Source organism: Dryas octopetala, chromosome 4, assembly GCF_963921425.1.
Source record: "Dryas octopetala chromosome 4, drDryOcto1.1, whole genome shotgun sequence".
In the NCBI taxonomy this organism is placed as follows: Eukaryota; Viridiplantae; Streptophyta; class Magnoliopsida; order Rosales; family Rosaceae; genus Dryas; species Dryas octopetala.
This window is the reverse complement of record NC_141369.1, coordinates 21,822,132-21,890,390: the sequence shown is the minus strand read 5'-3', so window position 1 is coordinate 21,890,390 and position 68,259 is coordinate 21,822,132. Positions and strand designations below refer to the sequence as shown.

Genomic DNA, 68,259 nt, shown 5'->3' with positions numbered 1-68,259 from the left:
CTATACCGAGGAAGCAGAAGCCCTTTCTGCCCTTTTGAAAGAAGAAGCCCTTTTAAAAGAAGCTATTCTGGAACAGATGGAACGTTTTCTACTTCAGGAACAAGTCTAAAGAAAGTGATTACTTTGAATTTGAATATGCATCAATCTTAATTTAATTATAATCTTTCTATAAATCTTTACAGTTTTGAATATTATAGAATCTTTAATATTATTATTTTAAATATCTTTATAATATACTTTATATTATTTATATTATGACTTTATATAACTTTATATATATTATTATGACTTTATATATATTATAGTTTATAATATAATTTATTATTATTTTTAAATTTTAAAATAATAATTTTAAAATAAAAATGGAATTTTTATTTTTTTATATTAAATTTATTAAATAACTTATAAATTTATAATATCTTTATATAAACTAAAATCTTTAGAATTTATTCTTTAGAATTTATAATATATATTAATTTATTTAATATATATAAATATATAATATGTAATAAGTCAAATTAGTCAATTTATAGGAACTTAATGTAAAAGTACTGGTTTGTAACCCTGACATTTGTTGTGAATAAGAAATACTTTTTACAAGAATCTCATTTCCAAATGTAGAAAACATCATAAACTTAGATTAAAATGCACAAGAAATATTTTTGTGAGAAGTGCAACATATAGAACATTAGAACATTCATGAGGAATAATCTTCCTTATTTAAAAGCCTAGGCAGCCAGTAACAACATGATCACAAAACTGAACCTCATAGTGAGACTGATCTGGATACGGCCTTTGTAGTTAAGTGACGAAGCTGCAGATGGTTCTTCCAATGTTGAACCAGTTCGAGAAAGGGAAGTAGGAGCTTCGGTTGAAGGGATGACAGAAGGGTTTGATGCAGGACTAAATGGCAATTCAGAAGACAAAGGAGGAGACACTTTGGGAGAAGATTGTGGTGATTGTGCAGGTGAGGCAGCACTAGGAGTTTCTGGAGCCAGAGAGGGAACCAAAGAAGAAGGTGGTGAAGTTGAAGGAGATTCTTGTGGAGCAAGGTTTCCAGGAGAAGCTGTAGGCGGGGCAGAAGTAGTTGCAAGAGTAGTGTCTACTTCAACCTTCATTCCTTGGCTGCAATGTCCACTTGTTCTACAGATGAAGTACCTCTTTCCTGGAGAAGAGAGAGGGATTGTAGTGCTGCCACCAGTGTAAGCCTGAATTGAGTTACTTGCTTGGCAAGAATCATAGTCTGCCTTTGAGACTTCAAGCACATCATGGTTTGGTGAGTACTGGAAAACTGCATGCACACAACCTCAAGTCAGAATTAGTACAGTTTCTATAATTTCTTTGAATTTAATAGAGTAATTAAAAAGTGTCCATATATAAGATATTTCTATACACTATAATCTTTGTGTGTGCAAATAACTTACTGAGATTGTCTCCAACTAAGAATGTCTGGGATGATGCCCACATTTGCAGGTTGGTAGACGAATCCCACCCACCATTTGGACCTCCAACCATGTAATTTGCAGCAATGCCCAATTGAATGAGCATTGTCACAGTAACCAAGCTCATTAATGTTCTTGGAACTGCCATGTTTTGCTTAATAATTAGTCACAGAAATAGAGCTAGAAGAATAAAATGAGAATGCACAAAGTCAACCACTTAGATATAGAGATTGAATGAAAGCCTTATATATATATAGAGAGGTTGAAGGACTAGGGAGAAGAGACATGTCAGAGAGATGATAATATTAGTTTATGGTTTAGTTGTTGTTTGAGTTGGGTTAAGTATCATGAAGATAAGGCAATGACAGGTTGCTTGAGTTGGGCTATTCTTCTTCTTTTAATTGCTGCCATAACTATAATATTTTTCTTGATGTAGATCACCTATTTTTGTTGTGGATTAGGGAGAGAGACATTTCAGATTCTGATTAGTTTCATGTTCACTCACTTTGTTGTGTGGATAATTTCAGATCATGACATGAGGAAACTTCCTTTTTTTTTTTTTTTTTTTGAAACATGATTATTTTTTCTAATTTTGCAATTATCTATGCAATGGCATTTTGTATAAGTCCTTGAATTTTAGGCATAGTATAGAATATAGATGCACAAATACACATGTACTATGTGCACACGAAAAACAAGAGATGGAGCGAAACCGATACAATGGAGTGGTTTATGGCATCCACATGAAGGGAGAGGATGAGTTCATCTTCATGTTTAGTAGGTGAATACACCTAATCTAATAATCCAACCCACGATCTCAGTTCTCAAGGAATATATATATAGATATATATTTTAAAAAAGAAATGTTGTGGAGCTGTTATGAAAGTGCAGGCACGACCAAGACTCCATGCCTGCGGCTGTTAAATTTTGGGTTTTGATCGATGGGTTGTAATTATTGTGTGAGGGTCAGATTTGGGTCTCCTTGTATATATGAGTGTGCTGGATCATGGATGCAACCTTTCATCCGATTATGAGGCCCATGTTTTTGTTTTGGTACGCAGGAGGGCCAAAGGCCCAAAAAAGAGGCCCATGTTTTTTCGTTAAAAGGAGTAAAGTATGGCAATGGTTCGACTCAAGGAGTAAAATTTCGGTTTCGAGGAAATTTTTGATGAAAATTTTGACGGAAATTTCGGTTAAAATTTCGATTTCAATAAAATTGGACAAAAATGACGGAAATTACTATCAAAATATGAAAATTTTGAATAAAATTTGACCATATGTTTATTTAACATATTATCTATTACATTGATAAAAAATATTGAAGAAACCAAATAATATAGTAAATTTCATGTGATATAAGGTAAATATAAAGCGAGCTGGAGACAAATACTGTTAAATAAAAAGGTCTATTGACTTTAGGTACTAAATTATAATGTTTTTTCATTTCAACTACTAAAACATTTATGTCATTTCAGTTTAGGTACTAAATTTCAGTTTAGGTACCAACTTTAAAAAACATAGTTATATCGAACTGTGACTGTCTAACAGTCATAACTTTTTTATTGATTTATTGTTTTTTCAATATTTGCAAGGCTTAAACTTTAATATTTAGTTTTTGGGTTATAGAATTTCATCTCCCAAACCTAAATCAAAAGTATGAAACCCTAAAATTTTTTATTTTTTATAAATTTTAAATAGTCACAACTGTGACTGTTCGACAATTACAACTGTAATTGTTCGATACTCACAACTGTATAACAAATTGATTTGTGACCTAATTCAAAATGTTTTACTCTATATTAGTACCTAAACTAAAAAAAATTAGTGTCTTACTGCTTTATTAAAAAACTATTGATATTTGGTATTTAATCCTAATTTTCTATAAATAAAAATAGTTCACTAATTAATAATTACATAAAAATAACCTCTTTTAAAGGGATATTTAATCATTTTGAATCCAATTGTCCTTAAAACATATGTGGACAAATAAGAAATGACATGTATTGATATTTTCTAAACCACTTAATTCAATAACCAAAAACAATCTAAATAAATTGTGAGATCCCGAAAAGTTGGTTTATAATTTATTTTGAAGTAAATAGTGATTTATTGATAATTATCTTGTTAATTCGGAGATATTAGAATTTTTTTGAGGAATTTTGGAAGGAAATAAATGAATTTGAAGTCGTAGAAAAATAAAATTTATCGATACGAGCTCACGAGATTTTATAGAACATTTTTCAAACCTTGAAGTTAATTTTGGTAAGTTATTTGAATTTTAAGTGATTTCGGCAAGTCATTGAGGAACAATAAAAATTAGGAAAGACTCAGTCTTGATTTTAGTCTTGTTGGAAAAGTCTCGAGTCAACGAGTGCATAGACGCAAATGAAACGTGTTTTTTTTTTTCTTTCCTTTTCTTTTTTTTCTTTTCTTTTTCTTTTCTTTACTCTTTTTTTTTTTTTTCTTTCCTTCTTCGTCTAGTAGTGATCCGGGAGATATTTTTAGGCAAAGTAATATATAATACTCCAAGAATAATATATCATTTGAATGATTAAAGCACAAAAGCTTCAAATTCCAGTAAAAAGTAAAGCAAGCTGCAAGCATATCGTTCTTGTTGTCTCCAACTGAATGCAGCTGCTCTCCAATCTTACAATTATAAGATTTTATTTGAGTTTGTATTTTATTTGAGTTTGTAATTACCCGTGGGCCTTAATTATAAGGTTGTTTGTGCCCTAGGGTTTCTTTAAGTGTACTTAAGCAATTTTACAATTGCTAGCCAAATTAGCTATTATTATTTTTATCAAATTAATTATTGAGGTTTTCTCTCAATTTCCTAGTAGATTCCAGACTTCTTGTTCTATTAGGTTTACGCTTGTAAGCCTTGGTTGATTGTACTGCATCAATATATCTCATTAAGAAGCCCAAAAAGGCAAAACATTATAAAGATGAAGGCCCAAAAGGTACAACCCAACAGCTAAATTAACAAACACAAAACATAAAAAAGAATAAAGATAAAAAGGATTAAGACACAAAATCCCTAAGAACATTTGCATAAACCCTAACCAAATCAAAATCATAAAATATTAGCAAGTTCCACCATCATAGCATAGCCATTAGCCAAAAACATCAGCAATCTCCACCATTATAGCACAACTACCCACACAAGACCTACAACCACCAAAGAGACACAAGAGAACCAAAGTACTACATAAGGAAATTGAGGAAAATGGAGGTGTTTCCAATGCACATGATCCAATTGGAAAGCGAAAAATCACTTTAAAGTGGTAGTTACAGATGATACAATGGACCGCCAACTCCTAGAGAGGAAAACACAAATGAATCCAATATGGGTTTTGAGAAAACGGCAAAGAGAGATAGAGTTCGGGGGTCTTCTAATCAAATCTAACCTAAAATAAAAGCATAAAGTTCGAATCTGACATAACAACTCCCATAATAAGCACGCCCACCTTCCTTTCCATTACTTACATCTGGAAGTTCGCTCAACGCAACTTCAAGACACTTCTGACAATGAGGGCCAGCAAGGTCCCCAGTGCATTGAGCCGCACCATAAATTGATTGCATGGTCTTTGTCCCAAATTGTGTCCTCCCATGAGCATACAACTCTGGACTAGAATAAGCTTGGAAACACAAATCGTTCAACAACCGATGAACTTTCATATCAAACAATAAGGGATTTAGATTCTCAACCAACCTGCCATTTGTTGCATAAACTACATTATAAGTGTCACTTTTACTCAAAAAATTTGCATTCGAGTACTTTAAGAGGCAATCATCAAACCAAATTATAGCTCCTTGCTTTTTAGGGCAAAGAGTCAAGAGAAGTTTATAGCTTGCCTCAAGGATACAACGTTTGCAAAATTTTCGAGAGATGTGACTCCAGCATTGCATAAGCACATATACAACATGTTTTTTGCCCTTGACGCCACTTCCATGTCCAACCATAGGAGCTGTTTTGGTTAATTCTACTAGCAACTCTTTCAAGTTAGACTCAAAAGCTCCATGGGTTGGATATTCTACTTGATTAAAACATTCATGCCCTATAGGATAAAGATTAATCGATCCAAAGGCTATATGCAGGACAACAAAGAAAGATATGAGATTCAGAGCTAGAGGGGTCATTAATGATTTCGAGCAAAACATGTTCAAAAAAATTGAAGTATGATTTGGTTTAAATTATAAACAAATCACAATATTTATCAATGAAAATTGAAGTTATGAGTACGTATGCTTAAATATATATGTGTGTAATATATTTAATGCAATAATGTAATCTGTAATTTTTTTCTGACATTAATTTGCAGTATATGATGATTATGAAAGGCTAAGATATATACTATAGTGCATGTTTTGCATTAGCGCAAAAGTTGAATCATTCTTAAGATATGTACTATAACAGGCCGGCTAAGATATAAACACAATAGTAGAATCTTTTTTATTAGCTCAAAAGTTGATCGAATCATTCTTTGGCCGGCCAATTCATGCAAGAAAGAGCCTGTTTTCTATATATAAGAAATTAAAATTTTAAAATCTTATTCATCACTGATTGTTTATAAAAAGGTCCATTGATTTTAACTACTAAATTTTAATAACTTTTTGGTTTAGGTACCAAAATTAAATAGCATTTTAGATTAGGTACTAGTTGAAAAGTCAAACAAATTAATAAAATAAAAAGTATTAGAATTTACAAATATTACATTACATGCCACTACAATAAAAAAAATAAAAATAATATTACATCACAAATATTTACATTAATTTATACTATATTGTATTATAAAAAATAAAAAAATCAATCCAGTCACAACTTAATTGTGACTGTCTTGGTAAATTGAAAAAGACAACTCACATCATTATACCATATATTATTTTGAGTAAAAGTATTGTTTTGACCTCTATTTATACTATATTGTAGTATAATTTCTCTAAAAAAATTCAATTAAGTCACAACTTAACTGTGATTGTCTCACAACTTAGATGTGACTGTCGTTTAGTCACAACTAAATTTGAAGTTGTGAGTGTCGTATAGTCACAACTAAATGTGAAGTTGAGATTACATTAGCAAAATAATATAAAAGCCTCAAGGACAATTTTGTCAAAACCTTATAAATTTTAACTAAAACTCTTCATATGTGGGCCAAAGGATAAAAATGTTAAATGGAAAAGGCTCAAATCAAAGGGGCTAACATATTTGTGACCTAATCTAAAAACTACATTTAAATTTGATAGTTCAATTGAAATATTATATGGTCTTCATGCTATACCAAAAAATGATTGAGATTTGGTATTTAATCCTAATTTTCTATTTATAAAAACAATAGAAAATTAGGATTAAATACAAAATCTCAATAATTTTTTGGTATAGCATGAAGACTATATAATATATCAATTGAACTACCAAATTTAAATGTAGGTTTTTAGATTAGGTCACAAATATGTTGGCCCATTTGATTTGAGCCTCTTCCATTTGACATTTTTGTCATTTGGCCCACATATTATTGGTGTTAATTAAAATTTATAAGGTTTTGACAAAATTGCCCTTGAGACCTTTATATTATCTTGAAAATTTGCTAATGTAGTCTCAACTTTACATTTAGTTGTAACTGTACGACACTCACAACTTCAAATTTAGTTGTGACTGAACGATAGTCACATATAAGTTGAGACAGTCACAGTTAAGTTGTGACTTAATTGAATTTTTTTTAGAGAAATTATACTACAATATAGTATAAATAGAGGTCAAAACAATACTTTTACTCAAAATAATACATAATATAGTGGTGTGAGTTGTCTCTTTTAATTTACCAAGACAGTCACAGTTAAATTATGACTGAATTGATTTTTTTTTAATACAATATAGTATAAATTAATGTAATATTTGTGATATAATTTTATTTTTATTTTTTTTATTGTAGTGGAATGTGATGTAATATTTGTAAATTCTAATATCTTTTACTTTATTATTTTATTTGACTTTTCAACTAGTACCTAATCTAAAATGCTATTTAATTTTGGTACCTAAACTAAAAAGTTATTGAAATTTAGTAGTTAAAATCAATGGACTTTAAAAACAACAACATTAAAACGGTGATAACATAATCATATTAAGTGTATGTTCGTTTCCTTGTAATATTAACACTCATTAACAATATAAGTGACATAACCAAAGTCAAACTTTGATATAAAATTTAGGGATAATTTTAACAAAAAAACTCATACTATACCTATTGTCGCAGTTGGGGGGATGCATCTTTCACTTTGTTCTAATTAAATATCTCAAACTTTCTTTTTGGCTCAATTAAGGGTTTTCGGTAAAAAAAAAAAAAAAAACCAATTTTGAGGGGCATAAACATCTCTTTAACTAAAAAAATTATAAAAAAGAAAAGTAATTATAAAAGAATTTTTGGATTTGAAATTTGATTCGGGTGTGCAAATCAGAATGAATCAGTTAAAATCAAATTTTCTAATCCAAATTGCACCCTTAAATTTGACCAACAACTCATTAAAATTTGCCCTATAAGGCTATAACGCCCCTTGGCAGAAAATTCTAACTGACTACACCATGTGTGCCATAAAAGAGGAGTGCCATTAATGACTGCGTGGAGAAATGGAGAAAGATTAAGAGACTCCGTGAGATTGGTTTTTGAGCAAACCAAGTTCAATGATAAAATTGAGCATAAAGAAAGCAAAAACAATGAAGTTATTCGGTGTACGTGACTTCACTTGGGTCATTGGCAATATTGTTTCTATATATATAGTATTAATAGTAAATAACAGCAACATAAAATTATTTGGAAAAAATATGAATATTCATGCATGAAAGAGCTACACTTATGTGCGTATATATGATTATAAATTTATAATTATTATTTACGTAGCCACTTGCCAATTATATATAACTTTACCGTGTATTTTTACTTCTAACATAAATGACATTTATATAATAAAACATAACAATTTTTGAATTATCTCTGGCCCAAATGGCTGAGATTGTTTTGGTTTAAATCCAATGGTCGGTTATCTATATTTTAAATTTACTTTCGCACGTACCCATGACAATTAGTTTGCCGGCTCTTTTTTCTTAATTAATTTTTCTAAATTAATTTTTCGTTATTTATTTAACTGATTACGCTTGTCAAAATATCGGTGTTTACGCAATAGAACTAGCCACTTTGCACTCGCTCATGTGAGTGAGGAGAGGCTACTAATAAAATAAAACTTCAAAAACAAAAATTTTCTATTTTCCTCATGCAATATATATTTTTTAAATCTAGCGAGTAGCGACATGCCAATCGTCACCTTTTTTTCTCATTTATTAATTTTCAATCTTCCCCTAATTAAGATCAAAGAATCAAAGAATTTAAAAATTAAGAGAAAAAAACAAAAACAAAAACAAACCCCGCCCGAGTCCAGGTAACACCAAAACCCCTCCCCTTCTCTGGTAACCCATCACCCCCACCGTGGCCAGACCCTCCAATGGCCATCGCTTCCCCTTCCCTACCATGGCTTTCTCCCGAGTTCAAGGCCCTGGAATGTGATCGACCTCAATTGATTGATTTGAGGAAATGGTTAGTTGAATTCTTACTGTTGCTTATGAATGGAGGTGATGTAGTGTTTAATTGAGTTGAGAAAAAAATATTGAATTTTGGATTTACCGAGTTTTCGTAGTTAGGTGAGTAGGGTAGTTCTTTTTTTTTTTTTTTTTTTTTTTTTAATATTCTTAGAGGTCATTTTATACAAGGGTAAACTTGTCATTAAATTTTTTATTAAAATGTAGGCCAAATGACAGTTTTGGTCTCCGTACTTTTACGAAATTTCCATTTGGTTATGCTTTTTTAATTTTGGCAATTTCAGCATAAATCGTTAATCTCATTTAAGTTGACGAAAAATTCAACGTGGAAGCACTTGTTTTACACATGAGTGGCATTTTGGACATCTTAGTCTACTTGGATGTTTATTTAAGTTCTACCCGAGATTGAACACATTTAGTTTGGCACTAGAAACCCTTATTTTTCCAAACTGATTGAGTTCAAAAAGGGGAGAGGGGGAGGGGGAGGGGGGGGGGGGGGCGGGGGTAGGGTCTTACATACGAATTCAGGTGAAGTGAGAGGTCCAAAATGTCATTTATGTGCGAAGCGCATCAAATTTTTTGTTAAAAATTTAAATCAGGTTAACGATTTGAATTTAATTGCTATCGTATTGGAAGCACATGATTGAAATTGCCAAAATTAAAAGAACATGATTAAAATGAAAATTTCATGAAAGTACAGAGATCAAAAATATCATTTAATTTAAAAAGTAAGTGGTAAATTAGGGTAAAGGGGGTGGGAAATTGGGAAGGCTAAATTTCACTTTTTGGCCGTGTAATTTGTGTTAAGTTCCACTTTGCTCCATGTAATATTAATTGTTCTTATTTTGATCCTGTAGTTTACAAATCGTTGTAATTCAAGGACACATTAACATTTTTGTCTATTAATTCGTTAAATTCGTCATTGAATTGCTAACGATATATAAAATATATGACCAAATCACAATAATTTATAAAGTATATAACAAAAAACACAACGAATTTGATGATTTAATGAACAATAATACTAACGTATCCTTAAATTGTAACAATTTATAAACTATAAGACCAAAATCTGAAACCACAGGGACCAAAGTGGAACTTAATCCAATTTATATGGACCATAAGTGAAATTTGGCCAATTGAAAATAAGATCACTCTGTTTTTTTTTTTGGTAAATAAGTCTCATAAAGACTTTATTAGTTTATTTTATTGTATGCATGATACTAAATTACATTATAAGTCTTTCAAAGATTTATTACACTACACTTATATGTATAGTCTAAGAATCAATAATGGGGTAAAGTTCATATCTAAAATTACAACTCCCACCCACAACACGCCCACCTCGTTTTGCATCACAGCAGTTTGGCAGTTCGCTTATTGCCCCATCAACACACTTCTTACAATCAACGCCAGAAAGGTCCCTCGTACATTGAACCAAACCATATAACTTTTTCGATTTATCGAGTTCTAGCTCACCAGTAGCATAAAGCTTTGGATTAGAAGAAGCTTTACTAGACAACCCACTTAACAATTCCTTAACTTTCTCATTGAATGGTTTGGGATCGTCTACTTCTTGCACGTTCCACATATAAAACTTGTTTTTGTTATCAATTTGCCCAAAGAAGTCCACATTTGAGTATTTTAACAAGCAGTTGTCATACCATATTATAGCTCCTTTTCTATAAGGGCAGCGCTCGTCGAGCTTTTTGCTTGCATCAACGACACAAGCCTTGCAATCTTTGCTTGAGACATCACCACGGCAAAGGGCTAGACCATTGACTCGGGCTTCTCCTTGACCGGTTGAGCCAAGGCCAAACCCAGTAGGAGGGACTTTGGTGTACAAAACATTGAACAAGTTGTTCAAGTTGGCACCAAATGGGCTATTGGCAGTATAGTTTTCTTGGCTGAAGCAGAAATGGTAAAGTGGGGAAGCACCAATGGCTGCATGGAGGAAAAGAGAGAAGAGTAAGAAACAGAGAGGGATTGATTTGGAGCAGAACATGATTGTTTTGGATGAGATTCGAGTTGGCTTTTGTGGATGTGCATGGTTCTATCCAAGAGCACTGATCTATATATATAGGAATTTAATTAGTTTCTACAATATTAGTTATGTGTGGCCGGAGTTGAAATTGCTGACTTTTGTTTTAATGGGAGCCTAGTCAAAACCTTTTGGATCCCAATCTATGCATTATGAATGCTTGAAATTGAATAATGCTCTTGTACAATTTAGTGGGTATAAATGATGCAGAAAGACAAATTCGAGTCAGCGAATGAAATAAAAGTCAGTCTACTAGAATATATGATCTGTCGGTCTTTGGGAATTAAATTATGGATTATATTGTGTATCTGCACTCACTGGACATGCATGCAATTCAGAAGAGAATGAGCAATGAGCAAGTGCTACTTTAACAGAATTGATTGCGCTGAAGTTGAACCAGGCACATATGTAGTGCTATACTTTGAGACATTAGTGCATGCCTGCCTAAGTGGACGACTAGGTCACATTGCGCACTACACAAAATAAATAAAATGCTTATGCATATATATTATACTAGCCTCTTGGCACGCGTCACCCGCGTGTGAATTGACATTTTTAATTTTTTTTTATAACTTTTCACATAACTTTTTATCATTCTCTTCACGTTTTAAGGTGGTGGGGTGTTTTTTTATTTTATTTTTTAAATTTTATTTTAATAATTGTATTTTACAACTATGCCCTCATTTATTATGTTATTTTTATAGAACTATTTGTTGAATGAAGGGTAATTTTGACAATCTCATTTTTAGTGAAACCTGTAATACCAAACCCCTCTTCTGGCTTTATAATATTAAAGATATGACAGAGTATATAATATATATACATATGGTCAATGGATCATTAAGCTTAATGCTATAAGGTTCACCACCACTAGATATCTTTGTTCAGGAAAAAAAATGAATATTCTAGGAATAAATAGGTTCTAGAAATTTTATTTTAAATTTTTGGGTGGTTAGTGAATAATTTGTTACGTAATTGGACCAAATATATGAAAGCAAGCTTCTAGATGGAAGTTGAAAAGGAGTAGCTGACTTTAATTTGGAGGCTCTGTCCGCAAAGGAAAGGTCGTATATCTTATTAATCCTTGGAAGTTAGTGATCAGTGTCATGTTAGGCTGCAGAATTGTGGATATGATCATATGAATGCTTGGACATGTATTATTGGTGGCTTGTTTTAGGCCAAAGTCTCAAAATTACAGGGGTTGACCAAAATTGTGGGCCCCATGGGCTATTGTTTGGAGGCGAGGGCAGTTTTGGGCTATACCGGGCTAAGTAGGCTCTGGATGGGCTAGGGCCTTTTTTTTTTTGTTGGATGAAATATTGAACTATTAAAGTATGATATTCAATAGTAGGACCCTATTATATATTTGAAGATTGATGAAGCACAAAGAAACCAATGACCTAGTCTTCCCTTTGTGGGAAGAGGTCCCATGAGTTCGATAAAATATTAAATCAAGGACAGAGAAACATATACTATGATTTTCTAATTTTCTACTACTTCTAGCCAAGACATTTTTGTGTAACCAAAATTGTGAGAAAGAGAGAGATCAATTTCTAGCTAGCGAGGATGGAGTTCAGTGACTGTAAGGTCATTCACAGATCGAGTTGGTTCTGCTAACCCATCCAAAGCAGATGCACCACAACTTTCCATGCGAGTCACCAACCCCTGCGAGTCTCCAGAGCTTTCTTGTCGGACAAAAAATGCTGGCTTTGAAGGTGCCTGGGAGGCTATGGTGTAACTATTCAGCATCATAACCACCTCTGACATGGTTGGTCTCTCAGCTGGAGCTTCTTGGACACATAGTACCCCAATGTGGATGCACTTTAATACTTCATATCTAGGCCACTGATCACCCAGGCTTTGATCCATTAACTCCAAAGCTGTTCCATTGGCCCACTGTTGCCATGCCTATTAATCATCATGACAAGTTCAAGTGTTTGAGTAAGAGTCGATTTTCATTTATTGACAATCTAATAACATAACATGTCAAACTGTCTGCCAATAGTTGATAACGTTGCTTGCAATTATTTTGTGTACTTACATAGCTTTGAAGATTTGACAAATAGCGGAAGCTAGAATTCTTTCGGCCTGTTATAATCTCCAGAACCAAAATGCCAAAGCTGAAGGCATCAGATTTGGTTGAAAAGTTGCCAAGTTTAGCATACTCCGGCGCCATGTATCCACTGCATAAATGAGGTAGAGATGGAATGTACAAGTCAATACTGATGTACACAATTACACGTGTCAAGCAATAAACATTGTCCAGTCAACTAGGAATTGAGTTTGTGACATACAAAGTACCCGAAATCCGATTTGTATTGCCATGAGTCTGGCTACCACAGAACAGTTTGGCCAAACCAAAATCTGATATTTTGGGATTCATGTCCTCGTCTAACAGAATGTTGCTGGCTTTCAAATCTCGATGAATAATTCTAAGCTGAGAATCTTCATGCAGATAAACTAGCCCTCTAGCAATTCCAACAATGATTTTAAACCGTCTTTCCCATTCCAAACCAAACCGTCTCCCCTGATCTACACCATTTAATCAGGTTTCAGATGTATAAAACATTATATATTGTAAACAATCAGAATCAATGCTGAATGTAACAGGGTCCTTATTAGTCATACCAAATAAAATTTTGTCCAAGCTCCCATTTGGAAGGTATTCATAGACGAGTAGCTTCTCTTCCTCTTCTAAACAGAAGCCGAACAGCCTCACCAGATTCCGATGCAGCAACTTAGAAACCAGAATTACTTCTGTTTTCAGTTCTTGTAGACCCTGCCCCGAGTTACTCGACAGCCTTTTCACAGCTATTTCTTTTCCATCAAGCAGTTTTCCCTAGAGGGGCATATCCATTTAGTGTCATTTACACTAGTGTACGTAAAATATCGAGCAAACTTTTGCTTGATCACCATCGTTAACCATGGTGTACTAGTTTTACCACCCTATACACCCTAACACTGGTAGTGAGAAAACTTACTCGACATTAAAAAGTGAAAATGGAGAATGCATTGGTTGCAATTAAGTTGGAGTTAAGTACCTTGTAAACAGGACCAAATCCACCTTCCCCAAGTTTATAGGCATCTGAGAAATTGCTGGTTGCAATTTTAAGTGTACTTAGTCCAATCAAAAGCGCTTCCATGTTATTGTTACCATCTTCAAGAACATCATCTATATGAAAATATGTCAATTAAGTTAATGTCTTAACTCATACTTGCAATCATCTCCCTTAATTGCATGCTCACAAGAACTACAATTAATAAGGGGTATGATTTATTTACCAGCTCCATTTCTCTTGCTGTTTTTCCATAAGAAGCAACAAGCGCAGATTGTGGTCATCACTGCCAATGACCCAACTACTGGGATAACTATGCTAACAATGGTTCTTGAACTGCTCTTCTTTCCTGCATAAACATGACATGATCACATCTATAATTCATGATGATATATCGATCAAATGATTTTTCTCGAAACTTCAGGGAATTGAAAAACTATATATCTTGTAGATTTTATATGTGCATGCATAACACGGCTCTCTCGAATGTGTCAAAAGGACATACAAAATTACCAGCATGACCTGTACTAGTGTTAGTACTAGTAGTAGCAAAATTGCGCTCAAGTGATGAAGGAGATGGAGATGATTCCACTGCAGGTGGTGGTTGCTTCTGTAATGGTGTCACAAAAAACGAAAAGATCTCATACCGAAGATTGCAACTCCTAGAAAGTATTGTACCCCCAACTTTTCCATCACAGCAATGAGGAACATAACTGGCAATTTCTTGCAGGCACATTAAGCAGACGTTTTCATCTAAGTCTTGTGTGCACTGGACCATACCATATATATCATTGAAATCTGTGAAACTGGTGACCCCAACAGCAAATCTGGAAGGATGAGATGAAGCATTTGATGACAGGTTTCTAACCAAGTCCCCCAAGAGGCGGTTAAAAAGAACCGGGTCAGTTGCTGTCTGCGTGTTATATAACATTAGTCTTGGAGAAATGCTGTAAGTAGAGAAGAAACGCCAGTCCGAATACTGCAACGAGCAACTGATATAGCCAATGGAAGCTTCCTTGTGGCCAAAACAGAGTTGCCTGATCTCTGTGGCTGCTGTGTTTGCACAAGTATGGCAATCAGTTTCAGAGGCATCACCCTTGCATTGAACAAGGCCATAAACCACATCAGGGTTCTGACCGATGTTTGTGATGTAGAATCCGGTTAGAGAGGCATTGGCAACAAGGGAATTGAGGGTAAGGTTTAGGTTTTGCTCATAGACACTCCCAGAAGTATAATTGACAGCAGGATTACAGTACACATAGTTGTCAGGTACTTGGGCTTCAGTGGGATAGTAAATTTGAAGTATGCATGAAATGAAGAGAAAACAGGGAGCATATAATACAAGAAATTGCATTATATAAGCTTTCTAGGAAAGGATTAGAAGGAAAAAGAAAAAAAAAGGCATGCAGCAAGGGAAAAAGCCAGATTCAGTCGAATGCTAATAGTTTGATGTAAATAAGCTGTACCTCCCCTGCCCTGCAACATTTTAAGACATTTTAATTAAGTAGAGAATTACGTTGACTTGTTTTTTTTTTCTTCCACAATTAGTGGATGTTTCGTCATCCAAAATAATTTTTATATGGAAAAGAGAGAATTTAATAACATGGTAGTTGAGCAAGCTAGTTGAATACATATGTAGTTTTCACACTCATCTGCTTATGTGTAAGTACTCTAGTGGAGGAATAAGATATGATCTTCATGTCTTCATCAAATACCCTCACATATATACTTTTAGGGTCCGTTTGGGAACCTGTATTTCAAGAGGTGGATTTGGATTTGGGCTTCTCAAATCCAAATTCACCTGTTTGGGCTTATTTTTAAGTAAGGATTTGGATTTGGCCCAAATCCAGGATAGATTTGAAAGGCCAAAAACCATGTATTTGAAATCACTTCTCAATGTAGGTATTTGAAATCCTCAGTCCAATAAAAAATCTAACCCGATCTCATCTCCACACAAACCCAACCGCGCCACCACCTCCAGGCTTCGATCTGCTCATGCCGGCGTCGACGAGCTCCTTGCTTCGGCCACCTCTGTCGGGTTCGACTTCTCCGGCCAAAAAGTTGTCTCACCACAACCTCAAACTCCGACCTCGCCTCCACACAATCACCACCTCCCATAATCGATCTGCTCCTGCCGGTGTCGATCAGCTCCATCGGACCAAAGTCATACTCTCATCAACCGTATTTGCAAAAGGTACTATTCTCATTTCTTCTTAAGTTTTCTGATTCAATGTTGGTTGTGTTTCAAATTGTCTGTTGTGTGTATGTGGGTTTTGCCTGTTGGACATGAGTTTACGAGTCTGCACCTTTTTCAAAGGTGGTCTTTAATGTTGTCCATCATTGAGTTTTTGTTGAAAGAATCCAAATGGGTTTTCCATGCCCAGAACAGTTTCGTAGTTATGTTAACAATTTACTGTTAGTAGTGCTGACTGTGTGGTTAAGAATGCATGTGAGTTGAACCAAAAGGACTTTAAGAAGAAGACAACCTGGGGTTTAATTAGTGGGCTTAATCTTGTATTTATTAAGGGGATGGACTTTGATTGAATATTAATCATCTCTTGTGCAAAGCAAGCAAGGCAAATGATTTGGAAAGAAAATCATCAACTCCTGGATATATCCTCTTAATGCAGGGTAGCAATTTGAATTACTGTGGCAGTAAATTACAGATTACCAGGTGCTTTTGTGATGGTTAATATTGGATGGAGATTAAAGTACTGAAGGAGACAAATTAGAAGAAAAATTACACCCAATCAACATTAATTGAAAAAACTAATTTCTATTACCTAGAAAGTTTGGTAAACTAAATGTATCTAGGGGGAGAGACAGTACCAGAGAGAGAGTACAAATGGTTGTATTGAAAAAGAAGAAAGAATATTATTATTATAGGACAATATTTTTATAAGTAATTGGCATATATAGATATATGGTGGTTATTTCTTGTTCTTGAAGAACACTACTTTACCGAAACAGAGAGCAAGATGATGACAACTTGGACTTGTAGGTTTATGTATTTATTGTCTTGTTAATATACTTGACTTGTCTGTGTTTGCAATTATTTTCTTAGTACCAAACTACATGCATATTGTGTAACAAATTGACATTATTACATGCATATGAGGATCCTAGAATTGCTAGTAGGACTGGCTGAAGGCATTGGTATTTAAATGTGTTGATGTTTTGGTTCTGCTGAGGAGATAAATGTTTCTTCCTTAGTTATTTTTCTTTTCAGCATTCTAAGGGGAATGAAAAAAATAAAAAATAAAAAAAAAAGTTGCCACATCCAGTTGCCGCGTGATACAAGCTTCCAAAGGATACATAAGGCAAATGTGGCATTTGACTGAGCAAATTGAGAGAGAGAAAAGCTTAGATGTCCTGTATCTGACTGCATGTTCCTAACAATATAGTGGAAGAAGGTTTGTGTAAGGAGTAAATATATAAAGAATAACAAAAGCTATTACTATTTACTTTTAAGTGCAAAGAAATGCATGCTTTTTTCGCAACACATTAGAAATATATGGCAGTCCTACTAGTTTAAGCTTGGGTGTGCCTTGCCTCGTAATTGCTCACTTGTTGGTTCTCATGTTTGATATAATTCAACTCTTTCTTCCTCCTCTGTCTTTGCTGTAAATATCATTTCAGGACCTCCACAACTATTTCTTTTCACCTTAAGCAGTGCTTCAATTTGATTTATTTGTTGAAAGTTAGGTGAAATTGTATTTGCTGTATTATGCAATTGTCTTTGCTGAAAGTTAGGTGCTTTGGCTGATTCTGGTTTATTTATGTTACTTGTTGATTGCTGTTAGGATATGTGGTGCATGTTACTTGTTGATTGCTTAATAAAAAATTGCTTTAGCATCCAGAATTACAAAATTTTTATTGTTCATTTGTTAGGGCAAATATGAAAAGATTTCTGTCACAACCTCAAAGTAGTTCTAAGTCACAAGCTCAAAGTAGTTCTAAGTCACAATCCCAATTGGAGGCAAAGTCAAGAAGATACCTCACATGGAACCCACAAATGGATACTGCAATGGCTAAAGCTTTATATGACCAAATGAATGCTGGTAATAAAAACTCTACCCACTGACCCCTATTTTTGTGCTTAATTCCCACTTTTTAACTAACTACAAACTGAATGAAGGTAACAAGGGTGATGGAGATTGGAAACCACAAGCATATCAAGCAGTTGTGGATGAGTTGAATGCAACTTTGCAACTTGGTTTGACAAAGGAGAATGTCAAGAACAGACTTAGAGCTTGGAAGAAACACTATGCTATTGTCACTGACATCAAGAGTCAAAGTGGGCTCACTTGGGACGAAGAAAAAAAGATGGTTCCAATCTCAGCAGAAAATTTGAGTGTTTGGAATGACTATTGTGAGGTATAACTAAAAATTATTGCTATTTTAAATTCTAAGCTTCTTATGCTTTTTCATTTTTCATAAGCTATTTGTTAATTCTCTATGCTTAATTTTGCTAGTCTATCTCTTATTGCTCTTTTAAAAGCTTTAGAATTTTGTCTAGCTACTACTGTCTATTTTGTTAGTCCTTATGCAGTTGTTTCTTGTTCTGTTGAGCTTTAATGCAGACTCATTGTGTTTGCTTTCGTGCCCTTTTTCAAGATTTATTTGGTGGGATGCTCTATTGCTTTTTGGTGCACCACTTTGTTAGTAATTAGTCGTCTTGCTGCTCCTTTTGCAGCTTGTTTGATGACCTGTTTGGGTCTGCTTACTTAGTAAAAAGTGTAAAGTGAACATAAAAGAAGAGAAAAACGTATAAAGTAATATAACGCTTCCTAATTTTATTTATTTACTATTGGAATTGTTACTGGACCTTATGGTTTGATTAAATAATCTAAACTAATATATGTGATCTTCATTAACTTCTCTAATTTCAGGTCAAATTTTATCTTGTTAAGTAAGTTTGTAATTTTCTATAGTTGTCTCCGATGTTGAACAGCATGTGGTTGAATTTTTTTTTACCTGATTTATTTGACCACTTCAAAAAAGGTACCAAGAAGACCTTATTTGCCCCGACAGTGGTTGCTCTGCCTCCAATTGAATGTAGTAGTGTTATAAGATCTTTATCTATCATTATTTGTCTATATACTTTGTCAAGTTGTTTCAAATGTTTCAATGAGACGAATATTGATGGCTGGTAATCCAGAAGAGTTTTCACTTTTGAAATCTCTTTCTGATGTCGAAAAGACCGAGTGGGTACGGATGCTTATTTGTCAGTCTGAAGGTAATTTCTCTTCATTATCAATTTTACCTTATTTTATTTTATTTTTTTCATATAAACTATATTAATTAGGTGATTTGAGTGTATTTTTCAGGTATGGGAAACCAATGATTAAAGTGGTAGAAGATGAAGCCCTTGCATGTTTGAAGCTCTTTATGGAAAACATATTAGAACAACATTTCTTTGATGGTGTTGGATCTTTTTGTGAATAATATTTGATATTATTTTAAACAATATTGTATCTGTTTTGGAATCATATGTATGAAGCTCCTATGTGGTTTGAACGATTTGTTATCCTTTTTGAACAATATGTAGTGATTTCTAATATAAAGTACAATTTAAAATGAGTTAGTTTTAAATTTATAGATCATGGGCCTCATTTATAAGCTATCTTTGCAAGCTCATCATATGTTACCATAATGATATATTTAAATTAAAAATTTTCAATTGAAATCCTCATATTTCATTTTTTTATCCAAACAATAGGATTTGAAATACATGAATTTGAAATACATGAATTTAAAATACATGAATTTAAAATTCAAATCCAAATCCAAATTCTCAATCCAAACGGGCCCTTAATATCATTTCCAAATCGATCCAAACATAAAATCTAAATGTCTAAAACCAGTCAAAGGCAACACCTTTGCATGACCATCCTACACACTCAACCAAAAATCAAAGTTAAAAATATTCGCCAGCAGATTATTCTGGTGAAAGAAGCAAGTCAGTCCTTGTTAAGTTATTATAGCCAGAGGTTTAAGGTAACGACTTGGAAAATTTGGTCGCCTCTTGCCTTGCCTCTTGCCTCTTTTAAAATCAGGCCGGCCGGCCAAAGAAGACAATTGGGCAGTATGTTTTTCTACGAAACAAGAAGGTGTAATAAATTAATAGAGTTTGATAGTGATTATGTGCTTGTCAACATAATCACCGTTGCAACTGGATGTGTGAGTCGTATGTATTATCATTTGTTATAAATGTGAAATAGGATAGATCATGATGTGAGTATAACGATATAATTAATTAAATTGGTTTCAAATCTCTAGACTCTATATAATCAAAAACTTTGTTTTTCCATCTTTCAGTCTAATAAATTAAATTGGTGATCCCCTAGCTAGCTTTCATTCTTCTTTTCTAAACTACTAATGATCATCTTACCATTAATAAGAGTAAAATATTGTACTGATGATTATAATTAGAGATAATTAGGCTTGAGTTTTTTAGAAAAACAGTTTTTAGATGGAGACCAGAGGTGTTTTAAAATTTATAAGAAATTTTTTTAATTCATAATAAAGTTCTTCCCCGATTTAAAGGGTATATATTTCCTTTTTTAGGGTGTAGAGCGAGCTTTGTAGAGGATACATATTAAGTTTTAGCTTCAGAATCTCAAAATTCAAGAGTTAAAACTTAATATAAAGCCGTCAAAGAAGAAAAATATATAAAAGGACTTGATTAAAAACCTTAAATCACTACCCGTCTTAGTCTAAGAAAGACTCATAATATGAATTTGACTTTAATAATTATGGTTTAGACATGATTAAAGTTGTTAGAGCTACTACACCTCTTTTTAAAAATGTCTCAAATTCAATTTTCATTATTAAAATATCATAAACCATAAGGAAATGTAATTTGCCTTCAACATAGGAATGTAATTAGTATGTTTCTATAATTTCGCCGTTCCCAATAAAAAATCTCTATAATTCTAGACTTTAATTTTCCACGAGAGTCCCTCCCACTTAATCTGCAGTAACCTAGCTCATTGCAATTATTGCAAACCAACTTCTTCTTAATTTCTAGCAGGATATATTTATTATTGTTGTTACAACCTTATCCCAGCTATCCGGATTCGAATGCAACAGTTGAACAAAAAGCCTATTGATCTAAACCATGACATTACAACTTTTCAACTCAATCAATTTAAAGCAGTTAGATTGTACGGGGCATCTTAACCATCTAACTCACGAATCATTTATTTAATAAAGGTGAGACTCATACATGATCATGATCGATGATGGCCTCTATATATATATATATATATATATATATATATATATTATAGAAAAAACGATGAGTTGAAGTAGTACATATATATACATTTTTCAGAAAAACGGGTACGTCTCATATCGAAGATTGCAACTCTCGGCATAAACCCTTCCTCCTTGTTTAGACCGAGCACAACTTCGAACATGAAAATTTACAGAATCATAAATACAGCTTCGGCAATCATCACTAGAAAGGTCCCTAGTGCATTGAACGAAACCATACACCCTTGTACACCCTTGTCCCACGTCAAAATACGGTAAATACCCAGTGGCTTCGAGCTTCGTCGTGCTCACAGCTTCATTGGCCAAGTTGCTGAACAGACCCACCTTGTACCGATTCAACGCCTCCGGGTTGGTCGCGTTTTGGCTGCTAGGCACGCACACTCTGGTTTGGTTCTGAATTTTGCCAAAGAAATGGTTGTCCGAATACTTGATCATGCAATCGTCGGACCAGACGATGGCGGATTTGCTGTGAGGGCAGTTTAGGAGGATGCTATTGGTTGCGTGGGAGAAACAAGTGGCACAGTCTGAGGCGGAGGCATTGACGGTGCAGAGTACGAGGCCATGCACTTTGTCTGCGTCGTGACCCTTTGAGCCGAGAGCGAAGCCTGTGGTGGGGAAATAGGTTTCGTTGGCGAGAAAGGCCATCAGCTCTTTCAAGTTTGCTTCATAAGTGCTATTGGCAATGAAGTTGTCAGTGCTAGAGCATGCAAAATGGGGACAGAATGCTTCTGCCTCCTTTGACATCAAGGAGGACAACAAACAAACTAAATAGGGAACAAAATCTTATGCTACACATTGCTAATTCAATTCTAATTCATGAATATATGTGCATGTCTCAGCTCTCCACTCGTATATATTCTGCCTTTTTATATAGTCACCATGTAGGTTTTCTATAAAAAAATTTCCAACTCTGTAATATTTTGTTTTGTACTTTTGTTACGTTGAAAAGATTCCAATTTCTAATTGTCAATTTCACCCCTGTAATTGATTATTTGGAATAAACAAATTCTGACGTACAGCTGAATATATAGAACAACATTACTTGTGATTGGAATTAATTAAGGTGCTACATTATTTTATTGGTTAACCATTCATGATATTTAGAAAAAATTGGATGTCACTCAAATGATCATTCGGTTTGAAAAGTTATATATTCTATTAATCGGTATTTTTGCTCACCATGGAGATCGAGAATTTGCATTACTATTATAGGAGGTGGGTGACACGTGTCACCTGACCACCTTTTTGTAACACGTATCACTTATTCACTATAATAGTAATACTCACTACCACATTTTTGTAATAGACTCCTACATTTTTAATTTTTTACTAAACTGGTGGCTTTCCACTTGAATGTAGAGTTCTTTAATATTTAGGAAAATTTGGAATAAAATAGTGAATCAGTACCACATTTATATTGGACCGCAATTAATTTAACACATTTATACTGGACCACAAAGTTGACGAAAATGCATATATATTGATCTAATTAAACTAATTTAAATTGAGCAGAATGTGTACCATCACGATTTCTTGGACACCGAAGTTGAATATATAGAAGAGAATATACTGCACCGTATTGAAAATCCTCTAATTAAACATTGCAACCGTGGGTATTGAGAAAAAGAGAGAAAATTAAAGCTACCTCAAATTGTTTTTTTTTTTTTTGTTGTAGGAAATACGAATTTTTAGATTTTTTTCAGTATCTACGAAATAAATACAAATTAGTTCCAATTGCCACAAAGACTACACTTATGATCATCATATGAAGCGGTACACTCGATTTTTGGCTCAAAATGACTAAATTTTGTCTCATTCATATGCACTTGATAGAATTTGGACAATATATGCTACATTCATCAAAAGTTCAACAAATGATGTTGCCAAATTTTATTTAATTATTTACGTCTAGACCACTCTAAACATTATTTCATTTTAACAAGACATAGTATTGGGTAAGCAGATTTGGTGAACAAATTTAATGGACATAGTGATAGTATGTTCCATAAAATTTTTTCGATCAACCCTTGAAAAAGTTGTAGTTCTCATAACGAACGTTGCAACTCTCGATCAGTATAAACCCTTGCTCCTTGTCTCCAACCCCCACAACTCCCGAGCTCGGATATCACATCATCAAGACAGCTTCTACAATCAGAGCCAGAAAGGTCCCTCGTGCATTGAGCCGAAGCATAGATCTTCTTAAACCCAGCAAGCTTTACATCCCCAGTTGCATGCATGTTTGGTGTCTGCGAAGCCTCACTTGCCAAATTGCTCAACAAATCTATCTTCATCTGATTAAACGACGCCGGTTTGCTCACATTGTGGACACTCAGCACGCAGAACTTGTTTGGGTTCTGCGGATCAAATTGGCCAAAGAAATGCTTGTCTGAATACTTGAACAGACAACTGTCGTACCACATAACTGCTGACTTGCTATGTGGGCAATTTTGGAGAATGTAAGAGCTTGCATCGGAAAAACACGTGGCACAGTCTTTGGGTGAGACCTCCACATTGCAGAGTCCAAGCCCATTTACTTGGCCTGGGCCATGGCCCTTTGAGCCCAGAGAGAAGCCCAAGTGATGGGTCTCAGAGGTGAAGTAATTCATGAGCTCTTTGAGGTTTGTTGCATATGTGCCATTGGAGGTGAAATTCTCAGAGAGTGAACAAGTTGGGTAGATAATGTTCCTTGATCCACCACCTTCAGTACTTTGCAGGGTCATGATGTTCTTGGTTCCAAATACTGTTTGGATGTTCAGAAAGAGAAAGAAAGTTGCACAACAAATTATAATGCAGGAGGTCATGAAGCTTAAGGCAGACATTGTTTATACTTAGTATCAATTTAATTAATGTAATTGATGTACTGATATGTTTCAGTGTTTGAGTTCTGAATGTAATGGGGCACATTTATATAGTGATTAGGAAATCTCAAAATTTAGCAAGCATGTTCATAAGTTTTCTTGAAGAATCAAGGGTGTTTTCAATTATATCACAAAAGATTTTATAATTGTTTTATAAAAGCTAAATTCTCTGTGGCTGCTTGTGTGACGAAAGATTAAATATTCAAAATATTATATAGAGAAATGCTTTTTTGGGTAACTAGGAGTTGTTTGCATTTGGCCGTTGCTAATGGCTTCTTGGCTATGTATTTGTGCCCCTTCGCTGAAAAGTTAAGGTGGCTTTTGGTTAAGCAACTTTCGGACCTTTTGGTCAAGATTTAAACCCTACCAATTTCAGCAGTGACCAAACCAAGCAGTTTTAAGCCCTCTTCTCGGGCTTTCTAGAAAATGAGTACAAAGAGCATGCTAATGGAAATGGCTAATATGGAATCTGATTTTTCATGATATATGCAATTCCTTCTCTTCAGCCTATGGTTGTTTTGGACTTGTACAAAAGTGGGAAGGAGGGGCAGAGGAGACTATATGATTGTAACCCATGGCAGGGCTTGACATCAACTACTCCATTGCCTCTCCTTCCAACTTTCTTCTTATGACCATCTCAAAATTTACAATCAGTATAACTTTACTGTTAATTAACTTAAGTCCTTTTAATTTGTGGGTTTTTTTCCCTTCCCATCTTCATCTTATGCTCTGTTTTCAACTCAGAGTTACAAAGAAGTGAGAAAATAAGCCTGGACTTCATTTCTTAGGAGCAAAATTTAGTGACCAAGAAATAACTGAAACCAAGACTTTTCATCTTCAGAAGGTCGTTGTAGTGCCATGCAAGTTATGGTGATAAGATACTAATCTAAAACAAGAGAAAGATGTGAAATTATGCTTAGAAAGATCACAAGTCTCTTCACATGGTGCATTTTTTTTAAACCAATTACGCCAAAAACAATAATAAAATAACAAAGAATTGGATGTCAAAACTTCATATAGGAGCATATGAAATGCTTCTCAAGCAATCTCACATGTCCTCCTTCCTCAAATCTCTGAAAACCCAAAATTACTTCCCTTGCATAGTAATTACTCAACATTAGAATAATTTCAAGTCACATTGCTTGAATTCCAGGCCAGCTTAGATCTCTAGATCCTTGAAATCTCCATCCCAGAAAGCAGTCGAATTCAAGACCAGATTCCAATGTTGAAAACATCACAATCTTAATTTACATGTGATTAGACCAATAACTTTCCTAACATCTATAACAATTGGTGATTTATGATAGTATCCCTATTGCATCTGTATGATAATGTTGTATAACCCCCCACCAGATATAGTAACGGATTACCTGTGACACATCACAGCTATATGAAGTAATATATAGTATGAAACACTACTATGGATGCATGTGAATTAACTCTTCTTCTCTGCATTCTCTGACTGCAACTTCCATCACCTGGCCACCAGTAGAAGGTAACACATCACAACAATGCCTTCTTGGAGCCTGCAACTGATTAATTCAAGAAAATATGAAATTAGTATACTGTATAAGTAAAAAGCTTCTTGGGGATATAACAATGCTTAAGCAATTGAACAAAATTAAGTACGTCCTAATGTTGTAAGGCAATACCTGTTTGATATCAAGGTCTAGCTTATGTGAGAACACTCTGATCTCCTCCAGCTTCCTTGGCGAAGCCATGTCATAGGAGCAATTTTCATAGGACTTTTTGTATACGCTCTTGATTTCATCCCTACTAGAAGACACATTATCCAGAAAGAAAACAACTGGTCTTCGACATGGGTCTGGGTGATGTTCTCTTGTATTGAAAGTATAAACTCCTGACAAAACATTTCCCTTCTTCCACTGATTGAATGTCGCCTGCACGGGAAGGACGTCTGGCAGAAGCATATGGTTTCCATATACTTGTACAGCATAGCCCCATGACACTGTAACGGTCCATGAAAACCATCTATCATAGCAAACGGTTTTTTGTAGAATCCTTTGAGAATCAACATTCACAGCTTCAAACAAATGTTGCAGGGCTTTCATAGTTGTCATGTTGGGGAAGACTGGGTTTGTGTGCTCAAGGTGATGCAGGGATACCAATGGTGTCACTGGATGTGCAGCCAACAGACCAAACGTATCGCCATGAATATCATTCTGTTTCAATTTCACAACCCCAGAACCAAAAAAGTTCATTTCACTGAAATGTTAATATAAACTGCTAAAATTTTAGGAGCTAAGAAATGGGTACCTGATGGAAACCAGGCTCACGTGTCAAACCTATGCCAAGCTCAGCCAAGCAAGAGGAAATCCTAGAGTCACTTCCATAGAGATGTGGGTATCTTTCTATGCATGAATCAAACACCTTTGCCAATACTTGTGCCAAAGGGTAACTTATAGCGAAGCCTGCACCACCAAAAGCCATTCCAAATCCAAACAATCTGTTTTGTTCATAGATCTCTGAGTTGGTCCCAATGTAGTACCAGAGCTCATGATCATACTTGGAAAGAGTCTTCACCAAATTCTCCGGGAAGAAAACGGTGTCATCATCTCCAAAAACATACCACCGCACATTGGAATGGTTGAGTGCCACAGTCTCGGAAACAACTCGTGCCACACGAATTGCAGACCGCAGACCACCTTTGTAAGTGTATCGAAACCGGGAAGTGTCCCCGGAGATGCACACCGGAGGAAGAGAAGTGTCATTGGCATGATGTTGATGATCAGGTGGAAGGCTGTCCAGGAACACACATCCCCTCATTGAGTGGTGCTTCCACCAGAGCCTAACATACTCCTTCCTCTGAGTCGACCAAGATTTCTGGTTTGAAGCAATTCCAAACACAATGTGCTCAAGAGAGGTTGGGGTTTGTACATATCCATCTTGGGATGAAGGAATTGTATGTGCAAGCTTGGAATTAGTAAACACCAGGAAGAATGATACAAGAAGAAAGAGTGTGCAGACAGAAGATGAGATTATGAAGAGGTTTATCAAGCGAGAAAAATAAGATGATGATTGGGTTTTGGAGGGTGACTTATTAAACTCCATTTCAAGGATGGAGAGAAATTAAAGAAAGGGATTTGGAGAAGTTGTTGGTGCCTTAGAAAGGGTTGTACAAAATTTGTATCTGGTGCATACAAATGTGTTAGGCACCGTGATCCACGGCATGAGAAAGTTGAAAACTTTGACCTGAGGTCATGACTCATGAGCAAAGTGTTTTGGTATTACCGTACTAGTTACATCTCCATGGGGGTTAGGTTTTTTTACACACAGAGAGAGTCCATTTTCTTGCCAACCCGAACCGTCCAGATTCAAGTCAGGTCAGGCACTTGATGGCGGTGGCATTGACTGGAGGTGGAGTGTGGACGGAGTACTGTATAGAGAGAAGAGGGGGTATCTGTCTATATGATGTTGATGGGTACTGGGTAGGTGTTAAAAATACTATTAACAATGAATTAGGACTTGGCCCTTTGGATTTATAAAAGAATTATATAGCTTGGTTGATGCAGTCCGTGGAAAAGGCAGTAGCTTCAGTTCCAAGTCAACTTTAACGGGCTTAGCATAAAAAGAACCAAAACCGTTACGTAAAGGAAAGTTCACTACCATATTTATTAAAATTCAAAGAAATGAAACGATTACAAGCAAACATATGAGGTTTCATGCGTCGCCCGCGTTTTATTCATAGTGATCATGGCATGTAAAATATACCTTTTATATTCGTAATTAAATGTCTGCTTATGCTTGATAATTGGATGCAAGTACTTTCTTAAAATCTCAAAGTAATTGTTGAGTTCCACATCAAGATCCGGATACAAGATCCATGCATATAGCTAATAAAACCCCATATAAACCCAAAGCATGGTTTATTTACTAAAAAACCAAGTACTAGATCCGCAAAGTCAGAGACACAACACCATTAATGTTGGATCTACATAAACACTTGGAAGCTAGACTCAAGAATTGGGTTACTTGCACATTCTAAAGATGCACATGTACATGTATTGAATTTCAGCAATGCTCGCGCAGGACCAAAGTGCTAGCTATCATCCTACTCCTACAGTCCTACATAATAGAAAGGGGAGGCCATGGAGGTCGGTTACAATAGTCCTGAGGGACCAACTACAGCATTCACCACCCCTCTCAAAAATCACAAGCTACCCATTGTACTCAGCAATTTTTCATTTAAGGAATCATCAAAAAACCGACGACATGAAACACAGTAAGCATCTCAAGAATCTTTCTTAGCATGGTTATTCACAAAGAAAAAAAAAATATTCACTTTCGTAAGTCTCTTCACATCAATAGATGTATCAAAATGTAAGTTGCTCTACAACATGAATACATTTACTTGGGTTATAGCTCCCCCAGCAGACATGTTATTGGCATTTTCCTTCATTTTTATTTTTATTTTTTCTGTTCGTTCAATTTCAGAGAAACTTGGCCGCTGGAAACTTTAACAAGAGTGATCTTATCAGACATCAAAACGTAACCGGCTGCAGCCTCTCACAGTAGCTTCCTTTCAACAACAGACTCCAATTATTCCACATTCTCTTTTTCTTTTAATTTATTCTTTCACAAATCATTCCAAAATCAATATATACTTGCGCCATGTCTTGATCCGAAGATAAATGGCCATCTCCAAGTATATTTTCCCTCTCCTCCTGTCAAGAAGAATAGGAACTTTAACCATCATTATGTGCAGATCACTTTATCAAATAATATCACTTGGAGGTCATTTCGCAAAGAAAAATAGGAATCTCAAGCAAACGTACAAACAAGTGAACAACCAATACCAGATAGCATCATGACAGTAATGAACAAAGAAAATGAGCAAAATTCAACTTTCATTATTTTCAACTACTTATGAGCAATATATCAAAAAATCAATAACAGAGCCTGTTGCCATTAAGACAAGGATCATAGAATGAAATGCAACTAGAGAGAACTCTCCAACAAGTATGAATCAAATTTGAAAATTACAGGGATGAAATGTTCTGTCACAACTCACGACTCACGACCAAGCAGATTGCATTGAAATGATTTCACAAAAACAAATATGGAATTTGAAAGAATGCTATTCCTAGAGACTACATAACAATTTATTTCCATATTTTGAAGAAACTGACTAGGCTACAAAAAAAAAAATAGCAGAAACAAGAAATTACATTACACTTTTCCTTGAGAAGATTGATGAGTAGACCAAAATTGCTTGTACTTCTTTGAATTTTTCATGTAACTCATTCTCAGAGCAACCATTCCAATAGAGAAACTCTAGAAATTCATGGATATTAGTTCATCATCTCCACATCTTCTAATTTTGATGGTCATCGAATCATTAAAAGACGGCAAAATGTTGCAGCAGTGACGACGTGGAGCCTTCATCTGGAATGTAACGGATGGACATTAGTTAAACAGCATCAACTTAAAATAACTAAAAGATGAAGGAAAATTTAATATAGCAGAGAAGTTCTAAATTTCAAAGTTATATCTATATCAGTTATAAATTCCAAAATGTGTTATATCCATATCAGTTAAGTAATACCTCTTCAACATCAGGCTCTAGCTTCTGTGAGAACACTCTGATCTGGTCCAGCTTCTTTATTGCATTCGCTTTAGAGCAGTTTTTGACATTGTGCCTGGTGTAGTTGCTCCAAATGCCATGGCTGTTAGATATGACGCTTTCCAGAAAAAAGATGGTAGGTCTTTTACATGCATCTTTTGGATAATCTCTCATTTTAAACATGTAACGACTTGCATCAATACTACCACTCCTCCTCCAAGGCATAAAAGTTTTCTGCAGTGAAAGGAGATCTGGGAGAAATTCATTGCCATCGTACACCTGAATAGCATAACCCCAGGCAACAGAAACAGTCAATGAATGTGAACTGTCATAGCATACAGTTTGCTGCAATATCCTGGCAGGATCAGCATTCACAGCTTCAAAAAGATGTTCCAAAGCTTGAGTCTTGTTCCTGTTAGGGAAGATTGGATCTGCAGCATCCAAATGATGAAGGGACACCAAAGGAGACAATGGATGTGCAGATAGCATTCCAAACAAATTCCCCCGCATATCAACCTAGTTAAACAATAATAAGATAAGAAATGCCCTTGAAACAAATCCACAACTTAAATCTCAGCAAACAAGCTCAAATTAGATTCAATGAATAATAGGACTATCCTCAAAACTATATATGATCTGAAAGTATGGTTGTGCCATTCCCAACAGATATCCAACATAGTTTTAATCAGCTCTTTGACCTGGCAATGATGACAATTGACAAAAACTGAATTGCCAATTTTAGTTCATGCATGTGCAAATAAGCTTATAACTAGAAAATCAGGCCAACAATGTAGTTGCATCATATTCAAAGTTGAAACATAGCGAAGCAGGGGGGCACAAAATATAATACAGACTTGTGCCATGTTCTAAGTCAAGTAACTAAAGTTATAATGTCTGTTCATAATGTTTCTTGGTAAAGCCTAAAGGCAGAATAGGTTTTGAGTGATGCAGCCAAATAAATCCTAAGTAGCTTCAATTGTAAAAGTTGAAAAAGTAGAACCAAGAAATCATCCAGTTGATAGTTTTTACAGAATAGTAATCCAGTTAAGTCCATCAAGGAGCAACTATTTTCCATACCATATATTAAACTAAGCACACCTAACTCTTTCTTTATCAACTTCCTGATTCTATCAAATTCAATTCATAATCTTTACAAGTGAAAGGCAAAGCCCAAGTACAAAGCTGGTATAGAATGAGCTGCTACCCAGCTGAAAGAGTTCAGTCTCTAAAGGAAATAGAATCTATAAAATCCAAAAATGATAGAGGTCCCAAAGCTTCATTAAACACAATCAACTACCTCCTAGTAAAAGAATGGTTCAATGGGCCTTCCAGTCCGGACCAAAAGCTTATGATAAATAAACTTTCCTAACAAAAACAAAAATCAACGCAATTCATTAAACACCATCAAACAATTACTTCCCAAACAGAAACCAATTTCATGATAAACAAAATTTAACTATTAAGGCAAATGCATTCACATACCATTAAAATCTTATAAAGCTAATTACATATTCACATGAAATTAAATTAATTTCATTTAATCAATTCAGTACCTGATGAAACCCAGGCTCATGGGTCAACACAACGCCGAGCTCCGCCAAGCACGAGAAGACCCTGGAATCGCTTCCGTACAAGTGGCCGTACCTCATCAAGCAGGAGTCCAAAACCCTAGCCAAAACCCTAGCCAGCGAATGGCTTATGGCGAACCCTCCCCCGCCGAACGCCATGTCGAACGAGTACTTCTCGTTCTGCATGTAGCTCTCGGAGTTGCTCCCTATGTAGAACCACCGGTCGTGGTCGTACTTGGATAGCGTCCTCATCAGGTTGTCCACGAAGAACACCGTGTCGTCGTCGCCGAACACGAACCACCTGACGTCCGGCTCGCCGCGGTCGACTGCCTCCTTGACCACGCGCGCCACGCGGATCGCGGACCGGAGCCCGCCCCGCAAAGTGTACGGGAAGCGCGATGTGTCGCCGGAGACGACGATCGGGACGACGGAGTCGGCGGAGGAGGAGCCATCGGGCGGGGCACGGTCGAGGAAGGCCAAGGCGCGCGTGGAGGAGGAGGGGGGACACCAGAGGCGGAGGTAGGGCTTGCGGCGGCCCCAGGAACGAGAGGAGGCGGCGATGGCGAAGAGAAGGTGGCGGCGCGTGGTGGGAGAGGAGGAGGCGCGTGAGAGGAGGGCAGGAGGCTCGTGGGCGAAGAGGATGAGGAAGTAGAGGTTGAGGAAGAGGGAGAGGATTAAGAGGAGGATCTTGAGGCGGGAGGGGGTTAAGGCTTTGGGCATTACGAATGGGAGAGAAAGAGAGAGGTATCGGAATTTGATGGCTTTGCACACAGTATTCGCTTTCCTCTTGATTTTTTGGTACATTAAAAATGTAAATTTACAAAGAGACAAACAAAAACTCACAGTCACAGTCACAGTCTCGCAGCAAAGCTGGTGAGGATGAAGACGATGATTTTGTTTCCTTAATCAAACATCAAGCATCTACCTGAGTAAGTGAACAGTGATAAAACTGACAAATCATTTAGTGTCTAACTTCTCTCGGTGGTATCTAAACTTTTATTTGTCTTAATTGAATATTTAAATTTTTATTTTGTATGCAATATATACCAAAGTAAATTTCTGTTAAAATTATTAACTGAAGTTAAGGATAATATAATCACTTCAAATAAAAACTAATAAACCTTTAAAAATAATATAAAATATAAAACAAATAAATAATTGAATTGAAAAAAAACAAAAAAAAAAGCCCAACAACCCCTTCGTCCCTAAACCCTTTTCCCTCCTCCCCCCCATATCGATAACCCAACCCACCCACCTCTCTCCCCATCTCCGGCCTTAATTGATCTTGCTGTCCTTGGCAACGGCGATAGGCGACAGCGATTAAAAACTCGATTGACTCATCATCTGTCACGTTATAGAAGCCATCGGATTGACAACCGGTGGACAAATAGGTCCTCTGCCCCAAAATCAAGGTGATGAAGCCAATTTCCTTTCGGTGGTTTATGTATATATTATCCAACTTGATTACAGGTGTTAATAACCTAGAAAATGAAGGGATTTATTCAAAATATTTGCTATAAATATACCAAAGCCTTTTCTTTTCTTTCAAAAGTTGTAACCAAACCTCTGTGAAAAGATCATATAGAGAAACAAAAGATATTACTTTGGTATTATACACTCTGAAAGTGCAATGGCTATACATTTCTTCCAACAATCAATTAGCAGCCAAATAACACATGAAGATCACTTCCACTGAGGCCACTTGATTGTTTCTGCACATCCTTTTTTAATATTTGATGGACTGGACGACAAGATCAATGCCGTGCGATGGTGGGTGGGTTGGGTTACCGATGCGAGGGAGGAGGGTGAAGGCCTAAAGGGGCTGCTGGGCTTCTTGTTTTGTTTTCCTTTTTTTTTTTTTTGTTCAATTCAATTATTTATTTGTTTTTTATTTTATATTATTTTTAAAGATTTATATTATTTTTTTTTTGAAGTTATCATTATTGTCTTTAACTTCTGTTAACAATTTTAACATAAATTCATTTAGATACCTATTAAATATAAAATAAAAGTTTGAGTACTCAATTGAGACTAATAAAAATTTAAATACTATATAAAAACAAAAATCAAAATTTAGATACTAAAAATGAAAAAAAACCCTTTGAATAATTAATGAACAGTAGAAAGTTACGCTGGCGCAATCGGACTCTTGTTTATGGGTTTTGGGCCTGACTCGGGTTGCACTGTATGGGCTTACACGCTTAACAAGCAGTATGCCAGGCCCTGTAGCTTTATGGAGCTCAATTCTATTTCACTCTTTGTTGTGTCCCTGGTCCCTTGTAAACTAGAATTCAAATCCACTACTTATATTTTTTTTTTAGCAAATTACAATTTAGTACCTCAACTTTACATGTTGTTTCAACTTAGTACCCCAACTTTGAAAACTTGCAAAAAAGTATCTCAACTTTCATTTTGTATCAACTTAGTACCCCAACTTTGAAAACTTGCAAAAAAGTACCACAACTTTCATTTTGTGTCAAAATAATACCTCCGTTAGTTTTTCTGTCAAAGTGGCAGGGGTATTTTCGTCTTTTCCTTAAATTTTAAAAATAATAATTTTTTTAATAAAAAAAATTCTTAAAAATTTCATAAAATTAAAAAAAATTTCATAAATTTTTTGTTAATTTTATGAAATTTTTTCGTAAAATTAAATTTAAAAAATAATAAAATTTTTTTAATAAAAAAATTTCTTAAAATTTCATAAATTTTTTTTTTAATTTTATGAAATTATTTTATTAAAAAAAATTATTATTTTTAAATTTAAGGAAAAGACGAAAATACCCCTGCCACTTTGACAGAAAAACTAACGGAGGTACTATTTTGACACAAAATGAAAGTTGAGGTACTTTTTTGCAAGTTTTCAAAGTTGGGGTACTAAGTTGATACAAAATAAAAGTTGAAGTACTTTTTTGCAAGTTTTCAAAGTTGAGGTACTAAATTGAAACAACATATAAAGTTGAGGTACTAAATTGTAATTTGCTCTTTTTTTTTAATATTATATTTTATGGTTAAAAGTTAAAACTGTATCCTTCTTAACAAGGAAGAGATTATGGGCCCTAATAATATGTGTGTGCTACAAGGACACGAAGTTTGATGTGGCTAATTTATTTATACCTTGGGCTTCGTTGGGAACATAAGATAGAATTAGATAAAATAAATAGTTAAATTCATGTGTATTTAAAAAAAAAGTTTCTAACTTGAAATAATAAGATTTATTAAGATGGACTAATCATAAGGTAAGAGTGTAAGACTTATCCTTTCTAATCTCCCCAAAAATGATGAGATTAAATAATTTATTTTATTTTCATCTTCTTCTCTCAACTTAGAAGACACATTCACTGTTATTTTTTAAATACACATGAATTTAGCTATTTATCCTATCTAATTTTATTTATGCACCAAAAAATTATTATATGTAACCGTAACACCACGTGACATAATGACGTAGTGTTACCAATTCACTCAAATTAATTATAACACATGGACGATTTTAAAGGTTTTTAACTAGATTTTAGGGGTTTAGAAATTCATTATTATACACGTATTATAATTTGAGTGGATTTATAACACCACGTTATCATGTCACGTGGTGGTACGGTCACACATAATAATTTCTCGCACAAAATGAGGCCGAAATCATTTTTCAATTGCCACATTAGTTGGAGGAAAAGACATTTTTACCCATTTCAAATTAGACCTAAATCCTAATTAAAGCATTTTCTTCTCCATTTTTAATTATTTCTAATTTTCTGCACAAAGAGTAAAGCTTTGCCCCAGTCCGAGGAAACTTTCTTCTCTCCAATGTTCTCATCTCCTCACCAGGTTGAAGTAATATTAATCTCATTTTGTCTTGTAAGACTATATAAATGATGTTGGTGCTTTTGGATTCCCCTCTATGATGGTGCTTGTATTGTTAATATAGTGAACTGGGCTATCTGGTCCAAAGCAATCAGGCATGCATGTTGCAGAGGCAACACTATGGCTGAGAGAATTTTTGTTTATCAAGGTCGTAGCAGAGGCTTTTCTGAACGGTATATCTGGGTTCTGGTCCTTGAATTTAAGTGAGAGAGTTATTAGGGAGAAAATAGGAAGTGGGTTGGTTGTAATCTCCATGATTTTGCAGTTGATAGCATCATCATCACCAGAAATTCCCTCACAGAAAAAGCCTAGTAAATTTTCAAGATATGTTGAATATGGTGTTAGTGCAATAGAGTTCAATATGCAATGATGTAAAAAATCAAACTTCTACCCAAACCCCTAAAAGAAAAACATGAACAATCAAACATACTCTGTAATTATATCAACAATCAGATCCCCTAGTATCATAATTCATTAATTCCTATCCTAATATAAATATTGTGAAGAAAACTTATGTATTTCACTTAAAAGCCCATTGGCCCGCCTACGACGGTCGACCCCCTTCTTCTTCTTTAGGAGTGGCTATTCTTGATGTTAAAAGTCTTATGAATCTCTTTAGTTTTCCTTGTTCATGTATATCACAATTTGTACGGCCGTGATCAATTTGTTTGTTGCCAACATCGATGAGGGCAAATTAAGATTTATAATTTAGGGCTTAATGATTTGGAGCTGAAAGTTTTTATTTCTATCTATTTAATTTGGTTTTTTGTAAAATTTATAATCAAATGTAAAATAGTCTTTATAAAATTTAATATGACAACTAATTAATGAGTTGAATTTAACAATATTAAAAGTCAATTGACATGGCAATTTCATGTCATTAGGGCACAAAATTAGAGCATCCTAGCATTGTCTTTCTGAATATTTGTTTTTGTTTTTTTTTTTTTCCCCAAAACTCATTCCACTGCTCAGTTGTAATTGTCGCATCATTCATGCATCCCAACTTGGCTAGAAATTCTAAAACCTTCACCACTTAATTTTTGAAAACACTAGAATAAGTTTCCACTTATATTGAACCATTATTATAACATTTTTGGATTGACCAATTCAGTTGGTGAAATAAAAGATATATCAAACTATAAGTGGACACGATATATAACCCAATTTGTCTTTTGAGATTGACCAATTTGGTGAAACCACCAACCAAGTCTTTTTGGTCCATTACTTTTCTGTGTCCTAAATTTTTGGTATTCAGCAACTCATTAGATTGGAATATTGGATGGCAATCATGGCATATAAGAGCTTGAAGCTTGCAATTTCAACCATACAAGTGGAATTCATGCGTCAACACCAAACCATACGTGGACAAGGACATTTTCTCCATGAATTGCGGGGTCGAAATAAAAACAATGGGCATCAAACTTCTCCTAAACGCATACAACTCTATGACAATATTGGTAGGTCCCAATTTGAAAGGCTTTAATTCTAGACCATACAACAAGCTTTCTTCTTTAGTAACCCGAATCGACTGGTTAACCACTCAACAACAAAATTATGGCTCATAACCTCGCACCAAGGATGACATAAAAAACTCTCAAAGTTTAATCATGTTTCGCTTTTTCCATATTTTGTCAAATTAGTGGTTTCTATTTTGTCAAAACTAGTGGACAAATTCTTTTTTGTGCTTCATTACTTTGTAGCCCCATTTTACAAATAATTAGGCCCTTAATAATGTCACCGTCCGAAAAAATCGATAAACAAAAGGAACCCACAAGTATCTTATGGTTCCCTTTCAAGCCACACAAGATTTATAGTCCAAGCATTTTCTGAATCACAAGTTTAAAGTCTTTTGGGCATTGATATTTAAGAAGATAAATACAATGACATTTTTGTCATGTAGTGGCATGGATGTTATTACTTATTACATTAAAGGCTTGAAATTATAGGACAGAATTCATCTACATGAACTGCATGTAAAGAGTGTTGACATATCCCACGCCAGCATTGCTTATAAATTTGCTTTTTTGTTCAACTTCTTGGCCATCATATAGAGCTTCGAAAATGTGCAAAGGTGTAGAAGAGAGTGGTTTCTGCAAGCCACCAACTCCCAAAGAAGCTATTCAACCAAGTGCCTCAACAGGTTGGGTGTCTTGTGAGCTCTGCAGCTCAAGGGCTTCATTGTATTGCCTAGCAGATGATGCATATTTGTGTAGGAAATGTGACCAATGGGTTCATGGGGCTAATTGTTTGGCCTTCAGGCATGTCAGATGCTTGCTCTGCAACACATGTCAGAATCTTACTCAAAGATATGTCATTGGGATTTCTATGGAGGTGATGCTCCCAACCATTCTGAGTTGGGTACAGAGAAGCAGGTGTAATTCAAATGCTAGAAGAAAGTGCTCTGCAACACTGAAAAGGCCTTTCCTTTTTCTTTGAGATATATATAATACTCCTTTTAAGTTTCTTTCTTTTTATGTCATTTTTTATTATGAGATTGTGTCCTGTGAACCATTAATTGATAGAGAACCAGTGTAGTCTATGAGGTATTGAAGATGGAGTACTCAAATGTTGGAAATGGGAAATCACCCTTTTTTTTTTTTTTTCTTTTTTCATTTGTAACAGTTTCCACAATTTCAGACAAAAAAATTGTAGCCAGGACATAAATTTTCAACCTTTTATTATTTTGTGTGATCTCAATGGCTTGTGAACCAAAATTTACAGAGAGAATACATCCTTATTCTTTCATCATCACTCATCAGGATCACACATCAAGTATTTCTATTATGTATGTAGTCTATTTGATCTACCTGAAAACAGATGTCTTCCATTTAAGAAGACTAAGTTTAATTAGATCATCAAATGGTACTGCAAGACATGTTGTTCCAATGCTTGGCCTCTAAGCATGGAAATGACAATCTGCCTCAAAATTGTAGCCAGAGAAGATTAATAACCATATTGTTCAAAATTAGGGGTGATAAGAGAGAAGACACATGCCATCTATAGTTGTTTGGGAAGCATCTGAACCACTAGTCATTCAAAGGAAGAGCATATATGTCAATGCAAAGCACAGACTAAACAAATGAATGTTGAACATTGGTGCATTATATCCTCTAAAACAAAGATGAACCTGTGAATATGATCCAATGTAAACACATTAAAATCTTTTTCGTCATCAGAAATCTACTTCTTTCTAATTGATCCCGCACTATATGGTGAATATTTTTGTAGTATGATTCCATTAAATCCTAATTTGATTTCATTCCCTCAATTTTAGTGACCGGTCCAGTTTTCTTTAGTAGCTAATTGCACAATGCATTTTCTGCACTCAAATACAGAGTACAAGATAGATTTAGAGGCATTGAGGCCATGTTAATTTGTTTGGCCGGATCCAGGTCAGGAATGGAAATTGGTTTCCTATACCTATTCTAACATTCCAGTCAAACAAAAAAGGCCTGAAGGCTGTATATATATATATATATATAGTCATTGTTGAGAGGAATTAAAACCATGCTTCATGATCATTTCCCTTCATTGTGTTGCTCTTGATTTCAAGTTCATTGTTCTTATTTTCATTGATTGGTTTTAATCTTTTTAACGCATATTAAGAATTTTAGAGAGTTTGTTGTTCCTTACTCTCTTGATGTTCAGAAGTGGGATATTTAGGAAGGGCAATGAAGGATTTTGAATAGATGATAACCCCAAAGAATCAACTTTTATTGAGAAAGAAAACAGCTTTTATTTCTGCATAATCTTGAAATAACAGTCATTCCAGTACAGGGAACATGAATCATGCACAGCTTCTGGTGGACTAACTTATTTAATCAGGCCTTGTCTTGCAGCTAAGGAGACATACTTTGCTTGATATAAATGCCTCAGAAGTTCCTTGTCACTAGAGGATCGTAATCATATTCTTCACCGGCTTTCACAAATCTGCCTTTGACGCGCTTTCTAGTATCAGCTCTGGCCTTTCTAGAGGCATATCTTATTTGTTTACCAAACCTACACATCAAAAACACACAAAACAGAAAAATATCTCTTAGAAGTAAGGAATTTTACAGACTTCATAGTTTACTATTAAATACATCATGTATTTGAGTCCAGGAACTGCATATTCGTTTGAACTTTCAATCCTGAACAAAGTCCAGCACATACATGTCAAATATATGAAAGAATTCACAAACAATTCAGGCACATAGCTTACAACATCTTTTGCAATCGTAGTTGCATTCTTATGGAAGATAAATTCTCTGATCAGAATATATTTACAATATTGATAATCTGAAATTAAATAAGCATATTCCTAGAACATAAGATATTCACAAAATTTTATATTAAACTTAAACTGATAGTAGTATCACACCTTATACCACAGGATTTCTTGTGACTTATGATTTAGAGCATGTTAAAGAGCATCGATAAAAAAGGATGAGTTTTAAGCAGCTTTGGAGAATATATGATGCGTATGCAATTCTAATATATATGCACAGAGATCAGCTTAAATTGATCTTGAGAAAGAAAACAGCATAGTCTATATATACAGAACTAGATACATACATGCGAGTTTTCTTTTTTTCCTTGTATCTCATCTTTGCTTTGTCCCTTGCTTGTGGACTGCTAGCCTCCAAAGTTGACTCCCAAGGCTCTCCAGTTAGAAACATGGGTGATAATCCACAATCTTGATAATCAGGATTACTTTCCCTAGTGATGCTGGTTAGTGAAAGTGATATGGTTGAATGAACTTGCCCAGCAGGAAATCCCAGATTGATGGGTAAGCAGTTTCCGCTACCATTCAAGGCTGGCATCACACTAGATGACCCACAAGAGGATTGGAAAGCCACACAATCTTGTTGTCCTGATGCTGATGCCTAAAGAAACACACAAAAGTCAAGCACATTGTAAACAAATCTCGTAAATCCAAAGGTAAGCGGAATGCAGAGATACAACAGAATCATTTAATGTCTAAGATATCATGAATGCACTACTCTGAAAAGTTCTTTGGTAAATGAGTGAACTCAGGAGGAAAATTAGAGGATCATATATATAGCAGAAGATGATTTGATAAAAAATCTGAAAGAAAATAGAAGTTGAGAGGACCTGCACAGCATTCTCAATAGGGCCATTAGACGCTGTAACTGATAAGTTCTTTTCCATTAATAGGCAATCCAAGTCTCCATCCTCAAACTGGTATCTGAAAGGACCTTGCGTGGAGCTAAATATCTCATCAGCATTTTCAAAGTTTAATGGAACATCATCCAAGTTGAGACCTTCACATAAATCATTGCCATCCTGAATTGCAAGATCTTTAAAAGTGGAAGAACCCTGTAGCACATAAAGTGATAAAAATGCATAGCATTTGAATGAAGCTAGTTCAAAACAATATCTATCATCTTCTTTTTTTGTGTAGCCTTAATGATTAAGTGCTTTTGAGGCCCTCCTAAATGGAAAAGGCTCATTCATCTGATTCATTGTCACAAACATTAATTACTTGCATTGTCATTCACCAGCCAAACTAGCTAGTACAAAATTTTACCTTTGGCAGGCTTGACTCCTGAATTGCAAGATCTTTAAAAGTGGAAGAACTCTGTAGCTAGAACATGATCGAAGTGATAAAAATGCATCAATTCAATTTAAGAGGGAATAAAATAGCATATGAATGAAGCTCCTAAATGAAAAGGCTCAATAGTCTGATTCATTGCCACAAACATTACTTGCATTGTCACCATGCAGCCAAATCAACAAGTACAAAATTTACCTTTGGCATGCTTGACTCCTGAGGCAAGCAATTGGGATTTGATGGAATCATGGCAGATGAAGCCATCCAAGGCTCAAACTTGGCACAAGGGTCTAGTTCATTCAACTTTCCAGTCACTGCCGGCCCAAATGACCCCTCACTACCTTTAGCTTCCATAGTGTTGCTGATGCAAGTCTCATTTATTGGCACTGAAAGTGACTCCCAAACCCCACCATCAAAACCACCACCAGAAGAAGGTAGATCAAGAACCGAAGACCAAATTCGCGTAAACTTAGCCAACGAAGGACAACCCGTGTAACAAGTCAATGCCTGGCTTCGGTGCCCCATTCCTGCACAACCATTGTTGTGATTCCACTGACAGCTTTGACACAGAGACATTTTCTCATCCATGCACCGGACTATTGCAGGCTGAGCATTGCACTTGTCACATAGAAGTGAACGCGGGTGCCTACGTGACAAAGCATTGGCAGAGTGTACGGATCCATCACATTGCAAGCAAAGCCGAGCCACATCCGATTTGCAGTAAACAACTGCCCTCATCACTCCACAAAAGTCACACAGAGGCTCCATCTTTGATGATACTACTTCAATTCCCTCTTCTAACCTACTAGCTGGTAGTTATTAATTCCTCCTAACTAATTAAACTAACTTACTGATAGATCATGGCGGGAACTCGGCTTCGTTGTTTTATTAATTCGGGCCATCCTGAGATTTCTGGGGCTCTATGAAAAACAAGTGGGGTCCTTTTTAATACTCTTACATAAAAGATTAAAATGTTATATATCAATGCTGAGAAAAACATGCATGTAACGAGACTTTTACAATATTTTCTCACATGCATGCATGTTAGTTATGTGATCAGTTATTGTGAGAGGAATGATGTATACATCCGTTACATGGAAGTTTTTCTCTTTAATAAAACAATGAATACACAAAACAAATTAGCAAAGATAATTTTAAATTTTTTCAATTAAAGATCAAGAATTAATTCAAAGAATCAAAATTTAAATAAATTTCTTTTTTACATAAAATTCGACTCAAAATTTGCATATGATGCTACTATGTTTTCTTCTTCTAAAATGACAAAAAGAAACTTGAGCCTATTTTCACAATGGTTGTCATTGTACATCCATAGTGATTTTATTGAAAAACACAAAAGATAAAATGGCGAACACTCAAGTTTGGTACCGAGCGTTCGAGTTAATTAAAGTGGATGGGCCTATATATCACTAATTTTTTAAAATGGTATTAAGCCCTAAGGAAAACTTTATAATAAATAGATAATTACAAACAAACATAAAAATATTATAAAGCCCACACAAATGCGAACAAAAGAAAATAGTAAGGCCCACGATAATCATAGTAAATTATTTGCTCATAAAGTGGGCGAAAAATTATGAGAAAATTAGGGTTCGTTGCCCTAGCAACAAAAATGAACCTAATAACTTCTTCATGCTTATGGGGGAAAATTAGGGTTTGTTGCCCTAGTTTTGGGCAACAAATTAATCCACCATGCTTCTAATTTAATCATGGTTAATTTTTAAGCCATACAAACAAACATAAAAATATTACAAGCCCACACAAATGCAAACAAAAGAAAATAGTAAGGCCCACAATAATCAAAATAATTTATTTGCTCATGTAGTGGACGAAAAATTATGAGAAAATTAGGGCAACAAACATGAACCTAATAACCTCTCCGTGTTTGGGGGGAGGGGGGAATTGGGGTTAATTTGTTGCCCTAGTTTTGGGCAACAAACATGAACCTAATAACCCCTCCATGTTTGGGGGGAGGGGGGAATTAGAGTTAATTTGTTGTCCTAGCTAGTTTTGGGCAACAAACATGAACCTAATAACATACCTCCATGCTAGGTGCATGGGGGGGGGGGGAGGGGGGGAGGGGGGGGGGGGGGGAGGAAATTAGGGTTTGTTGCCCTAGTTAATTTTTATAATAAATACATTTAAATCATAATTTTGAGAAAAAAATATTTACAACAAAAATAATCATAACCTCATGCCACCCGACAGTTATTGAGATAGTCGGGTTAGAATAGTCGTAGAAATTGCTTCCTTGCACCCCAAGTTCAACCCTTCCTCTTTCTAAATACAATAATAACCAAGTTCGACCCTTCCTCTTTCTAAATACAGTAATAAAAAGCCCACGCCGCATACGCCACCCCACCCACCAAACCCAACAGCCCCAACCCCTCCACTCCTCACCGCCAACTGGTCCAACACTGGCAACCACCGCAGCCACCAGAAACCCTCATCTCTCTCTCTCACTCTCTCTCTCTCTCTCTCTCTCTCTCTCTCTCTCTCTCTCTCTCACTCTCACTCTCACTCTCGTTGTTTCTGTGCGGTCTTCAACTACCTTTTCCTTAAGCTTTTTATTGTCATCGTTCCAACTGATTTACTTTGTTGCTTGGTTAGCCTTTTTGGTGGTTTCGTGCTATCCTGAAAATGGATCTCTTGCAGAAGATAGAAAATGACAATTTTATTGGTTTTAATATTTATATTTTAGTTTTCTTAATTTGATGCTTTTTATTGGGATCTTGCCTGGTTTAGTTAAAATATAATTCGTCTAAAGTGGAATTCAGGAAGATGTGATGGACTTTAAATTTCATTGCCCTCTAAGACCGGCATCTAATTAATTAGGTCAAGACCTGTAAAGATGCCACGAACCCATCTCTCCTACTCAAAGAAGCCGGCCCAGACAGAAAGAAAGCAAATGGATCTATTGCATATATAACACACAGATCAAACAAAGAGAGAGAGAGAGGGAGATGAGGGGAGGTGAATTTTAATTCTCCAACCACAAACGCTCTGATCCTTCACCATTGATACAGATTTAACAAAAAACCCATTTGAACATGCATTTAACATAAGCTTCAAATCAAGTTGTACGGCATAAGTCATCAATGACTTCATTGTATAACACTTTAACGCGAGGTTCAAACTTAAAATGATATGTACACCATTTACATTTATATATTGCATGGCATTATAGCAAACACTTACCTACCGAGATGGAGTGACTTCCCGCCGAACAACTTTAAAGCAAAATCAGCCATTATCAAGAAACATAAATCCCATTAGTGGATTCAACAAAAAATTCAGTCAAGGTTGATTAGTAGAAGCAGATATTTTTATCAGATCGAAAACCAGAAGGGTCGTACGAGGGAGGAGAGGTTGATGATCACACTACCAACTCGAAGCTTTGTTGGCTTTGTGACACTGAGGTGGCCTTCAGTAGATGTGTAGCACTTGGTTATTTATTCACGTTTATTCTAGGTTTTCTGGGTGTTTGCCAAGTGGCGACATGTGTGTGGGCTTCGAAAATTTACAGCTAGCTTGGTGAGCTGGGTGGCCTCCGCTTCCAGGAATTGATATGGTCAGCCTTTTTGCTCGCAGCGTGGCCTGAAGCGATGGCAGGGGAGGTAAATAACTGCAAGAACGAGGTGGGTCTTGCCGACAGATACGTGGGGCTTTCGGACTTCGGAGGAGAGTTTCGGATTCTTGTGGTCAAGAGTGGCTTACGTGGAGCTTCAAAACGGAACTTTTTTATTTCATTTTTGTGTGGTGAATAGCGGCTGCCGTGGAGCGTGAACAGTTGCTCATTTCGCATCCACCTGTCATTACCTTATCTTACCACGTGCTTTTTCAAAATTTGAAACTCTTTTTGGATTTTCACTGGTAATTTTTGTTCTTAATAAATATACAACGTTTTATTTTACTTTTAATCACGTGGTCAATTGCCCTTCCGAATTATACAACAGAATGCTCAATACTTGCCTGATATTTATCAACTCGGTAGTACAGGCTACGTACCAACTTTCTTTTGACCAGACGTACTTCTAGCTTGGCAGTACACAATATATTGTTTTTTTTTTTGTGATATCATTTTTTTTTTGGCACAATGGAGGGCAAAAGCCCCGGTGATATAGAATTTGATTAGGAGGATCACTTTTTGAATGATTAGTAGGGACTAGGGATCAATATTTTCCGAACACAAAAAATGTACGGATCAATATTTCGTACCAATTAATCGAGTACATATTTCGTTTTATTTAAATTTCATGTCAATTTAGTGTTACAACATTAACACACACTTAAATAGTCAGACGTAAATTTCAATATCATCATGTATACAACATGATCACACTAAACTTAATATCAGAAAAATGACACATACCATCTTTTTCTTTCAATAACAAAAACTAAATTAAGAAAAGTGCTTTTAAACCATAATAATATATATCTTGGAAATTACATAATAATATCACCTCATGTATATAAATAACATTTGCATAAAACTTAAGGTTATGCTGATAGCATATGGAGCTTTTCCGCCATTGTCTTCCGTTGCACGGAGAGCTCTTGCCGACGGCACAAGGGCCATATAAATCATCAGTTCACTGTCGATCGATCTAGCTCTATGGACTGGGGAGAATGGAAGTCATATAGAATTGAAGGATGTTAGCGTTAGTTGTTCATACGTATGACAAAGCATTATATATACAACTGTATGTATAGCCGTTCAAGCATATATTATAACATTAATTGAGGACTCACTTTACACAAAACTTAATTGAAAGAAACATTCATTTTCACATCATTTAATGAATTTAAACAGATATATGTTACTGCTTTTTCGATTCAATAGTTTTTCTTTTTATGCAATTTGCCACGTTAATTAAAAAACGCTTACTAAATGCCAGTTTTGGTTTTTGGGTGTGGTAACTGACAATGCTTAGCCTACCACGTACATATATCAAATGGAATTAGAAAAAAAAAAAAAACCATTGCTTATTTATGATGATAACTTCAAAGAAAAAATAATGAATAGTCATATCTTTGAAACCTACCAAATCAAAGAAATTAAGCAAGCTACACATGCAGCCTGCACCAAGTAATCTACAAAAATGGATTGCTAATAGCAGGAATTTGAATTGAGAGACATGCACCATGAAAGGAACTATGTATATATATATATATTTATATCATGTGCCAACAGATCGAATTATTTAATACCTAGAATATCATGAATGCACTACTCTGCAAATTAATTAAGTTCCTTGCTAGATGAGTACGTCAACTCAGGATCGAGGACAAGTAGGATCACATATTCATATAGGACGTAGAAAATGATTTGATGAGAATATCTGAAAGAAATAGAAGTATAGGAGAGGACCTGCATATACAGCATTCTCATTAGGGCCATTAGACTCTTTAACTGATAATAGGCATTTTCTCCATTAATAGGCAATCCAATTCTCCCTCCTCAAACTGGTATTAGGAAGGAGCTTTACCATTTTCAAAGTTGAATTAATGGAACATCGATCATCCATGTTGAGACCTTCACATAGATCGATATCATTGCCAGCCTGAATTGCAAGATCTTTAAAAGTGGAAGCTAGAGAACCCTGTAGCACATGATGGAAGTGATAAAAAATGCATCAAATTAATTAATCAATTTGCGAGGGTATATATAATAGATATGAATAGTGTACCTATGATTGTTTTTTTGTAGCCTTAATGATTAAGTGCTTTTGAGGCCCTCCTAGCTAAAGGCAACGGCTCATTAATTAGTCTGATTCATTGCCACAAACATTACTTGCGCGCATATATTGTCATTCACCAACCAAACCAGTAAATAATTTTACCTTTGGCAAGCTTGACTCCTGAGGCAATTCGATTTATGGAATCATGGTAGATGAAGCCATCCAATTAAGGCTCAAACTTGACACAAGGCTCTAGTTCACTCAACTTTCCAGTCACTTCCGGCGAAAATGACCCCTATTACCTTACTGATGCAAGTCTCATTTCTTGCACTGAAGCAAGTGACTCCCAACCATCATTAATTTAAAACCGCCTGAAGAAGGCACATCAAGAAAGGATCGAAGACCAAATTCTCGTAAACTCGGACAAAGAAGGACAACCCAAATAACAATTCAATGTCTGGCTCCGATCCCATTCCTGCACAGCCATTGTTATGATTCCACATTTCCACTCGAGACATATTAATTTCTCATCCATGCACCAAACTATATTGCAGGCTGAGCATTGCACTTGTCACATAGCAAAGAGCGCGGGTGCCTATGACAAAGCATTGGCGCGCAGAGTGTATACAAAACAATTGCGCAGTGCAAGCAAAGGTGCTGTATCAGATTTGCGGTCAACTACTGCCCACAAAATTCACATAGAGGCTCCATACTTGATACTACTTCCCTCCTCTAACCTACTAATTGGTGGTAATTCTTAATTAATTGAACTAACTGACTGATAGTTCATGGTGGGAACTCGGCTTTGTTGTTTCAATCCTCCAACCACAAACGCTCTTATCCTTCTACCATTGATACAGATTAACAAAACCCCATTTAATTAAACATGCATGCATGCATTTTAAAAAAGTAAGCTTCAAATCGATCAAGATCAATGTACTTCATTATGTAGCACTTTTAATGCCACTTTCAAACTTAAATGATATATATCATTTATATATATACGTACACATTAATTGGAAAAAGGAGATCGAGCAACATTGCATGAAATTATAGCAAACACTTACCGACCGTAATGGAGTGCAAGAAAAATCAGCCAAGATCAAGAAACGTATATAGACATTCCATTTGTGCAAGAAAAAAGGTAAGGCTGATTAGTAGAAGCAAATATTTTGATCAGAGAACCAGAAGGGTATGATTGTACGAAGGAGACAGAGGTTGATGGCAGTACGAGCTTGAAGCTTAATTTGTTGGCCTTGTGAGACTGAGGTGGGTCAGTAAAGGTAAAGCACTTGGTTAAATATTCACATTTGTCCTAGGATTTCTGGGTGTTTGCCACGTGGCGGGATATGGGCTTTTTAGAATAGATAGTGAGGTGAGGTGGGTGGCCTCAGCTTCCAGGATTATGATATGGTCAGCCTTTTTCCTCGCAGACTGACCGGAAGAGATCGATAGCAGGGGAAGTAGATAAGTGGAAGAACGAGGTGGTCTTGTTCAAGATTTGAGCCACGTGCTGATTGTCATGTCAGTGCAGCCCCGTACAAAGATCGTTCAGACTCAATTTAATTGCTCACAAACTTAAATGGTGGCATGAACACCGGCCACTATCTTATTATACATTTTCCATATGACATATGTAAGTTAACCAGAGTCTAGTTCATCTTAAGAACATTAATTATCAAGGATAAACTTGTATAGCACTAAAAAAAAAATTATATCCATTTTTTATCTTCAATTTAAATAGATCTTTCATCATACTTTAATTTTTCTTTAAGAAAAATGAAAAAAAAATAGAACATCCCCCTCACCTCCTCCCGTTGTTCCCTACCCTTCACAAACATGTTTCTCTTCTGATTTATTCACAAATTTTAATTCGTATACTTTCATGAAATACAAATACAAACATATATATATATATAGTCGTTACCATCAATATTGATGACTGCTGGAGGATGGTGAAATACAAACATACATGCTATTTTTGGGAGTAGCAAGTGACAATGCTTAACGGCTTAACCTACCACAAATTAAATGGAAATTAAAAAAAAAAAAAAAAAAAACCATTGCTTATCTATGTCTTTATGATGATAACTTTAAAGAAAAAATACTTTAAGTTGGTGTCTTATCAATTTTGTCACAATGGGAATTGGGAAGGAAAGCTTCTTAAGGGGCTAGGAACCTAGTGGGCTAGACTGGCTTAGTACCTATATCATAGTCCATTGGGCCGGTTGAAGTCCTATAGAGGTCTCTTATCTCATGAGCTGGACATGACAAAGTCAATCTCAACTTGTCCTGGTAGAAGAAATGACAAACAAAATTAAGAAAAAAACAGAGAGATTAGCGGCTTGCACGAATTTTCCATTATATGACGATCTTGTACAGTCGTAATAAATATTTATCAATTTCTTTCTTCTTTTTTGTATTACTTATTTTCAGATTAGTCTTAATCAATTTCTTAGGGTCTGTTCTGGTTATAGTATAAAATTGACATGAAATTGAAACAAAATTAAATTTACATAACTTGACATAAATGCACATGAACTGCCAGGAATAATTAAGAAAGAATGGTGCTATTTGCACACTCTTTTTTTTCTTTTTGCATACACTTTTCTTCTACACATCCCTTTCACTTTTTTTAAATTTAAAATTTCTCTTTAACACACCCCTCTCATTACCAAAATACCCAAAATTAATCTATCTCACCAAATTCCTCATTGCACACCCCCCTAATCCATCAAACACATCCCAGCCATTCAACATCCCAGCAAACACACCCCACCCCCGACCCCACCTCCCACCCCAGCCACCCCGCACCACCGCGCGCAACACCACCACCACCACCACAACTCTCTCTTTCCTTCTCTCTCCTCCCTCCCTTTCTCTCTCTAGCTTATCAACCCAGCCACCCCGCCAAGACCAGCCGCAAACACAAACGAGCTCCGACACCCAACCACAACGCCGATGTTGTGGGTTAGGTTGAGGTTGTCGTCGACGGAGAGAAAAGCCAGGGCTGGGCTGGGAGGGTTGGCGCGGGGTTGGGTTAGGCGCGCGGCAGGGCTAGGCTAGGAGGGCCGAGGTTGTCGTCGCCGAGAGAAAATCAGAGAGAGGCGCGCAGCACCACCTTCCTCGCACCACCACCGTTCGGCAGTCATCTGCCGAAACCGGCGAGTTTGTTCGGCAGCCATTCTTCGAAACCGGTGGGTTCGTTCGGCAGTCATCTGCCGAAGCCGTTAGTTTCGTTCGGTGGCTGTCTACCGAACCAACCGCAGCGACAGAGAAAGGGAGGGAAGAGAGAAGGGAGAGAGGAGAGAGGGAAGGAGAGAGAGAGATAGAGAGAGAGAGGAGAAAGGGAGGAGCCGAGGAGGGGCTGCTGGGCTGGTTATGGTGGCTGTTTTGGGTGGTGCTGCGCGCGGTGGTGGTGCTTGCAGGAAGGTGGTGGCGCGTGGTGATGGTGCTGCGAGGAAGGTGGTGCTGCTGGTGCGAGGAAGGTGGTGATCGGGCGGAGGGAAAAAAAAACAGAGCAAGGGGTGTGCGAAGAGGAAAGACTGTATAGTCCTATTTTTTTTTGTTTTTTGTTTTTTTTAAATAGGAGTGTGCAAAAAAAAAAAGGGTGTGCAAATAGCAGCCCTCTTAAGAAAATACCAAATTATTCCTCTCCAAATAATAAGATACCATGATACAATGTTCTGTTCTCATTTTTCTTTAAATCATGTCGCGTAGTGTTTTGAGAACTAACATGATAAATAAATAAAGGGCTTAATTGTGTTTTTACCACCCAAAGTTTGGGGTGATTCTCACTTTACAACTCAAAACTTTATTTGTCCCACTTTACCACCCAAAGTTTACATTGATTCTCACTTTACCACCCAGAACTTTATCTGTCCTACTTTACCACCCAAAGTTTATATTGATTCCCACTTTACCACCCAAAGTTTACATTGATTCCTACTTTACCTCCTGAATCTAGAGTGACAAAATAGACAGAAAAATGTTAACTGGGACACGAAAAATAGTTTTGGGTGGTAAAGTGGAAATCAATGTAAACTTTGGGTGGTAAAGTGAGACAAATAAATTTTTGGGTGGTAAAGTGATAATCAATGTAAACTTTGGGTGGTAAAGTGAGACAAATAAAGTTCTGGATGGTAAAGTGGGAATCAATGTAAACTTTAGGTGGTAAAAACACAATTAAGCCTAAATAAAGTAATAAACCACGGCATCTCTTTCCAATTTGACGTTTCTCATTTTCATTGTCCCTAAAAAAACGGTCCAAAAACACGTTTTCTGAAAACGATACCAAACATGCCTTAAAATTCAAATTAAATCCCCAAACCCTCCCCCTACAATATTAAAATTTTCGAAACAGGTCTTTCTCTATTGCCATTTTACGTCTTTCCTCTGCTTAGTCCTCACTCAAACCCCATCAACCTTTTGCACCAGATCAGGTTGGAGATCCAGCGAACCCCTAGAAGGTTCGCATTGCGAGGTACATTTATTTAATCAAGACCCACCAATTTCTTCTCTTTTAAGTCTCTTTGGATCTGATCCCTGTTTAACTATTCCAATTACACTTCTCTGTATTTGCTCATTTTGGTGTTTTCTGCGTATGTTGCGTTTGTATTTTTCTTGAATTTTTGGGAACTGGGTATCAATTCGTATTTCTGGGATTCTAGGATTTTTAGTGGGAATTTGGATTTCGGTAGTAAGAAGCTATTTTCATGAAGTGCTTTGGAGAATTTGGCAGACATTTTTGATAAGGTGGTTTCCGTGAATCGCATTGTTATCGTTTTGGATGACCTGAGATTGTCTGGTTTTGTTGGTGTATTTAATTTTGTTGAATGAGGTACTTGTTTTTCATGAAGAGAGGTTGTTAGTTAGTCCTCTAATGCTGGGTCCATAATTCTATTATATTGTTAAGCTCTTAATGTTGTGGTTTTGTTGTGCCTCCAATGCGTCTATTTGATTTTGTTTTGTCTTCTCTTCAGTTGAATTAGTTATTGGATCACATCAGAGCTATGCATTATTGATCTTGTTTTTCCATAGTGATGGCCTCCGGGAACTTAAAATTATCCCCATTTAGTAACTCATAAAATGATCTAATTGTATCAATGGATCATTATTTAGAAAAGCTTTCACATTTTTTTAGTTGCTTTATAAGGATGTTTTACATTTCTCTGTGATTTCACCTGCTGCAGGTTCTTGGTGGTGGCTAAGAGGTGCAGATAAATTTCCTAATTGCTAGTTTTATCTATGTTTGGAGGTCTTGCGACGGCTTCTTCCAATAGTCCGCACTTAAGAAAGTCTGGTAGCAGAGCTGTTGTCTCTGATCTGGGTACATTTAAGTCTTCAAGTTATGAAGTATAAGTTTTTATGGTTACTATTTATAGTTAAAATAAAAAAATCTTTCAGGTACAAGTGAGCTTGAAAATGGTGCTGAGGAGGGTTTCTTGCATCTGATAGAGGCAAATGATATGAAGGGTGGAAGTATACCATTGAGTACAGCTGCAATAATGCCGTCTCCAACTTTGTTATGGAGATTCAAGGTTTCATTATTTATAATATGCTAGGGTCTTTCTAATATTTTATTTTTTCAGTTGTTTTCTTCTTCTTTTTGCTGAATGATTGTAAAATTCTCAACTTGAAAGAGGGAAATTTCAAATTCATTTTCATATTTTTTATCTTATTGGAGAATTTTGAAATAGATGGCATGGGTCACCAAAAATATATTTTACTTATCTGCTTTGGTGGGAGGCAAGCCACATTTAGTGTTCTCTTGTTCTATTTCTTTTATTCCATTTTCCGGTTTCTAACTTTATTTGATGTACAGGTCCTACTGTTCTTTGCCTGGGGTTTCATATGTTGCAAGGTTAGTTCTATATATTTAATTTTGACTACTGATGGTAGATTTCTGATTTGATACCAAAAATAGTGACAAGAACCAAAAATGCCTTAATTTTGATCTTTCTGCAAAAATGTTGTTAGTAAAATTATTGTAAATTTGCAGATTGGATGGGATTCTGTCATGAGAATGAGTGTGGATTTGCGAGATTTATTTCTATATGAGGCATTTTTGTATTATAATCCTCTTCTTCTTGTGGTTAGTTATGATTTCCTATTCAGAATTGACTATTCCATCATACTTCTGCATACTTTATCCCTGTATTGATACAGTTTCCTCTGGTTTTGATATGTGCAGACTATGATGGTTTGGTTTTGGGGAATTAGTCTATGGGTTTTTGCTCAGGCCAATGTTAATTATGCAAAAATTTTTGATCTCGATCAAAATCATTTGACCCACAGAGAGATATGGAAGGTACCAAATTTTACAGCCAGTGCATTAACCCAGTCATCTTAAACTCATTAGCCTAATTGTTTTAAGCTGTTGCTGATGCTGTGTCTTCCGGCACTTTTATAATCATGCTAAACAAACATATGGCTTGCAATGTATAGTTTTTATTTATCACACTTTTTTCTGCATACAGTGCATGGCTTAATTTTCTTTTTCATTTCTTTTGATTGTAAAATGTCATTTTTGTGTTTTCTTTAATTTAAAAGGAGGATAGTGCATCATAGCTGTTTCTGTTAATAGAAGATTATATGTTTTCTTCGTGGAATGCTGTTGGCTATACATTTGACATGGATATCCTTTATACTGTTGATTTTTACCTCCTCCTGTTTTATTGATTTACTCTTACCATTCAATATGATATTTGCAGTGCTCCACATGGATGACAATCATTGTGCCAACGAGCATGACAGCATATCTTTATCTTTATTCACATGGAGAAGTGTCACTGGCTGCATCACAACCAGTGTAATAGATGCTTCCAGTCTTATAGTTATAGACAAATGCGTATATATATATATATATGTACATGACTATTATCCATTTAATTCTAGTCTCATTTCAACTGATTGTGAAAACGTGAGTGTGTGTGTGTGTTTGTTTTTTGTAATAAAATAAAAGAGAATGGTGCTACATGAAATCTTCCCAGTAAGTCACCCATCCTATAGCTGCTATTGCAAAACGTACTAAACTTTTGGACTGTAAAAAATGATTGCAGTGTTCTATTAATTTTCAATTTTGTTTTTCACCCAAACTAAGCTGGCCTAAAATTTGGGTCTTTTCTACATATATAGTAGGTTGATATGGTTGATTTTCTGAATTCTATATATTGCTTATACCACTGAATATATTCTCCCAAAATGATGAATAGCTTCTGTAAGTAGGAGTTATTCTTGGCAATATGATTGAAATAATCTTATATTAGTTAATTATAGGTGCAGTAAGGTGGATGGTATAAGTAATTCTCCTTTTGGCAAATATTTGAATTAAAATTCTTTATTGAACACTTTGGTAGGCTTAAGTTTATGCATGTTGAAGACCAAGTTTTGCTTTAGTGACTGATTTTTGGGTTTAAATCATTTTTATTTTCTTATGTTTATATATGTTTTTTCCTAAAATTCCCAGGACTTTTGAAGCACTTGTATAAGTTTGCATTCGTTTGTGATTAAAAAAATATAGTTTAATTGTTTTTAATGACCAAAGTTGCCAAGCCTAATTGAAGGATTCCATTGCATAAAATAAACAGTACATTAGTATCGTTATAACTGTTCATTTTATGATCTGCCTATCATTACTTATCACACTGATAGTGTTAATGTCCATCTCTTCTCTTCCCTTTACCACTGTCTTGTAATTGTGCTAAGTTTGATTTACATTCTTCTGCAGGTACTCTTATATGCTGCTGTTGCAATGATATTGATATTCCCTTTTGATATTTTCTATTTGTCATCTCGCTTTTACTTGTTAAGGACGCTTTGGCGTATAATTCTGCCACTACAGGCAAGTTTGTTTCTTTTAGGACCTATCTTTGAACCTTCTCCTCTTGTAGGTTGTCTGCTGTTTTTTTACCCTACTTACTGGAAAGTACTTCTCTTACAATGCTTGTTTATCTTCTGGAATTTGAGGAAAAAAGCTGTGAAGGAGAAAAAAAAATTGTCTGTTTGCACTTTGCACCTTCTTGGTTCTCAGGGTTCAATTTCTGATGTCTATGTATGTTGTGAGAGAGTTAAGTGTTTAGCAAACATGTATGTGGTCATGTTACTAATTTCTACAAGTATGGCTGAAGTTATTATTTTGGCCTTTAATGTTTATTTATCTACATTACATGTGTGGCTGCTGGTATATATTAGAAATTATGTTTCACTTATCGATGAGAGTGAAAGCATGGACAGCATTGCAGTACCAAACCATTGATATATTCTGGTCTCAATTGATGCTTTGAATTTTTTGTTGTTTCTATGCTATGTTTTATTAAAGTTTGCTACTTATTCATGAATACAGGCAATATCATTTTCTGACTTTTTCCTGGCTGATATTTTGACCTCCATGTCAAAGGTATTCATCTGGATGTCTAATCTTACCATTATCCAGGTCATTTCACATGTACTAGAGTTTAATCTTTGTGATAACAACTTAGATGTTAAACATATTTATAGTTTTGTACCTATATATATGCATGCATACATGTTTCTTTTCTCTTTTTTTTTTTTTTAATATTTTAAATTAGCTATTTTTTAAAGGAAGTAGAAGATAGTTGTGATTAAACAGTTGAATAGTTCACTGTGATTAAACTTGTAGGAGAGTAGACTCAAGAAATATTTTGGTGTCTATGATGAGATATCTAATTGTCACCATGCCTTTCTATTGTGATTGTCATTTTTTTGCAGGTGCTCTCTGATTTGGAGCGATCAGTATGTCGAATGGTCCATCGACAGGTTAGGGTTTCACGTTTGAGCTGGGGTTCTTCTCTTGTCTTCTTTTCTCTTTTTCCGTTTTTATTGATGACAAACAAATTATTGTACAATGCATTTCTGGTTAGTAGAGCAGAAGGAAGTGTGCATCTTATGCTGATTATCTATAAATTGGGTTATAATAAAAGTTGAGATGGACTAATGGAGGAATTGCATCAAGAGAACCACTTAGTTTCTATCCTAAGGTTGTGAGAAATTTATGGGTCCATGATTAGTAATTGCAATTCAGTGAAGATAAGTCTTTTGCATAAAGGCAGGATAGGCCAAAAAAAGTGACGAGGAGAGTTGGGTGTGCTAATACACATTCTTTCTTAGGTCTTTCATATCTATTTGTAATCATTTTTTTGTTTGATTTTATGGATCGAGATACTGGTGATAATTCACTTCTTTTTTGTTAAGAGAATTTTTGGAAGTAATGCAGGTTGCCACTATTGCATGGTTTGAAGCCGATTCGGTTTGTGGCAGTCACTCTGTTGCAATCCCTTTGGTTCTTGTTTTGCCTTACCTTTTTCGTTTGTTCCAATGTCTTCGACAATACAAGGATACTGGGGAGAAAACAACTCTTCTAAATGGTATGGCTCACTTGGCCATTTTCTTTAACGTTCTTCAAAAAATTTTCCTCAATTTGTTTGGCCACATTTTTTATTTTCTTTTCCTTAGCCTTACTCAATTTTTTGAGACACTTGGAGAAGTTTGGTGACATGGCTAGGTAAAAATAAAATTTTAAAATTATAATACCATGAAATAGTGTAAACACATCCTTTATCTAGACAGTTCTGGTATATGTGAATTTTAGTTTTTGATCTTGTAATTGGTATTCTGTGCCCCTTCTCTTAATTGGAGATGGTTTTGCAAGTATCTTTTATTATCTCTGTGGCTTTTGTTTTCCTTCTCTCTAAATCTCTATTTCAAGGTTCTGATCAACTACAGGTTTTTTCTGAATGTATCAATTTTTCCATTCATTAATAGAACTTGCTTGTGTGTTACATTATTTTGCAACTATTGTATTGAAGTAATGATGGATTTGATGTCTCATTGCAGTACTAATTTTATCTGCTTCTGGTTTCAGCTTTAAAGTATTCGACTGCAGTACCTGTGATTTTTCTTTCAGCACTTAAATACCACGTCTTCCCTGAGAAGTGGACGAATTTTTACCGGCCTCTCTGGCTTCTCTCTGGTGTTTTGAACTCTTTGTACTCATTCTACTGGGACGTGACTAGAGATTGGGACTTGAGGTATGCCATATGTGTAATGTTTTTTATTTCACATAATATCAATAGTAGATAAGTGTTGAACTTGTTACTTTGGTATTTCACACTTGTTCCTCTGTCAGCTCACGTTAACAAACTTCTGGAATGAATATCTTTTCTTCTGTTCTGAAACCATAAGTGAAAACCTAATTTGGTGGCTGAGCTCTAGATTACGTCTTCACAAGTTCTTTGTGGCACTTATTATACTTATGAAATATCCATCAAATACAATTACCATACAATCACTGCATCATGCAATACAGAATGAACTCATGATGATGTACCATGGAACTTAATTATTTGTCACGTCATGTGTGACGTCTGTTTGCCTCTTTGTACCATAGAACCCGTATAACCATCCAGGACAGATTATAACTCAGATGATTCATGCTTAGAACTTGTTGCATCCTTAAAATTACTCTGTCATTCCTCTAAATATTTTTTTATCTTTTGTCAGTGGTTTCACTCGGATTTTCAAGTTCAGCAAACCACAGCTCTTGTCAAACCTCATACATGGACAGAAATGGGTAAGTCCACACCATCTTTTTTAACTGGAGTGAGTCCACAAACTATTTTGTATTTGACTTTGACTGGCTCATGCTAAAAGTGTTACAAGACACATCACCTGGTTGTAAGACCTTAACTGAGGCATTGCAAAGTGGCCTTGACACTCCCATGCAAACCAAATGACTTAACCTGTCCTTGGAGATAATGTGTCTCGAGTAGTCACTGATTGAGTTGCCTCATCTGATTGGTTTTGGTGACCATCCTATTTCCCTGGCATTGAAATGATTTTATGGAAATGGGTTGCAGGTTTACTTCTGGGTGATAGGGAGCAACCTGATACTGCGTTGTACGTGGACATACAAGTTGTCTTCCCATCTCCGCCACAATTACCTTACTGTGTTTGCAATCACTGCCTTGGAGATTTTCCGCCGCTTTCAATGGGTTTTCTTCCGTGTAGAAAACGAGTGGAATAAGATGAATGCCAGGTCAAACATTCAGCTCTCCATGAGCGACAACCCAAATGAGGAAGACAGATTACTCACTTCTAATGGCCACAATGTATAGACCTATAAGCAGTTATTGTCTTCCAAAATTCATAGTTTTGTATAATTTTTTGCCCTCAAGGAATTGCTCTTTCCATTTTTCAATTGCAATTTACATGGACAAATGAAAGATGTTTCTTTTTCATAAAATGAATAGGTTCATCAATCATCATTGCAAATTGCAACATCAAGGAGATGGTATATAGGTAGCTTCAGTTTGTGAAACGTCATTATAAAATGGAGGCCTCTTTGATTAGAACATCTTAAATTTTGAGATCATCTCTCTCTCTCTCTCTCTCTCTCTCTCTCTCTCTCTCTCTCTCTCTCTCTCTCTCTCTCTCTCTCTCTCTCTCTCTCTCTCTCTCTCCTTTGTATTATATGAACATTGTTGATGGTGTCAGAATTTCCACCACGTATTTTATGGAATTAGCACTGGCCAATTAAAATCCATCTTCACATGTCATGCATTTGTGGGATTCCCTTAAAGCCAAATCAATTGGCTCAAAACCACTCCCAAAATCCAGTCATTTATCAAAACACCACCTTTCGATAGCTCCAGGAACCAAATGGTGTGCACACGTGGCAAACAGCCACTTCGCCAGTCGTTTACCCCCAACTCAGATAATATGCACCTGCAAAACCGAACCCTCTTCAGTCTCGACCACCCAAAACTCTTCCTCACACTCCCACCGGAAAACCCATCAGAATGAACTAAATGTTGACCGCCGGCGAGTACATCGATGACCATAGCCGGCCAGAGCCGAGCATTCCAAGAGTGCTGACCATACTGTCTTTCGTACTAGAGAAGCTAGTGGCTCGAAATAATGGGCTCGTGGATGGGCTGAGCCAGCAACTTGATGGGTTGCGTTGTGGCCCAGCTGGGGTTGGGAAGAGCTTGAACGCGTTTCATGGCGTTCGAGCGCCAAGCATAAGCATACCCAAGTACTTGGAGAGGCTGTACAAGTACACCAATTGCAGCCCCTCATGTTTTGTGGTTGGGTATGTGTATATAGACAGGTTGGTCCACAAACACCCTGACTCGCTTGTGTTGTCCTTGAATGTACATAGGCTGCTGGTTACAAGCGTTCTGGTTGCTTCTAAGATGCTAGATGATGTGTGAGTACCTCTACATTTGTCCTCATGAAATGGGATTTCAATTTGTGTCAATGATATGCAGGAATTTTCAACTTTTAGTTTGTTTCATAATCAAGTTGAGTACTTTTATTTGATTGACCAAATTGCGCAGTACCTTTGGATTGGAAACCTAACTGTAAAAAAATGATGTGTGGGAATCATTATTGGCTAGCCCTTGTTTCCAGTATCACATATAAGTGTGCCATATTGTTCTTGCAAGTTGCAAATTTTGATTATGTATGTTGTTTCTGTATACAAAATGCATGCAGGCATTATAACAATGCATTTTATGCCCGGGTTGGGGGAGTGAGCAATGCTGAATTGAACAGACTAGAAGTGGAGTTGCTTTTCCTGCTGGATTTTAGAGTTGTGGTCAGCTCTAGAATTTTTGAGGGCTATTGCTTTCACTTAGAAAAAGAAATGATGCTGAATGGAGCATGCCAAAGGATAGAAAGGGCATTAGTCCCCAGTGATGTGAATGATGTGCCTGAAATATCAGAAAATGGGCAGAGTTCCTCACCACCTCAGATATCAGAAAATATGAAGGAGATTGTGGACTGACCTGATCATGAATTTTTTCTGCTGCTTAATTGTCTCTAGTTCTGGCATTGCAGGGTCCAAATTGTTGGCCATAGAATCATGGTTAACCTTTTTCTCTTTCATTTTCTCAGTTATAATCACTTTTCATGCATATATGTAAGAGGGAGCTTCAGCTCTGTGACTGTCTTTTTCCAAAATTGAATATTCGATAAAAGAATTAACTCTTTGACATTATTGGAGCCCAAGAACAAGACTATGAGTGCAGTTGGGTGCACTGATTCGGTTGGTTTAGAATATAAAAACAAAAGTTCTTCTGAGTTCTGAGTCATTTGTACTCTTGGAATATTGTTGCTTTTGAAATTCTAGTCCAAGGCATTTTACATCCGCTTACTGTACTGATTCCAGCAGAAAGGCTTTTTAGCCTCTTAATTGATACCGGTAAATCAAAGATTAAATTTCCAAGTTCAGAAGATGTAAGTAAGAATGAAGTTCCAAGTGATTAGTTTCCCAGAGGACAAGGTAAACACTTTATTCCTTGTCTGGGCTATTGGAAAGCTTAGAATCACCTTTCTATGGTTCTTATATGACTTTAAATTATCTCTATCTATGAATGCTCTTCTACTTTTCCCCACTCAAGAAGTTACCTGGATGATGCAAGAAAAACAAAAGAAACTAATATGCATAGTTTATAGAATTAAAGTATGGATAAAGGTGATATATGGGATTCCTTTCTTAATTGTCTTCTGTATATTTTGCATGTAGGGGGCATATATTGCATGTTTTTTTTTTTTTTTAATAAAAAGGGAGAAACTCTTCTGTAAATGGATTTCATACCCCAATAACACCTTAATCAAATAGTCCTCTTCAAATAAAAATGCGGCTGTTTTTGCTAAGCCTTAATGGAAACGGGCCTTTTTGTTTTGAACTGTTGAAGCCCAGGTGATTTTAATCACTACTTATTTTTATTAATTTTATATGGGCCTTTTTTTCTCTCTCTCTCTCTCTCTCTCTCTCTCTCTCTCTCTCTCTCTCTCTCTCTCTCTCTCTCTTTTTCTGCCTTGGGCCTCCACAAGCCTAGGGCCGGCCCTGTAGACGACTCCACCAAAACCCTAATCGCGAAAAGCAAAACAAAGCACACACAGAGTGACAGAGCTTCCGTCTCTCACTCTCTCTGCAGGCAAGCTCAGCTCCTACGATCAGCCATGGGTATGTGACACATTTTTATTGTTATTTAATGTGTATTTTTCGCGATATCTGATTGGTCTGGGACGGCGATTGGGTTCTGTGCAGGTAAGGTTCACGGTTCGTTGGCTCGTGCCGGGAAGGTGAGGGGTCAGACCCCGAAGGTGGCCAAGCAAGACAAGAAGAAGAAGCCCAGAGGCCGCGCCCACAAGCGCATGCAGTACAACAGGAGATTCGTCACAGCTGGTAAGCTTATCATAGCTCTCACTTTCTTAGATTAATTTTTAGCTTTTTTTTTTTTTTTTGAATTGATAGCTTAAATTTGAAATCTTTTTATAGTTAGCTGTAGACCCATTTGGTGTCTTTGCGTGTTGAAATGTAATTTGTAGGTTTTGATTTCTGATATTGTGGGTGTGTTATTTGATAGTATATTTTATTTAATTATTTTTTGAATTGGGTTCTCATTGTATTTGATAGCTTTCATAGTTAGCTGTAGACCCATTTGAAGTCTTTTATAGTTAGCTGTAGACCCATTTAAAGTCTTGTATAGTTCTCTGTAGAACCCTTTGAAGTCTTTTATAGTTAGCTGTAGACCCATTGGAAGTCTTTTATAGTTGGCTGTAGATCCATTTGAAGTCTTTTATAGTTAGCTTTAGACCCATTGGAAGTCTTTTATGGTTAGCTGTAGATCCATTTGAAGTCTTTTATAGTTAACTTTAGACCCATTTGAAGTCTTTTATAGTTAGCTGTAGACCCATTGGATGTCTTTGCTTGTTGAAATGTAATTTTTTATTTTTCTTTATGATAATGTGGGTGTGGTGTTGATTGTGTTTTGGTGTTGATTCGTCACAGCCGGTCAGCTTATCACTCTCACTTTCTTATATTAATTGTTTTACTATTTTTTTAATTGGGGGCTCTTTGGATTTGATAGATTAGTTCATTTAAAGTGTTTTTATAGTTAGCTGTAGACCTATTTGATGTCTTTGGGCGTTAAAATGTAATTTGTTGTTGGTTTTTATTTCTAATATTGTGGGAATTAATTATTTTATTATTACTTTTTTAATTGAGTTCTCTTTGGATTTGATAGCTTAGTTCATTTGAAGTCTTTCATAGTTAGCTGTAGAACAATTTGATGTCTTTGGGTGTTGAAATGTAATTTGTGGGTGTGGTGTTGATTGTTTTGTTGTAGCTGTGGATACAAATGTTTATGTAAGCAAGTGTTTTGGGAACAGAAGGTAGATAGTTGGATGGTACTGATTGTAATTTTTGTTCGATTTGCAGTTGTTGGATTTGGAAAGAAGAGGGGGCCTAACTCTTCTGAGAAGTAAGGTTGGTCTGCGAGGACTTTTGCTGGTTTCTTATGAGGCACTAGTTTCTATTTGAATGTAGTTTTGTAGCCAGACTATGTTCAGGTTATGTTCTTGTTCTGTTCAATTTGTAAGGTTAGGAGTACTTCCTTTGATGTCTGAATTGGGAAATACATAGTAATATGTGCTAATTTTGATTTTTTTTTCTTGGCCAATATGTGCTAATTTTGTTTACGTTGGTGTTTTCTCTTGTTCTTCAGTTTTAAGTTTCGATCTGCTCATGGCTCACTGTTCCATTTTTAGAATTGATTTTTGGCACATTTGGTGTCACCTTTATATGAATCACCTACAAGAAAAATACTGTTATCCTTGGTTCTTTCCCCTGATATCTAATGTGGAAGAGTTATAAAACTAAGGAGCTGTTTGTTTTTCACTTTAGGACTTGATATACATTAATTTAAGTGATGGTATATTTATATTTGGTTCATTTTTTGTTTTAACTTAACACTTGCTTTAAAATGTGCTTATTTGAATAAAGAAAGTTAAATTTTATTGTTTCTCCTTTCAAATACCATTGACCCCCTCGAACCCCACATTTCCCCCTCAACCACGGACGCCACTACTCTCCTTTTGACAACAACTTAATTGTTTCATTCATTTCATTTACCATCTGACTTTGAATGAGATTATGAGACGCTTGTTCTTACTCTAAGTACAATTCTCAGATTCATTTCTTAGATGTAGAGTGGTTGTAGTTTCTAATTTACTTCTCACTCTTAAGTTTTTTCAGTCAGAGATGTTTGTTTTGTGGGTACTGTTTTTCATTTTGTAAAAGAAAATGGAGGAACCTTCGCAGAATCACGAACTTTCCAAACTGACATTGATGAACTAAAAGCAGTGCCTCAGGGTTCCTAAAACTCAGTTCTAGGTTTTGTAGTTAGATGTTGAAGTTGGTTTTGTATAGGAGGTACAGAAAAGCACATAAATTGCTTGTGCTTTAAATAATATGTAGAAAGAGTGCAGGAGAATTGAAGATTCTCAATGTGTTTTTGATGAGATGCCAGAGAAAGGGTTAGGTTTTGGGTTTAATATGGCTGTTAAAAGTGGGTATGGTAACGATGGTTTGAGGCTTTGTGGTATTGTGCATGTGATGCCATGAAGATGGCACGTGGTTATGGAAACATCATGGCTTTTCTATTTAACCATCTTTCATAAAAAATTGATTGAGCCAAGAAATTCTCACACATCAATATATTACACGGCCATTTCAAGAATGTCCGAACTGGACTTCCCATGGCGCCATCAATATTTTGAAACTAAAATAATTCACCAAATAAAATAATTTTGAAACTATATAGGAAATAATAATCCCTTCAATATCTTCCCATGGTGGCTGGACTTTCATTCCCATGACAATGGTTACGACTAGCACATTATTATATGGATATGACACAAATTGATAGCTATATATTATGACAGACGTCGAAAGAGTGATTTATTATTCTATAAAAAAGAAAAATCAACTTACTATTATAACAAAGTCTAATGTGGTTGTGAAGTTAATATTAGAGTTGTAAGTTATAGAATTATTTGTGCCAAAAAATATTAGTAACATAGTTACTATTATTGGACCGTTTATACACAAACCGAAAATTTTGCATAAAATGTTACGTTGTTGTCGGAAAATAGAAAAATAAATATTGAAACCATTTAATAAATACTTATTTGTTTAAAGAAAATAATGCTCATTATATTTGTTTAAACTATGAAGTTTCACTTTCACCTCGCTGAATTAGCTTAAAAGCCTTAAAAAGGAAAAAAAAAACACAAAAAAAAAAATCGCATCAAAGGCCATCTCCCTCTGGGATCTTTGACAAAAAGCACGAGTTGTTCTCTCTTTCCTCTCGCTCCAAATTCCATAGATAACCGATGGGGAAGGACTTAAGGTCCTGAGCTGAGTATTAAAAGATTAAACCTTGGCTTCGCCGACATCCTATACTTTTCTCGTTGCTCCAAAAGCCATGGCCGAGTCTTCAAAAGAAGAGCTGCTCCAGCTCATCAAGCGCTTTGGGGCTTACCTCACTGTCAAGATGTCCAATCTCTTCTCGATCTCCCTCCACAACCTGGTTATTACCTCTTTTTCTCCTCTCTTTTCTTATCTATTCGAATTTTTTGACGGATCTGACAGCCCTCCCCCGCCTGAAATTTTTGCATTTCTGCCAATTATCTATAATTACTTAATGGGTTTATCAATTTGTATTCCAATTTTTTTTTTTTGCCTATTTGATTTGTGTGCAATTTGGTACTTGTTTCGATGTGAATTGGTTTGGGCTGTATTTTCTTTGAGAAAATTTGATCTCCATATCTGGAAATTAGGATAATTTTGGGATGAATATATATGATAAGCACATGTAGGCAGAAAAGATGATAACTTTGCAACCATACTGTTAACCGTCAGGCCATCGGCTTTGTTAGTTCAATATGAGCATGAATTTTTATCTCCAATTTTTAAATTTGCTGCTTGAGGCCGCATCTGCTGTATTGTCTTTCCGCTCGGATGGCATCAATGCTTTTTATCTGAATAGAGTAATTCTTGTACTATGAGCGAAGAAAAAATGTACTGTGGATACTCCCCATGATGCCTGGATTAGTGTAATTTTTGGGCAATGACATTGGCTGGCTCTGGACTGAAAAATAAAGCTAATCGTGATAATAATAAATAAATAATATATAAGTAGAATTGATTAAGGTGAAAATCTAGTCAGTAGGTAAGTGAAGCTAATGTGGACCCTGTAAAATGAAAAGTTTTACCTTATTTTCTGTTTCATATGCATGACGTAAAACGTATGTATAAAAGAATTAGAGTTCTGTAAGCCTGATAGATTTTAGCAGACTCTGTGAAGTATTTTACTATTTCTTTTGGAACTATTCCATTATGTTATGTTCATCTTTGGCTTATGAGGGTCAATGTAATGTTGGAACGGAGATGTCAAAGTTGGGTTTTCTCAAAACTTTATAAATGCTATCAGAATTCACAATCCCTTGGGGCAATCGCGGGCTTTGCTGTCGCAATAGTTTTCACCTGGAGGCTGTTGAGGTCACCTAGTGGACCTCAAAGAAGACAACCAAAGCGGCAGGCACCTGCATCCAGTAGTTCTGGCATCAGTCCTCATTCAAATGCAGCACTAACACCTTCGGGAGTTTCACCTTCAGAGGATACAAGAGCACAGAATGTCGTTGATGAGTTCTTTCAGCCAGTCAAGGTAACTGTTAAGTTATGTGTCTGCCATAGGTTTATATTACCCCTTTGTATTGACATGGTTTATGCTGAATATTTTTCTTTTAATTTCCAGCCAACTTTGGGGCAAATAGTTAGACAGAAACTAAGTGAAGGAAGAAAGGTAATTGTCATTGAGTCGCTTGTGTTTGATATTCTCAATATAGTGCTTCTCAACTTCTCACTGCATGTTGTGAAAAATTCAAAGGGAAGCTACATAACCTCTGGTTTGACTTTCATGTTTAACTGCACTTCAGAGATAAAACTATACTAGAAATGTAACTGGTATTTGATACCCAACTTGAGTTAATTTGTATAGGCATAGACAATTGTGATTTCGTATCAAAGAATTCATGCTTAAAAGCTTATGTGTAGGTAACTTGTCGATTACTTGGAGTAATCCTTGAGGAAAGCACCCCAGAGGAACTTCAGGTGGTTTGATTCCCTTTCCAATAACATTCTCTCAGTAAATTTAGTGGTGGAAGTTGTAACCAAGAAATTACTAATGCTGTTTTTCTTTGTTCTGGCAGAAACAAGTGACTGTGAGGTACTCAGTGCTGGAAGTGCTCTTGGAGATCACAAAATTTTGTGATCTGTATCTCATGGAAAGAGTTCTGGATGATGAAAGTGAAGTGCGTGCAAACCTCTTTTCATCAATCATTTTGTTTGTGTTGTTTTTTATGAGATCAATTAGTTTCCGTGCACGCTGTTCAACATAATTTCTTTGCTCATGTTCCTATGCTATGCTTGTTGACCACATGAAGCGTTGTTAGCTTGTTAAAGCTGTTTGCTTAAGCAGTGTCTAATTTCCACATGAAAATTGACAATTGATATCATTGTTTGTACTTTATGCTTGGGAGCTTTCTTGTATTGGTATGTTTAATCTTGTATTTTTTAATTTGCATAATCATATATTCTACGGTTACTAGTATGGACATGCTGACATTTATTTGGATGTGAGGTGTAATAGTTTGTAGTGCTTAGATGCTAACTACACTGACTTTGTTTTTATGGCTGTTGTTTTGGCATCGGCATTATAGTATCTTTTTTCTTTTCATGTTTTTACTTTCTGTGCCAAATTTTAGTGGCTCAATAAAATGTTCATTTTCTCCAGCCCATTGCTTTCTTATAAATGTTTGTTTCCATTATCATTTATGAAATGATATATATTTTTATATATTTTTTTTAGAGAAAGGTTCTTATGGCTTTGGAAGCTGCTGGGATTTTCACATCTGGGGGTTTGGTCAAAGACAAGGTAAGTATATGTGTTAATATCATTATGTAACTTTTAAGAATCCCTGAAACTTTTTATAATCCTGTTTGCTTGTGGGTTTTGTGTGTATGCAGTCGTTTTTGGCTTCTTGTACCTATTTCTTTAAACCTTATACCAAAAAAAAAAAAAAAAAAAATCTTTTTTAAGCTTTTACTTTGAAGAAATATAGTAACAGATTTTATTAGCATTGGAGCTAACCAATGTAAATCATGAAAGATGAATTGTTCTTTTGAGTCGTAAGAATTACAATACAGCTTCTGGAATGAATCATGATCTTGCAAACTAACCAGTACTTGCATCTATGCATCCCAAAATTTCCATATGGTCCAAAGAGATATAAGGGTAAAGCATAATGGGATTGTGATTTTCAGAAATTAGGGGCCGGCTCTGAGCAAGATTGGTGAGATATTGAGGGAAGGCCCACACTTGATTGAGATTTGAGAATGTGAGGAAGTGGTCATGCAGAATGAGAAAAGGAGAACTAAAGATGTGCTTTTCTGATTGGCATAATATTTCCTTACTCATTTTTGGAAGTCTTTCTGTGAAAAGTGAAAAATAAGCTACGACTAGGTCTGAATGGCTGAATGAACAGTGCAGTGTGCTCTCATTACTGGCTTGTCAATCTAGTTGGGTTAAGAGAACTTAATAGATCAAAAGAAAGAGAAGTTGAGAGCTAATACATGCCCTAATGATATATCAGTTATATTCATACATTTCAACTTGCTAGGATGCTACTATTTCTTTCCATTGCTTGTGTTATTTAAAACATTCTTGTGATGTGATTGTAGGTTCTCTTCTGTAGTACAGAGAATGGACGGACATCTTTTGTTCGGCAATTGGAACCAGATTGGCATATCGACACAAATCCTGATATCATCTTTCAATTAGCTGTATATTCTTAATACTTGCCTTGTTTTTGTACATGACATTCTTCATTCTCATGCACCATGTTCTGATGTGTATGTTCATTTCCATGGCTGGCATCTGATGTATTCATGTATTTATTGTTTACAGAGGTTTATCAAGTATCAGCTTCACATCTCTCCTACCAGAACTGAACGGGCTGCTTCTAATGTGTTCAGCTCTCCATCCTTGGAACAGTTCTTTGGACGTGTTTGATGCTCAAGCAAATAAAGGATACGAACATAATCTTTAGGTTACTATTAGGGTTCTTCTTTTCCACCCATTTGGGTTTTATGTTAATCATACTTTTAAATTCCAGCTTCAGCTCATTACAGCTCAATGTCTCTTTTTTGTTTTTTTGTTCTCGTTGTACTTGCCTGCGGTTGTTGGTAGTCACTAGTCAGATAATAGACTTGATTTGTATCACCCCACTGTTTTAAGAGATATCTTGTGCAATAGATCGGATCAAATCCGAACTCCAACTGGAAATTTTATTAAACGGTTGATGTTTGTAATGTATCTCAGTTTAAGGATATGCCACCATAGATAATAATTTTCGTGTTCTATGTGCCTGTTAGTTGAAGTTTGTGAGAGCTTCATGGTCCATGTTTATTAATTCTCACTCTTGTTGCACTCAGAAGTATAGTAATGAATTTGAAGTTTGTGAGATTATCTATACCTATATCTACCTAGACATGATGTTACCAATTTGAAGGGGTATATTATCATATAATAAACATGGTCTCTAACAGCCTAAGTTATCCCTATTGAAAGAAAAATAACTACAAGCCTACAAGGAGCCATTTTTCTACAAAACAAAATCATAATTTGACATACATTTGTCATTTTTGTTTATATATACATATATATAAATATAAAGAGAAACATTATTCGATAAATAAATTTTTTTTGGGTCAATAAAGTGAAAATGAAGTTACTGCAAAATTTTGAGTAGCAGTAAGCCAGTAACTATGTAATTACATTTGACTTTTTTCCCTCAT

The 68,259-nt window shown here is 35.6% G+C and overlaps 11 protein-coding genes and 3 pseudogenes across 17 annotated transcripts; 5 read left to right on the top strand and 9 right to left on the bottom strand.

The window, feature by feature from the left end:
• Positions 1-728: 728 nt before the first annotated feature.
• On the bottom strand, positions 729-1,590 carry LOC147288190 (early nodulin-like protein 6). Its single transcript, XM_086240989.1, has 2 exons — positions 1,425-1,590; positions 729-1,291 (listed from the first exon to the last, which is right to left on the bottom strand). The coding sequence occupies exons 1-2, from the start codon at positions 1,588-1,590 to the stop codon at positions 729-731; spliced, it is 729 nt and encodes a 242-aa protein (XP_086097115.1).
• A 3,254-nt stretch (positions 1,591-4,844) lies between these two features.
• LOC147288189 (antimicrobial ginkbilobin-2-like protein pseudogene) lies at positions 4,845-5,405 on the bottom strand (annotated as a pseudogene).
• A 4,720-nt stretch (positions 5,406-10,125) lies between these two features.
• Positions 10,126-11,072, bottom strand: LOC147288188 (antimicrobial ginkbilobin-2-like protein). Its single transcript, XM_086241707.1, has one exon. It carries the CDS (start codon positions 11,033-11,035, stop codon positions 10,310-10,312), a length of 726 nt encoding a protein of 241 aa, XP_086097833.1. The 5' UTR covers positions 11,036-11,072; the 3' UTR covers positions 10,126-10,309.
• A 1,556-nt stretch (positions 11,073-12,628) lies between these two features.
• Positions 12,629-15,481, bottom strand: LOC147288187 (cysteine-rich receptor-like protein kinase 6). Its single transcript, XM_086242265.1, has 7 exons — positions 14,650-15,481; positions 14,354-14,476; positions 14,113-14,243; positions 13,700-13,910; positions 13,366-13,603; positions 13,113-13,254; positions 12,629-12,979 (listed from the first exon to the last, which is right to left on the bottom strand). Exons 1-7 carry the CDS (start codon positions 15,479-15,481, stop codon positions 12,629-12,631), a joined length of 2,028 nt encoding a protein of 675 aa, XP_086098391.1.
• Positions 15,482-15,858: 377 nt separating this feature from the next.
• LOC147288186 (uncharacterized) lies at positions 15,859-19,774 on the top strand. The gene is made up of 5 exons (XM_086240988.1): positions 15,859-16,321; positions 18,019-18,188; positions 18,266-18,504; positions 18,680-18,788; positions 19,241-19,774. Exons 2-5 carry the CDS (start codon positions 18,026-18,028, stop codon positions 19,429-19,431), a joined length of 702 nt encoding a protein of 233 aa, XP_086097114.1. The 5' UTR covers positions 15,859-16,321; positions 18,019-18,025; the 3' UTR covers positions 19,432-19,774.
• A 1,688-nt stretch (positions 19,775-21,462) lies between these two features.
• Positions 21,463-22,152, bottom strand: LOC147288185 (antimicrobial ginkbilobin-2-like protein pseudogene; annotated as a pseudogene).
• Positions 22,153-23,453: 1,301 nt separating this feature from the next.
• LOC147288184 (antimicrobial ginkbilobin-2-like protein pseudogene) lies at positions 23,454-24,128 on the bottom strand (annotated as a pseudogene).
• A 1,556-nt stretch (positions 24,129-25,684) lies between these two features.
• Positions 25,685-27,338, bottom strand: LOC147288183 (ERV-F (C)1 provirus ancestral Env polyprotein, putative (DUF604)). The gene is made up of 3 exons (XM_086242247.1): positions 26,544-27,338; positions 25,919-26,449; positions 25,685-25,798 (listed from the first exon to the last, which is right to left on the bottom strand). The coding sequence occupies exons 1-3, from the start codon at positions 27,336-27,338 to the stop codon at positions 25,685-25,687; spliced, it is 1,440 nt and encodes a 479-aa protein (XP_086098373.1).
• Positions 27,339-28,523: 1,185 nt separating this feature from the next.
• On the bottom strand, positions 28,524-32,353 carry LOC147288182 (glycosyltransferase (DUF604)). Of its 3 annotated transcripts, none has more exons than XR_015121898.1 (4): positions 31,404-32,353; positions 29,833-30,366; positions 29,456-29,672; positions 28,524-28,951 (listed from the first exon to the last, which is right to left on the bottom strand). XR_015121898.1 is itself a non-coding variant. In XM_086241675.1 (3 exons), exons 1-3 carry the CDS (start codon positions 32,220-32,222, stop codon positions 29,562-29,564), a joined length of 1,464 nt encoding a protein of 487 aa, XP_086097801.1. In that variant the 5' UTR covers positions 32,223-32,353; the 3' UTR covers positions 29,246-29,561. The 3 variants fall into 3 exon arrangements, 1 of the variants encoding a protein (XP_086097801.1); XR_015121899.1 differs by having other exon boundaries at positions 29,461-29,672; XM_086241675.1 differs by lacking the exon at positions 28,524-28,951 and having other exon boundaries at positions 29,246-29,672.
• A 6,795-nt stretch (positions 32,354-39,148) lies between these two features.
• Positions 39,149-41,598, bottom strand: BBX10 (B-box type zinc finger protein with CCT domain-containing protein). 2 transcript variants are annotated; one of them, XM_086242170.1, is made up of 4 exons: positions 41,025-41,598; positions 40,371-40,597; positions 39,831-40,141; positions 39,149-39,275 (listed from the first exon to the last, which is right to left on the bottom strand). In XM_086242170.1, the coding sequence occupies exons 1-4, from the start codon at positions 41,596-41,598 to the stop codon at positions 39,149-39,151; spliced, it is 1,239 nt and encodes a 412-aa protein (XP_086098296.1). The 2 variants fall into 2 exon arrangements, with proteins under 2 accessions (XP_086098296.1, XP_086098297.1); XM_086242171.1 differs by having other exon boundaries at positions 40,371-40,595; positions 41,029-41,598.
• A 9,275-nt stretch (positions 41,599-50,873) lies between these two features.
• LOC147288180 (uncharacterized) lies at positions 50,874-57,923 on the top strand. 3 transcript variants are annotated; one of them, XM_086239638.1, is made up of 14 exons: positions 50,874-51,012; positions 51,722-51,831; positions 51,936-52,069; positions 52,354-52,392; positions 52,531-52,623; positions 52,723-52,839; positions 53,243-53,338; positions 54,259-54,372; positions 54,874-54,927; positions 55,260-55,307; positions 55,765-55,915; positions 56,413-56,578; positions 57,051-57,120; positions 57,407-57,923. In XM_086239638.1, the coding sequence occupies exons 2-14, from the start codon at positions 51,777-51,779 to the stop codon at positions 57,662-57,664; spliced, it is 1,395 nt and encodes a 464-aa protein (XP_086095764.1). In that variant the 5' UTR covers positions 50,874-51,012; positions 51,722-51,776; the 3' UTR covers positions 57,665-57,923. The 3 variants fall into 3 exon arrangements, with proteins under 3 accessions (XP_086095764.1, XP_086095763.1, XP_086095765.1); XM_086239637.1 differs by having other exon boundaries at positions 51,722-51,858; XM_086239639.1 differs by lacking the exon at positions 50,874-51,012 and having other exon boundaries at positions 51,722-51,826.
• Positions 57,924-58,114: 191 nt separating this feature from the next.
• CYCP2;1 (cyclin p2;1) lies at positions 58,115-59,633 on the top strand. Of its 2 annotated transcripts, none has more exons than XM_086239641.1 (2): positions 58,115-58,659; positions 59,046-59,633. In XM_086239641.1, the coding sequence occupies exons 1-2, from the start codon at positions 58,358-58,360 to the stop codon at positions 59,335-59,337; spliced, it is 594 nt and encodes a 197-aa protein (XP_086095767.1). In that variant the 5' UTR covers positions 58,115-58,357; the 3' UTR covers positions 59,338-59,633. The 2 variants fall into 2 exon arrangements, with proteins under 2 accessions (XP_086095767.1, XP_086095766.1); XM_086239640.1 differs by having other exon boundaries at positions 58,122-58,758.
• A 741-nt stretch (positions 59,634-60,374) lies between these two features.
• LOC147288178 (small ribosomal subunit protein eS30z/eS30y/eS30x) lies at positions 60,375-62,037 on the top strand. The gene is made up of 3 exons (XM_086239643.1): positions 60,375-60,522; positions 60,607-60,744; positions 61,780-62,037. Exons 1-3 carry the CDS (start codon positions 60,519-60,521, stop codon positions 61,824-61,826), a joined length of 189 nt encoding a protein of 62 aa, XP_086095769.1. The 5' UTR covers positions 60,375-60,518; the 3' UTR covers positions 61,827-62,037.
• Positions 62,038-63,630: 1,593 nt separating this feature from the next.
• On the top strand, positions 63,631-67,824 carry PEX22 (peroxin 22). The gene is made up of 8 exons (XM_086240069.1): positions 63,631-63,931; positions 64,835-65,068; positions 65,159-65,206; positions 65,458-65,514; positions 65,613-65,714; positions 66,272-66,337; positions 67,144-67,245; positions 67,370-67,824. The coding sequence occupies exons 1-8, from the start codon at positions 63,827-63,829 to the stop codon at positions 67,472-67,474; spliced, it is 819 nt and encodes a 272-aa protein (XP_086096195.1). The 5' UTR covers positions 63,631-63,826; the 3' UTR covers positions 67,475-67,824.
• The last annotated feature ends 435 nt before the right edge of the window (positions 67,825-68,259 follow it).

Bases quoted from the DNA above. Each gene is read 5' to 3' on its own strand.
- PEX22 (XM_086240069.1), top strand. From the start codon at position 63,827: ATGGCCGAGTCTTCAAAAGAAGAGCTGCTCCAGCTCATCAAGCGCTTT. The intron at 65,515-65,612 runs GTGGTTTGATTC...TTGTTCTGGCAG, and splicing joins GCACCCCAGAGGAACTTCAG to AAACAAGTGACTGTGAGGTA. The intron at 66,338-67,143 runs GTAAGTATATGT...ATGTGATTGTAG, and splicing joins GGGGTTTGGTCAAAGACAAG to GTTCTCTTCTGTAGTACAGA.
- LOC147288180 (XM_086239637.1), top strand. From the start codon at position 51,777: ATGTTTGGAGGTCTTGCGACGGCTTCTTCCAATAGTCCGCACTTAAGA. The intron at 52,070-52,353 runs GTTTCATTATTT...TTTGATGTACAG, and splicing joins CTTTGTTATGGAGATTCAAG to GTCCTACTGTTCTTTGCCTG. The intron at 54,373-54,873 runs GCAAGTTTGTTT...TCATGAATACAG, and splicing joins GTATAATTCTGCCACTACAG to GCAATATCATTTTCTGACTT.
- LOC147288187 (XM_086242265.1), bottom strand. From the start codon at position 15,481: ATGCAATTTCTTGTATTATATGCTCCCTGTTTTCTCTTCATTTCATGC. The intron at 13,911-14,112 runs GTACTTAACTCC...ATGCCCCTCTAG, and splicing joins GATTTGGTCCTGTTTACAAG to GGAAAACTGCTTGATGGAAA. The intron at 12,980-13,112 runs GTAAGTACACAA...GATGATTAATAG, and splicing joins TGTCAAATCTTCAAAGCTAT to GCATGGCAACAGTGGGCCAA.
- LOC147288188 (XM_086241707.1), bottom strand. From the start codon at position 11,035: ATGTTCTGCTCCAAATCAATCCCTCTCTGTTTCTTACTCTTCTCTCTT.
- BBX10 (XM_086242170.1), bottom strand. From the start codon at position 41,598: ATGGAGCCTCTGTGTGACTTTTGTGGAGTGATGAGGGCAGTTGTTTAC. The intron at 40,598-41,024 runs ATTTTGTACTTG...TTTATGTGCTAC, and splicing joins GTCAAGCATGCCAAAGGTAA to AGGGTTCTTCCACTTTTAAA. The intron at 40,142-40,370 runs GTCCTCTCAACT...GTGTTTCTTTAG, and splicing joins CTATTGAGAATGCTGTGCAG to GCATCAGCATCAGGACAACA.
- LOC147288182 (XM_086241675.1), bottom strand. From the start codon at position 32,222: ATGTACCAAAAAATCAAGAGGAAAGCGAATACTGTGTGCAAAGCCATC. The intron at 30,367-31,403 runs GTACTGAATTGA...TTGTTTAACTAG, and splicing joins ATGAGCCTGGGTTTCATCAG to GTTGATATGCGGGGGAATTT. The intron at 29,673-29,832 runs GTATTACTTAAC...GTTACATTCCAG, and splicing joins TAGAGCCTGATGTTGAAGAG to ATGAAGGCTCCACGTCGTCA.
- LOC147288178 (XM_086239643.1), top strand. The intron at 60,745-61,779 runs GTAAGCTTATCA...TTCGATTTGCAG, and splicing joins CAGGAGATTCGTCACAGCTG to TTGTTGGATTTGGAAAGAAG.
- LOC147288186 (XM_086240988.1), top strand. From the start codon at position 18,026: ATGAAAAGATTTCTGTCACAACCTCAAAGTAGTTCTAAGTCACAAGCT. The intron at 18,189-18,265 runs GTAATAAAAACT...AACTGAATGAAG, and splicing joins ATATGACCAAATGAATGCTG to GTAACAAGGGTGATGGAGAT. The intron at 18,789-19,240 runs GTTAGTAATTAG...TACTTTGTCAAG, and splicing joins GCTTTTTGGTGCACCACTTT to TTGTTTCAAATGTTTCAATG.
- LOC147288183 (XM_086242247.1), bottom strand. From the start codon at position 27,338: ATGGAGTTTAATAAGTCACCCTCCAAAACCCAATCATCATCTTATTTT. The intron at 26,450-26,543 runs GTACCCATTTCT...AAATTGAAACAG, and splicing joins GTGAGCCTGGTTTCCATCAG to AATGATATTCATGGCGATAC. The intron at 25,799-25,918 runs GTATTGCCTTAC...TGAATTAATCAG, and splicing joins TAGACCTTGATATCAAACAG to TTGCAGGCTCCAAGAAGGCA.
- LOC147288190 (XM_086240989.1), bottom strand. From the start codon at position 1,590: ATGGCAGTTCCAAGAACATTAATGAGCTTGGTTACTGTGACAATGCTC. The intron at 1,292-1,424 runs GTAAGTTATTTG...GTGTGCATGCAG, and splicing joins CTTAGTTGGAGACAATCTCA to TTTTCCAGTACTCACCAAAC.